The following is a 72,089-nucleotide window of genomic DNA, read 5'->3' as shown; positions in this document are numbered from 1 at the left end:
ATCTCATATGACTTGCATCTCCAGTCTGCCTCGTCGAGTGCTCTCTCGGCGTTTTCTGATGCGGATTGGGCTGGGAGCCTGGATGGCAGGCGATCAACGGGGTGCTATGCTATCTTCTTTGGTCCCGACTTGATCGCCTAGAGTGTGCGCAAGCAGGCCACAGTCTCTTGGAGTAGCACTGAAGCAGAGTATAAGGCAGTTGCCAATGCCACGGCTGAGCTTATCTGGGTGCACCCTCTGTTGAGAGAGTTATGGCCAATTAACGCTCAAAGGGTGCTCACAATCCCCCTACCGATGCATAATATGTTAGACTTCATTGCTTGGAGTTATACAAAAGATAGTATTTTACAGTATGATCAACTTATTTGGAGGAATGGAACAAACAATATGGGACAAAATTACGACATACTAATGGTATGGGAAGAACCAATGTTAATCCTGTTTGGCGTAAGATTTGGAAATTATCCTGTCCAGCAAAGGTAAAGATTTTCATCTGGCGTACCTTACATGGAACCCTCCCGTGTCGTGCCATGATAACCCACAAGTATAGGGGATCAATTGTAGCCTCTTTCGATAAGTAAGAGTGTCGAACCCAACAAGGAGCTAAAGGTAGAACAAATATTCCCTCAAGTTCTATCGACCATCGATACAACTCTACGCACGCTTAACGTTCGCTTTACCTAGAACAAGTATAAAACTAGAAGTACTTTGTAGGTATTGTTGGATAGGTTTGCAAGATAATAAAGAGCGCGTAAATAAAAAGTAGGGGCTGTTTAGATAAAGAAGCAATAAAGTTAGTATAGCGAGTGTGGAAAAGTGGTGGTAGGAGTTGCGAAATTGTCCCTAAGCAATTGACTACTTTACTAGACCAATAGCAAGGTTTATGTGGGAGAGGCCACTGCTAGCATGTCATCCCTAACTTGGAATTCTATGCACTTATGATTGGAACTATTAGCAAGCATCCACAACTACTAACATTCATTAAGGTAAAACCCAACCATAGCATTAAGATATATTGGTCCCCCTTCAATCCCGTATGCATCAATTTCTATGCTAGGTTGAAGCTTCTGTCACTCTTGCCCTCCAATACATAGTCCTATCAACATACAACTAACCCTATGGTGTGATCCACGCGCGCGCTCATGTGGTGGGCACCAAAGAACAGCAACATAACCACAAGCAAATTAAATCAATCATAGCAATTCATCAACCACCGATAGGACAACGAAAATCTACTCAAACATCATAGGATGGCAACACATCATTGGATAATAATATGAAGCATAAAGCACCATGTTCAAGTAGAGGGTAAAGCGGCTTGCGGGAGAGTGGACCGCTGTAGATAGATGGGGGAAGGTGATGAAGATGTTGGTGAATATGACGGAGGTGTTGGTGTAGATCACGTCATACAATGATGGCCCCGGCGGCGTTCCAGCGCCACCGGGAGAGAGGGGGAGAGGGCCCACCTCCTTCTTCTTCTTCCTTGACCTTCTCCCTAGATGGGAGAAGGGTTTCCCCTCTGGTCCATGGCCTCCATGGCGTGGGAGGGGCGAGAGCCCCTCCAAGATTGGATCTGTCTCTCTGTCTCTCTCTGTTTCTGCGTTCTCAGATTCTGCACTTTTACCGTTTCTTATATTCCCGGAGATCCGTAATTCCGATTGGGCTGAAATTTTAACATGATCTCTATCTGGATATTAGCTTTCTTGCGGCGAAAGAAGGGCATCAACTGCCTTACGGGGTGGCCACGAGGGCCCAGGGCGCGCCTGCCCCCCCAGGGGGCGCCCCCTGCCTCGTGGCCCCCTCGGGCATCGTCTCGCGTTGATTTTTCTTCCCAAAAATCACAAATATTCCACAAAAATCTCTGTCAGTTTTTTATCCCGTTTGGACTCCATTTGATATGGATTTACTACGAAACAAAAAACATGCAACAAACAGGAACTAGCACTGGGCACTGGATCAATATGTTAGTCCCAAAATAGTATAAAAAGTTGCCAAAAGTATATGAAAGTTGTAGAATATTGGCATGGAACAATCAAAAATTATAGATACGACGGAGACGTATCAGCATCCCCAAGCTTAATTCCTGCTCGTCCTCGAGTAGGTAAATGATAAAAAGCTAATTTTTGATGTGGAATGCTACCTAGCATAATCTTGATCATGTAATCTAATCATGGCATGAATATTAAGACACGAGTGATTCAAAGCAATAGTCTATCATTTGACATTAAGATAATAATACTTCAAGCATACTAATAAAGAAATCATGTCTTTTCAAAATAACATGGCCAAAGAAAGTTATCCCTACAAAATCATATAGTCTGGCTATGCTCCATCTTCACCACACAAAATATTGAAATCATGCACAACCCCGATGACAAGCCAAGCAATTGTTTCATACTTTTGATGTTCTCAAACCTTTTCAACTTTCACGCAATACATGAGTGTGAGCCATGGATGTAGCACTATAGGTGGAATAGAATATGATGGTGGAGGTTGTGTGGAGAAGACAAAAAGGGAGAAAGTCTCACATCGACGCGGCTAATCAACGGGCTATGGAGATGCCCATCAATTGATGTCAATGCGAGGAGTAGGGATTGCCATGCAACAGATACACTCAGAGCTATAAGTGTATGAAAGCTCAAAATGGAAACTAAGTGGGTGTGCATCCAACTTGCTTGCTCATGAAGACCTCGGGCATTTGAGGAAGCCCATCATCGGAATATACAAGCCAATTTCTATAATCAAAATTCCCACTAGTAAATGAAAGAGATAACTCAAGAGACTCTCTATATGAAGAACATGGTGCTACTCTGAAGCACAAGTGTGGTAAAAGGATAGTAACATTGCCCCTTCTCTCTTTTTCTCTCATCATTTCTTTATTTTTTTTGTTTTTTTGGTGGGCTTCTTTGGCCTCTTTTTTATGGGCTTCTTTGGCCTCTTTATTTTTTTGTAAAGTCCGGAGACTCATCCCAACTTGTGAGGGAATCATAGCTTCCATCATCCTTTCCTCACATGGGACAATGCTCTAATAATGATGATCATCACACTTTTATGTACTTACAACTCAATATTACAACTCGATACTAGAACATAATATGACTCTATATGAATGCCTCCGGCGGTGTACGGGATGTGCAATGATCTAGTGAAAGTGCTAGTGATCGACTAGAGGGGGAGTGAATAGGCAATTTTTATGAAAGTCTTCAAAACATGGAGGTTTCAAAGACAAACGATGGAAATAAACCTATTACCATGGAGCGAAAGGTAGACTACACTAAGCAAGCCATAGTTAGGTATTCATTGAAATGAAAGCACAAAGACTAATAGCAGCTAGGCAGTATAGATCAGGATGGAAGATAGTATGAAGCCAATCAGAACAAGCAGTCACGCAGTGAAGACAAATAGATAATGCAAACAAGCAATGACTTCACAAGGACCAATCTGCAAATAAAGAGATGGGAAGGATAGAACCAGTGGCTCGTTGAAGACAATGATTTGTTAGACCAGTTCCAGTTGCTGTGACAACTGTATGTCTGGTTAGGGAGGCTGAGATTCAACTCAGAAGACCGCGTCTTCACCTTATTCCCCTTGAGCTAAGGAAACCCAGTCCTCGCCCAATTACTCTGGTAAGTCTTCAAGTTAGACTTCCAAACCTTCACAGACTTCGCTCACCGGTGATCCACAATGACTCTTGAATGCTCAGAACGCGACGCCTAACCGGCTGGAGGATTCACAGTCCTCAAGTGTAATAATTCTTCAGATCACACAGACAGGAAGACTTCAGTGATGCCTAACACTCTTAGCTCTAGGTGTTTAGGGCTTTGTCCTCGCAAGGATTTCTCTCTCAAAGGCTTCGAGGTGGGTTGCTCTCAAATGACAAAAGCCGTGCACTAACTTTGAGCAGCCAACCAATTTATGGTGTAGGGGGTGGGCTATTTATAGCCACTAGGCAACCCAACCTGATTTGTTCGAAATGACCCTGGGTCACTAAGGAACTGACACATGTTCCAACGGTCAGATTTCAAGCAAAGCTGACTTATCCAGCTCTGGATAAGATTTGCTCTCATTGTCTTCGCACGAAGACATAGGATTTTGGTTAAGCATCACTTCAGTCATTCTGACTGGTTCACTTGGACCCCACTTAACAGTACGGTGGTTCCTATGACTCAACCAAGAAGAAAAAGAACGACGAAACAACTAAGTCTTCGCGCTCCATAGTCTTCACACGATGTCTTCTCTTGTCATAGTCTTTAATGTGAATGTCTTCACATACCACCTTTGACTTCAATGTCTTCATACATTTTTAGGGGTCATCTCTGGTAGGAAAACCGAATCAATGAGGGACTTCTACCTGTGTTATCCTGCAATTCTCACAAACACATTAGTCCATCAACCAGGTTTGTCGTCAATACTCCAAAACCAACTAGGGGTGGCACTAGATGCACTTACAATCTCCCCCTTTTTGGTGATTGATGACAAACTGGTTGAAGTTTTCAACGGGGATAGAAATCTGTGAAATTGTAAAGGATTTAAGTATTGTCTTCGTAAGTAGCAGAAAGGCTCCCCCCTGAAGATGTGCATATAAGTATTTTGCTTTTGAATGCAAATGCACATGGCAGGTTGTACTTGCGGAGCTCCTCTTCTACTTATGAAGATAGTTCATCATGCATGAAATGATATAATGAAATGACATAATGAAAAATGGACGTCTGCAAAATGACTTCGTGCGGAATTTATCGTCGCACATGCGGAATTTATCATCGCATCACATAGTGTCGAAAAAGGTAGCACACGACCATCAAGTTTAAGTGTTACAACTCAAAACGAACCAAATGTTTCAAAAGCGAGAATTGTAAGCACTAGGCAAAAGTAGCAAAAAGTAAAGCAACCACCCATATGGACCCGCTTGAAGACTATCAACTCATATGCTTCTCCCCCTTTTGTCAGTAATGACCAAAAAGGTTTGAAGACATAGAGCTTCTACTCGTTCCCATGAGGTGCAGGCGAAGCAGCGGGATCGTCGTTGAGGTCCGATGGTGCAGAAGAACTTGGTGCAGTGTTGAGACGCGCTGAAGGTGGAGGTGGTGAAGTGGCATCATCTTGAGCATCGATAACACTGGCATTCACCGTGGCAGCTGAGGAAGAATAGTCAGAGTCTTCAAGGGAGGGAGTCCGACGCAAGTGAGCATTCCTTGGAGGAGTGGAGTCAAACTTGAATCTTTCTGTGAAGCCATCATCTTGAAGATCTTCTTCAGCAGTGAGCAAGGTCAAACTCTTCCAAGACCTCTGACAGGTTTCATGTGTGACAAAGGCATTCTTGGTGGCAAGATTGCGAATGCGATTGACGTCCACCAAGAGGCTTTGCATCTGACGCTTAAGCCAGTCATGATGCTTATCCTGTTTCTAATGTAGCGCGACGAGAAGCTCTCGGTCATTGAGAACACGAGGTCGCTTCCGAGTCCTTTGGGCAATGGTGCTCCCAGTGGCGTCAGTTTGGGCGCAAGGAGCACATGTGTTACCAGCCAAGGGATAAACACGAGAGACTGCCTGAACTCCTTCAATGGGCTGGGTGAAGCTTTGACGATCAACATTGTGAAGATAAATTGGATCCTTAGCAGGCTCTGGGTAAATAGCTTCAACAGACAGATCAACCTCTGGCAAGAATACAAGATGATTGCGCGCAGATGGCTGATAGTTGAAGGCAGAGTGAAGCTTGATAAGACGTGTTACCCATGGATCATAGAACTTCAAACCAAAAATGTCGGAGCCAGATGCATCCAACTGCCTAATGAAGAAGTCTTGAGCATTGAAGTTTATTCCATTGAAGATATAGAAAACCAAAGTCTTCATTGCTCCTTCAAGCTTCACTACAGATGAATGTCCTTTGACAGGCCATAGAGTTTTTCTGATGATATGGTAAATGGTGCGGGGCAGATACTCAAGGTCTTCAACAAAGAATTCCATTGGGTATTCAGCGTCGCGTGGCAGAGGCTTCATCATGCTTAGCATTTGGCTCATGTTGGGTTCTGGCTTTTGAAAAATGCTCTCCAAAGCATTTTGGTGTTGTTGACAACCTGGTTCATAGTATTCACCAGGAGTGGGCAGGGCTGTGAGCTCAATGATGTCTTGAGCTTTAGCTTCATGATGAACATCTCCTGTCATCCACTCAAGGATCCAAGTCTTCGGATCCTTGTTGTATCCACGAATGTGGAGGGTAGCATAGAATTGAAGCAGAAGTTCTTCATTCCAGTGTTCCTTGTCAGTCACAAAATTAAGTAGACCCGCATCACAGAAGCAGTCAAGGGCTTCTTCAAGGCATGGCAGTCCAGCAATGGCTTCACAATCAAGATGCATGTGAGGGAAGATGCGTCCCTGATTGTACAAGATGCATGAATAATAGCTTCGCTGCTGATAACTCCAGAATCGGTCCGAAGATATTCTTGGCCTTGTGTAGGGGTTCTTGGCACTGTTGAAGAATGTGTTGTGTGCCTTGAATCCATTTAGATTAAAGGATCCTGGTGAAGTTGCAGTACCTGGAAACTGTGGTAGCCTTGGCTTTGACTTCTATACCTGAGGCATGTGCTCCACATGATAGGCAAACTGAGGTCCGGGAGCAGGCGGAGGAACCAGGATTGGCCAGTGGACAGTAAGAAGCTGTCCACAATCATATGCTTGCTCGATGGTGTGTGGCCTTGGAGGAGGTACAGGAGCAGAGGCATTGGCTTCAGGCAGCGGATTTGCTTCGGGTGCTGCATTGGCTTCAGGTGCATTCACTTCTGGCACCACATTAGCTTCAGGCGCCACATTAGCTTCAGCCATGACAACATCATTGACTTCAATGTTGATGTTGGTGGCCGCCTCAGTATTAGTAACCTCCACTTCAGGAGCTGGAGGGTCGGACACATTCTCCTCGAGAACAACTTCAGGGTTGGACGGGGGTGTAGCAACTCTTTATGCATCACGTGGTTCTTCTTCTTCATCGGCTGATGCAGCCGGAATATCTTCAGCCGCTTTGGCTTCAGATTCAGGGATGTTCACAGTAGGAGAGGCTTCAAGAAAGACTTCACGTGAGACGGATTGGCGCTCTTCTCCTTTGGGAACACTTGACAATGTGACATGTGGCCTAGGTCCTTTGCGAAGCCTGGGAAATGCTGGCGACTGTAAGTGCATCTAGTGCCACCCCTAGTTGGTTTTGGAGTATTGACGACAAACCTAGTTGAGGGACTAATGTGTTTGTGAGAATTGCAGGATAACATAGGTAGAAGTCCCTCATTGATTCGGTTTTCCTACCAGAGATGACCCCTAAAAATGTATGAAGACATTGAAGTCAAAGGTGGTATGTGAAGACATTCACATTGAAGACTATGACAAGAGAATACATCGCATGAAGACTATGGAGCGCGAAGACTTAGATCATTCGTAGTTCTTTTTCTTCTTTGTTGAGTCATAGGAACCACCGTACTGTTAAGTGGGGTCCAAGAGAACCAGTCAGAATGGCTGAAGTGATGCTTAACCAAAATCCTATGTCTTCGAGTGAAGACTATGAGAGCGAATCTTGTCCAGAGTTGGACAAGTCAGCTTTGCTTGTAGCCCAAGCAAAGTTGCCGTGTGTGTTTGAAATCTGACCGTTGGAACATGTGTCAGTTCCTTAGTGACCCAGGGTCATTTCGGACAAATCAAGTCGGGTTGCCTAGTGGCTATAAATAGCCCACCCCCTACAACCATAAACGGTAGGCTGCTCAGAGTTAAAGTACGGCTGTTGTCGTTTGAGAGCAACCCACCTCGAAGCCTTTGAGAGAGAATTCCTTGCGAGGATAAAGTCCTAACCACCCAGAGCCAAAGAGTGTTAGGCATCACTTAAGTCGTCTTGTCTGTGTGATCTGAAGACTTATTACACTTGAGGACTGTGAATCCTCCAGCCGGTTAGGCGTCCGTTCTGAGCATCCAAGAGTCATTGTGGATCGCCGGTGAACGAAGTCTGTGAAGGTTTGGGAGTCTACCTTGAAGACTTACCAGAGTGATTGGGCGAGGTCTGCGTGACCTTAGCTCAAGGGGAATACGGTGAGGACTAAGGGTTCTGAGCTGCGTGTTCAGGACTGGGTGTCCCGGACTGTGTGTCCTCAGGTTTAAATACCTAGCCGCCCTAACCAGACGTACAGTTGTCACAGCAACTGGAACTGGTCCAACAAATCATTGTCTTCAACGAGTCACTAGTTTAATCCTTCCCTTCCTTTACTTACTATTGGTCCTTGTGAAGTCATTGCATGATTGTATTATCTTTTGTCTTCACTGAGTGACTGCTTGATCTGATTGGCTTCACAATATCTTCCTACCTGATCCTTACTGCCTAGCTGCTATTAGTCATTGTGCTTTCACTTCATTGATTACTTGACTAAGGTTTGCCTATTGTAGTCTACCTTCCGCTGCGTGGTAATAGGTTTACTTCTATCGTTTGTCTTCGAAACTTCCATGTTTTGAAGACTTTCATAAAAATCGCCTATTCACCCCCCCTCTAGTCAATCACTAGCACTTTCAATTGGTATCAGAGCAAGGTACTCCCTTGTTCTGTGTGATTCAGTTTAACCACCTGGAGTTTTAGCTATGTCGACTGCAGGGATAATTAAAGTCTCCGCTGCGTGCCCTGTCTTTGATGGAACTGGATATCCCTACTGGAAGAATAAGATGTGCATGCATCTTGAAGCCATTGATGTCGACCTATGGTATGTTGTCAAGAACGGCGTTCCCAAGGCTGGAGAAGGTGTCACTGCTGCTGATGTCAAGAAGTTCGTTCAACTGGACTCTACTGCCAAGAATATCATATGTGGTCATCTGACCAAAGGACAGTATGGCCGTGTGAGTGCGTTGGAGACTTCCAAGCTAGTGTGGGACTGGCTCTCCAAGGTCAACGAAGGCGTCTCCACCCAGAGAGATCAGAGAATCAGTGTCCTTCGCAACCTCTTCAACCGCTTCAAGAGAAATGACAATGGGAATGTCCAGCTCACGTTTGATCGACTCACTGACATCACAAATGAGCTTCAAGCCCTCGGCGCCACTGAGATCACCAAGCATGAAGTCATCAAGACACTCCTGAGATCACTCGACAGTTCGTTTAACACTCTAGCCCTGATGATTCAAGAACGCCCTGATTTCAAGACACTCGGTCCGTCTGACATACTTGAGAGGCTCAACACACACGAGTTTCAGCTTTCTGAAAAAAGAGACATCTACGGTCCCAGCTATGGGCAAACTCGTGCCTTGAAGGCAAAAGCTGTCTCATCATCTAAAGAAGAATCTGACAGCAGTTCTGATGATCCTGAAGACATTGGAAAGGAGCTTGCTATGCTTGTGAAGAAGTTCCAAAGATTCACCAAGAAGAAAGGGTTCAGAAAGTCTTCACGATCAAGCTCAAGGAATGATGAAGCTTCTACTCATGACTACAAGAAGAGAACATGTCACAAGTGCAAGAAACCTGGCCACTACATCTCTGAGTGTCCACAGTGGGACAATGAGGACAAGAAGAAGAAGAAGAAGAAGAAGAAGAAGAAGAAGAAGAGCAAAGAGTATGATTCTGACGACAAGAAGAAGAAGAAATACTCAAAGTCTTCTTCCAAGTCTTCCTCAAAGTCTTCATCACACAAGAAGAGCTCATCTGGCAAGGCACGTGCGTTTGTTGGCAAGGAAATGGATTCTGAGGAGGAGTCTACTTCTGAGGAGGCGGAGGTGGAGTCTGAGGAAGAGTCCGATTCTGGCATTGCGAGTCTGGCTACAGCATACGTTGCCAAGTCCATCTTCAACACTGAAGACAATAACTTCATCACCGACACCGATGCGAATGACAAGGACTACTCCGCTCCTTCATACTGCTTCATGGCACGCGGTGCCAAGGTAAACACACGCGCTACTCACTATCAAACATCTAGTGACGATGACTCTGATTGTGATTCCAAACCTAGCTACAAAACACTTGCTAAAATTGCAACTGAACAACAGAAAGCTATGGAACACATTCAAAAACTGTTAGACAAAAGCGATGATCTGTTAGATGCTGGAATGACTCGATCTCAGTCCTTGATTGAAGACATAAAAAATCTTCACATTAAGTATGAGGAACTTGAAAGTCGTCATGAAACACTCTCAACAACTCATGAAAGGCTTTCCTATGATTATCTTCAAAGGAAGCAAGACCTTGAGAAATTGAGAGTGGCTCATGAAGATCTTCAAAAGGAAAACGAGTCACTTCATGCCAAACAGATCAGTTCAGCTCAGGAAGGATTTGAACCACCATGTCTTAAATGCATTGAGCATGATAACGCTACTTCTGTTGCTGAATGTTCTACTGTTGCTACTGTTGCAATATCTTCACCTGTTGATGTGGTAACTAAACCCTCTGCTAAGGATACCACTGCTATTGCTGATAAGAATGCTAGGTTGAAGACACTGCTTGAAATAGGGATGTACAAAAGTCTCAAAGGGCATCAGACACTGTGTGATGTCCTCAAAAGGCAGATCCTAAACTGAAACCCTAGGAAAGAGGGTGTTGGGTTCGAAAGGAAAATGAATGCCGATGGCTCTTACTGGAAACCTGAGCAGTACCCCAAAACCACATGGGTTGCTGCAAAGGAACCTTCAGTGGATCCATCCACCCTATCTGGCTTCACTTGTGCTAATCCCATTGTTATTGATGAATCCTTTGATGCAAACTACAAACTGTTTAAAAGTTAGAATGGTGAAGTGTTTGCCAGGTATATTGGCACTAACTGCAGGAATGGACCGCCTATGAAGAAGATCTGGGTGCCAAAAAGGTGTTTGGAGAATCTTCCTGTGAATGTCATCATGACACCACAGGTGAAGAAGACAAAGCCCAGACCACAGGCTTCATATGGTCCAAAGGCTTCACACAGATAGAGGACTCACCAGAGTCGCACTAACGCAAATGTTTTGTAGGGAAGCCGTACTCAGGCCTATGAATATGAGCGCGGTTCATCAAACCGCCATGTTCATAAGACCAAGAACTATTCTGCTTATTCTTATGAGTATTATTGTCCACCTGCAAGACTTTTTGCTAGGGCTCCAAAGCCAAAGTTCTTAGATGCTGCACTTAGACTCATTGCTTTAAAGCCACCCTTGAAGATGTGGGTGGCTAAGAAAGCTTAACTCTCTTTTGCAGGGAAAGGTCTCCAGCAGAAAACCAAAATCGTCTAACACTATTGCTGGGGACCTTAAACATCTTGTAGGGCGCAAGATCAAATGCCCAAATGGTCTTATTATGTACTTTGTTCCTGAATCGCTTGCTACTCGCCCTATCAGTCCTAATCTTGATCTAAGCTTTCATAACCCACTGGTTCGTCAAATGTTTTTGCTTCACAATTCTCTAAGTGAAGCCTATCCCCCTAACTGCACTATAGGGTACGACACCAGCAGCGTCAGAATGGATTATTGATAGTGGTGTACCAATCACATGACTGGCAAGAGAAGCCTTCTTATGGACTCAACCTTACGTCCATCCGACAAAAGTCACATCACATTTGCTGACATTGGTAAAAGTAAGGTATTGGGTCTAGGTAGAGTTGCAATCTCAAAGGATCAATACATGGATATAGTCATGCTTGTTGAATCCCTTAGTTTCAACTTAATGTCTGTCTCAATGCTTTGTGATTTAAACATGATTGTGATGTTTGGAAAATATTGCCTTGTTCTAATGGAATCTGACAAGTCTCTAGTGTTTGAAGGGTATCGGAAAGATGATTTGTATGTGGTAGATTTCTCAGCAGGACCACAGCTTGCCGTATGTCTTCTAGCAAAAGCTTCAGAATGCTGGCTCTGGCATCGGAGGCTAGGGCATGCTGGCATGAGGAACCTGCACACCCTTGCAAAGAAGAAGCATGTCATAGGCATCGAGGGCGTCAAGTTCAAGAAAGATCACTTATGCGGTGCCTGTGAAGCAGGAAAGATGACGAGGGCCAAGCATCCCTCGAAGACAATCATGACAATGACTCGACCCTTTGAACTGCTCCACATGGATCTTTTCGGTCCCACTCATTACTCAACTCTTACTACTACTGCTTGTCTCTATGGCTTTTGTCATTGTTGATGATTATTCTAGATATACTTGGGTGCATATAATCCTCTACAAAACTGAAGTGCAGGATGTCTTCAGACGCTTCAACAATTTGAGCTGAATAATGTATGGGAACTGGTTAAGCGTCCTGATCCTCGGAAGCACAATATAATAGGCACCAAATGGATATATCGCAACAAGCAAGATGAGCATGGTCAAGTTGTTAGAAACAAAGCTCGTCTCGTTGCTCAAGGATACACTCAAGTTGAAGGGATTGACTTTGATGAAACATTTGCTCCTGTGGCTAGACTTGAAGCTATCCGCATACTACTGGCCTATGCAAATCATCATAATATTCTTCTGTATCAAATGGATGTGAAGAGTGCCTTTCTCAATGGCAAGATTGAAGAAGAAGTGTATGTTGCACAACCACCTGGTTTTGAAGATCCAAAACATCCTGACATGGTGTACAAGCTCAACAAGGCACTGTATGGCCTCAAACAAGCCCCTCGGGCTTGGTATGACACACTCAAATACTTCCTGAAGAGCAAAGGCTTCACACCTGGTTCCCTCGACCCCACTCTCTTCACGAAGACATATGATGGTGAACTGTTTGTGTGCCAAATATATGTGGATGACATTATCTTCGGCTGCACCAATCAGAAATACAGTGAAGAGTTTGGATATATGATGCAAGAGCAATATCAGATGTCCATGATGGGTGAGCTGAAGTTCTTCCTTGGTCTTCAAATACGTCAGCAACGCAACGGCATCTTTATATCTCAAGAGAAGTACCTCAAAGATTGCCTGAAGAAGTTTGGTATGCAAGACTGCAAGGGCTTCACGACGCCAATGCCAGCCAAACATCATCTAGGTCCCGACGACAATGGTAAAGAGTTCGATCAAAAGGTATACCGCTCCATGATTGGTTCATTACTTTATCTATGTGCATCTAGGCCAGATATTATGCTTAGTGTTTGCATGTGTGCTCGATTCCAAGCGGCACCAAAGGAATCACATCACTTAGCTGTGAAGCGAATTCTTCGATATTTGGCTTACACCCCAACTCTAGGATTATGGTATCCAAAGGGCTCAGAGTTTGATCTGGTTGGATTCTCGGATGCTGATTATACTGGTGACAAGGTGGATCGCAAGTCTACATCAGGCACATGTCATTTTCTAGGACGATCACTTGTATGTTGGTCTTCAAAGAAACAGAACTGTGTATCTCTCTCCACTGCTGAATCTGAATACATTGCTGCTGGATCTTGCTGCGCTCGGCTTCTGTGGATGAAGCAAACACTCAAAGACTATGGCATTCATATGAAGCAATTGCCACTCTACTGCGACAACGAAAGCGCCATCAAGATTGCCAACAACCCAGTTCAGCACTCAAAGACAAAGCACATTGAGATTCGTCATCACTTTCTCAGAGATCATGTTGTGAAGGAAGATATTGATATCATACACGTCAACACTGAAGAGCAATTGGCAGATATGCCCTTGGATGAGAAGAGATTTTGCAAGTTACGGTGTGAGCTAAATATCTTGGAATCCTCAAATGTCCTGTGATCAGGCACACATCCTAACACTTATGCATATTGATGACTTAGATGTGCAACACACGAAGTAAAGTATATCTTCAATCAATGAAGACATACATTCTAAGTGTGAATACATTAATGAGGAATTGGACTTCGGAGCGCCACGATAATTGTGCGCCGTGTCTGGGTCTAATACTTCCTATACGGTGGGTAACGCCACCACCAAATGTTCTGTTTGAAGTGTTTCACTCATGGCGTTACATTTGCTATGTCTTCACATTTGGTTTGGCTTCAATCTCAACATGTCTTCTTGATTATCTTCACTATGTTGATTATATATATACTAGTGTTCTGTCCTCTACAGCATTCACTTATAGCTATGTCTTCTTGTTGAATCTTTTGAACTAAGTGAATGTGATTGGACCCTAACCTCTCTATGCTTGGTTTGATCTGGCAAAATCAACACTGGTGAGGTAACCAAACGGTTCTTCAATTCCTGGAAACTAGCCTCACACTCCTCAGTCCATTTGAACTTAGTATCCTTCTTCAGCAACTCCGTCATAGGCTTCGCAATCTTCGAGAAGTTCTCAATAAATCTCCGGTAGTATCCTGCGAGTCCCAGAAAACTCCGGATCTCTCCAACTGTTGTTGGTGCTTCCCAATTGGTCACAGTGATAACCTTGGTGGGGTCAACTGCTATTCCTTCTCCGGATATAACATGTCCGAGGAATCCAACTTCCTTCAACCAAAACTCACATTTGCTGAACTTGGCATATAACTGATGTTCTCTGAGCTTCTCAAGTACCAATCGCAAATGTTCTTTATGCTCCTCTTCATTCTTTGAGAATACCAGAATATCATCGATGAAAACCACGACGAACTTATCCAAAAACTCCATGAACACTTTGTTCATCATGTTCATAAAATAGGCAGGTGCGTTAGTCAGTCCAAATGACATAACGGTATACTCATACAGTCCATATCTTGTGGTGAATGCTGTCTTAGGTATGTCCTGCTCTCGAATCTTCAACTGATGGTACCCTGATCGCAAATCGATCTTGGAAAACACTTTAGCCCCTTGAAATCGATCAAACAGATCATTGATCATTGGTAGCGGGTACTTGTTTTTGATTGTTACTTCGTTCAATCCTCGATAATCAACAACCATTCTTAACGATCCATCCTTCTTCTCCAACTAGAAGTACTGGTGATCCCCAAGGCGAAGAACTTGGGCGAATGTAACCTTTATCCAGTAACTCCTTAATCTGCTTCTTAATTTCCACCAAATCTTTTGCGGGCATCCTGTATGGTCGCTTCGATATTGGCCCAGTGCCTAGCAAAAGCTCAATCAAAAACTCAATGTCTCTATCCGGTAGCATGCCTAGCAACTCTTCGGGAAATACATCAGGAAAATCCTTTACCACTAGTACTTCCTCCTGCACAACTCCTGATAAGGAATTTACTTGTGTCCTGTTTGGCGCATGTCGGGATGCATACTTGATCCTTCTTCCTTCTGGCGTTGTGAGCAAAATTGTCTTACTGGCGCAATCGATGTTTCCTCCATACATCGACAGCCAATCCATACCGAGAATTACATCCAAACCTTGGGATTCCAGAATAATTAAATCCGTTGGGAAAACATGCCTTCCTATACTTAATGGCACTTGAAAACATCCTTGTCCGGCCATGTACTCTGCTCCTGGCGAGCTTACTAGCATAGGTGTTTTAAGAACCCTAGTGGGCAGGCTATACTTTTCCACAAATCCCCTTGATATGTATGAATGCGATGCACTAGTATCAAAAGAACGAGTGCAGTATACGACTTAACCAAAAACTTACCTATTACTGCATCGGGTTGAGCTTCAACCTCCTCCACATTAACGTGGTTCACCTGTCCCCTGTTGAAAGGGTTCGGCTTCTTTCCAGAGCTTCCATTGCCGTTTTGGCCTTCAGGACATTCATTGGCATAATGTCCGGTCTTGGAACACTTGAAACAGGTGACTTGACTCAGATCTCTCTTGGCTGGGGTTGATGGGGTGTTGCGGTTCTGTCCATTGCTTCCTCCATTCCCGTTACTATTTTTGGTGCCATTGTGATTGTGCGAGCTACCTACTCCATGGGTATGCTGAAAATGTCCTCCCGGTCTAGGGGTAAAGCGTGGCTTCTGCTGAGCTCCTGAATTATACTTTCCTTGTCCATACTTCCTCTTGCGGTTCTCAATTTGCTGTTGCTTCCCTTCAATCATAAGAGCACGGTCTACCAACTCCTGGTAGTTGTTGAAGGTGGCTACCATCAACTGCATACTCAACTCATCATTCAGTCCTTCCAGGAACTTCTCCTGCTTAGCTGCATCCATAGCAACGTCATCTGGGGCATAACATGCTAGCTTACTAAACTCCTCCACATACTGGCCAACTGTCCGTCCTCCTTGGCGCAAGTTACGAAACTCACGCTTCTTCATGGCCATTGCTCCTGCTGAAACATGGGCAGTACGAAAAGCCTGCTGAAACTGGTCCCATGTGACAATGTCGACTGGGAAGGTGGCTGTAAAATTCTCCCACCAGGATGTTGCGGGTCCTTCTAACTGATGTGCGGCAAACTTCACCTTCTCCGCATCTGTGCATCCTGTTGTGGTCAACTCCCTAGCTGTCTTGCGGAGCCAATCATCTGCTACTATCGGCTCGGTGCTACTGGAAAACACCGGCGGATTCAGCCTAAGAAAACGGGCTAAGTGGTCAACAGGTGGTGGTGGTGGTGGGTTGTTGTTGTTGTTCCCCTGATTCTGATTCTGAACTAGCAACTGCATCAAGGTGTTCTGCTGTTGGATCAACTGGGTGAGCTCCGGCGGAAAGGCAAATCCGGGGTCACGTCTCGGAGGCATCTGAGGGTTTAGAAAAGATGAGATATAAGAATAGAGGGGGTCTAAAGAGAAAACACTACCCATATGCACATGAGGCAAAAGCAAACAATTCACTTCATTCAATCAAACAAAGGCATACAATCGATCTATCTATCGCAAGAGTGCTCGGACTACTATATTTACATGGTGGACTACTACTACTGGTGAGGTGGTCTACTAGAAACATTCTACGGTTGTAGAATCCATGATATCGGCTCCAGCTTCATCAATATAGTCATCATCGCTACTATCTGCTTCCGAGTCGGTGTCGTCGATGATGATGTAGTCTTCCAGGCTAATCTCCTTGGGTTCTTCGTCTTCATCTACTGGTGTCGGGCCTCCCATAATTATTCCAATCTTCTTGATCAGGTCGTCATTCTTCTCCACCAATACTTCAATTTCTTCTTCATAATCTTCACGTATAGCCTTGAGTTCTTCCTCCAGTTCCTTGATTCTAGTCTTAGTCTTCTTCAGATCTATCATGTCGGCGCACATCTGATTCTCCTGTCGTCAAATGTGATGGTTTAACTCCTGGATAAAAGCTGCAATTGATCTATCTTTCCTGGTGCTGATCATCTCCCAGTGTTCATCTCGGCGCCCACAAATCTGGTAGATAGTATCCTTGAGATCCTTGCGGTAGACTTCTCCAATGCGTCCCATGGCGATGTGAGCTACCATACTCTTTCCTAAACTCCAAGTTGGTGCATCAAAAGAAAACTCTATGAGCTCAGTGACTGGCATGAACGTCCTTCCTGGAACTTGAACTTGAATCATCCAACGCTCTTCTTCAGGTAAAGTGGCGTTGTAGGTTCCCGTGAAGCTTGGTACTCCTATGTTCAGGTATCTAGTGACTTCCTTCAAGTGGCGTCCAAAGGGTGTATCTTCATCTGGTTGTGTGAACTTGTTCCTTGCATCCGCCATCCTAAAGAGTAGAAAAGATGAGAGGTCAGAAGAGAAGAGAGTGAGTAGTGATCTAGGTCTCTTAGCTTAGTGGTCGTGTCCTACAGTCAGCGTGTGCTCTGATACCATCTCTGTAGCGACCAGACCTCAAATAGTCTGATCTCTGTGCTCCGGTGTCATCCCTGGATCAGTAATGCTGACACCACACAGTACTCGAAGAATTTATAGCAGAGTAGCAATCACACACTTATTACATCGAGTGTCTCAAAAGAGAACTTATTACAATAAATATGGCTTAAGGCCATCTAATAATGATAACAGCGGAAGGCTTGGAAGATAAGTGAGTCCATCAACTCCAACGGCATCACTGAGTATAGAACCACGACCTAAAAACTCCTTATTCGTCGTCTGAAAAGTCTGCAACATTAACGTTGCAGCCCGAGAACAGGTCAGCACATGGAATATGCTGGCAAGGTAACACATAGGGAGTAATGGAATGAAACAACTATACTATATGCATATTTGGCTGGTGGAAAGCTCTATGGTTATAGTTTTTTTTTGCATAAAGCCAATTTTTCCCTACTTCAAAGGAATAAATTTAATTACTATCATGGTGGTTGTTAAACATTGAGAATGGTTGACAGCATTCTCAATCCCAATTAAGCATCATCATTTAACAAACCCAACAAAATTAACTTTAGAGTAACATGTTGAGATTCACATGATAATCCAGGTACTAGATACTCAAGATGTCCATAACCGGGGACACGGCTAACCATGATTAGTTTATTACACTCTGCAGAGGTTTGCGCACTTTTCCCCACAAGACTCGATCGCCTCCGTTGGATTTCTCGCACTACATGGTGTTTGAGAAATGGATGACCGAGACACAGTCTTTCAGAAATGCTAGCACCTTACGATGGATAGACCGGTACACCTACTTTCCCCTACATCTGCTAGTCTACCCTGTAAGAGTTCACACGACTTAATCGACTATGCCAGAGCCCATAATGACTTGTGGCTGCACACGGAAGTTTCTAGTATGAATAATCTCATGATCCCTTTGAGCCTGGGTGGCGGTCCAAAAGAAAACAGGCAAGTCCTGGAATACCCAGGTGCCTCAATCCACCCAGATGTGTGTTTAGGTTGCCACCTTAGATAAACCATTAATTAACAATCTCACATCTTTCATGGATATCACTCACCCAATCCACGTCTGCTAGCATAGCATGGCATAATAAGCAAACGTAGAAATAACTCCCAAAGGTTTGATAATAAACAGGTAATAGGTACTACCTCATCTACTTCCCATCCCAGAATTTAATTAGATCCTAATCATGCAATGTGTGAGGATTGATCTAATGCAATAAAACTGGGTTGTAGAAAAAAAGTATGATCAAAGTGTTACTTGCCTTGCTGATGATCCGCGAAACCTAGAGATTCAAAGTAACAGGCGGCGCACTCCGGGTATTCTATCGCAGACAAACAAACAAGCATACAATAAGTACTCATCTAATGCACAGGTAAAACTCAAATAGAAGATCTAACCAGAAATTTCAACTTAAGAACCCTGGTTTGCAAAAAGAATCAAATCGAACGTGGCAAAAGAAATCAAACGGCGAAAGAAATCAACTTCGCTCTAGTAATCTGGATCTAAGTCAAATTTTACAGTAGCAAAGACTTGTTTAAGTTGATTATTCGGAAAGAGGGTTTCGAGAAGAAACTCCAGGCGCTTGAATCGCCTGATTCCGATAAACGAGCGAAAAGTTATACTAAAACGAAAATCGGATCAGAAATCGCGATCAGAAAATAACCGCGGAAAATCCGACGAAAAAGAAAAACGACGAACAGATTAATCGTTAATTAACCTAATCCGAAAATAATTAAAATAATTAAAATAATAAAAAAAATTCGAAAATAAAACCGACGAAAAAGAAAATAAATATTTTTAAAAAAAAATCGGCACGGAAGTCGAGGCGGCGGCGAACCTCGGGCGGCGTGCAACTCCGGCGAGTCGGCGGCGGCGAACCTCGGGCGGCGTGCAACTCCGGCGAGTCGGCGGCGGGTCCGGCGGCGGCGGGCTAGGGTTTCGGGCGCGGGCGCGGTTATGGGCTCGGGCGCTGGGTGCCTCGCTATTTATAGGCGCCCCCGGGCGGAGTCCCGCTCGGGTACGGCCCATAGTCGGTTTCGTTTTTTTAAATAATTACGCTCGGAAGAAAAATAAAAAGAAATACTAAACTGACTCCAAAAATCATGAAATAAATTTTCCCGGATTTCTAAAATCAAGCTCGATAACGTGAACATTTATTTGGGCCCAAAATACAACTTTGAAAAACGCGTATTTTTTCCTAAATTCAATTAAAAATACCGAAAAACTCCGAAATAAATCTTATTTGATTTTTTTATTAAATCCTCAATATTTCTATATTTTGGGGAAGTCATTTTATTCCCTCTCTCATATTTTTGAAATAGAAATAATTGATGATAAAATAAATAAAATCAAATGATCCTGTTTACAACATTTGAGAAAACTCAAATATGTAAATAACGAAATCCCCAACTCTCTCCGTGGGTCCTTGAGTTGCTTAGGATTTTCTAGGATCAAAACTAAAAGCAGAATAAAATATGATATGCATGATGATCTAATGTATAACATTCCAAATTGAAAATTTGGGATGTTACAAACCTACCCCCTTAAGATGAATCTCGCCCTCGAGATTCGGGTTGGCTAGAAAATAGGTGAGGGTGGTCCTTGCGCAAATCTTCCTCTCGCTCCCAGGTGGCTTCATCCTCCGTGTGGTGGCTCCACTGAACTTTGCAAAACTTGATAACCTAGCTGCGAGTGACTCGGCTGGCAAACTCGAGAATCTTGACTGGTTTCTCCTCATAGGTTAAATTGTTATCCAACTGAATTGCTTCCAATGGCACTGTGTCTCGCAAAGGTATATCAGTCATCTCCGCATGACACTTCTTCAACTGAGAAACGTGGAACACATCATGAACTCCTGTCAATCCTTCTGGCAATTCCAACTTGTAGGCCACTTCTCCCATACGCTCCAAAACTCAATATGGCCCTACAAATCGTGGCGCTAACTTCCCCTTAACTCCAAAGCGCTTAATCCCTCGAAGTGGGGATACTCGAAGATAAGCTCTGTCTCCGATTTCGTAAACTTTCTCCTTGCGTTTAGAATCTGCGTAGCTCTTCTGCCTGGACTGGGCTACCTTGAGCCTATCGCGAATCAACTTCACCTTCTGTTCAGACTCTTTAATCAGATCTGGTCCAAACAACTGGCGGTCTCCAACTTCGTCCCATGACAACGGTGTCCTGCACCTCCTTCCGTACAGAGCTTCGAAAGGGGCCATCTTCAAACTGGTCTGATAGCTATTATTGTAAGAGAACTCTGCATATGGCAAATTATCGTCCCAACTAGATCCATAATCTAGCGCACAAGCTCTCAGCATATCCTCCAAAATCTGATTGACTCTCTCGGTCTGTCCATCTGTCTGCGGATGAAAAGCTGTACTAAATTCTAGCCTAGTACCCAAAGTCTCATGCAACTGCTTCCAGAACTTTGAGGTAAACTGGGTTCCTCTATCTGATACGATGCTCCTCGGAACTCCATGCAAACATACGATCCTGGTCATGTATATCTTTGCCAACTTAGCACTAGTGTAAGTGGTCTTTACTGGGATGAAATGAGCTACCTTCGTCAATCGATCAACTACAACCCAAATCGAGTCATAGCCTGAACGAGTCCTCGGTAATCCCGTGATAAAATCCATGCCTAGCTTATCCCACTTCCATTCGGGTATCGGCAATGGTTGTAACAATCCTGCTGACTTCCGATGCTCTGCCTTTACTCTCTGACATAGGTCACAAACTGCTACATACTCCGCAATATCCTTCTTCATTCTGGTCCACCAAAAAATATCCTTCAAATCCAAATACATCTTGGTATTTCCTGGGTGAATCAAATACGGTGAATCATGTGCCTTTTGCAGAATCAACTTTCTGATCTCTGGGTCATTGGGTACATAAACACGGCCTTCAAACCATAGGGTGCTGTGCTCATCCTCACGAATTCCTTTAGCTTTTCCTTGGCTCATTTTCTCTTTTATAGAAGCAATCTCCTTGTCAGTCTTCTGAGCTTTCCTGATTCTGTCCATCAAAGTTGACTGAATTTCCAACATTGCTACATAGCCTCTCGGAACTATTTCCAAACATAGTTCACGAAGATTTTCTGCTAACTCCTTGGGTATTTCTCCCATCATTAACGTATTGACATGGCTCTTGTGGCTTAATGCATCAGCTACTACATTAGCCTTCCCGGGATGATAATGCAATCTCATATCATAATCCTTGATGAGCTCCAACCATCTCCTTTGTCTGAGGTTCAACTCCTTCTGCGTGAAAATGTACTTCAAACTCTTGTGATCCGTGTACACCTCACAATGGTTTCCAATGAGGAAATGTCTCCATGTCTTCAATGCATGCACTACGGCTGCTAACTCCAAATCATGTGTGGCATAATTCAATTCGTGAGGCTTCAGTTGTCGTGAAGCATACGAAACAACTCTTCCCTCCTGCATAAGCACTGCTCCAAGTCCTCGACGTGAAGCGTCGCAATACACCTCATAATCCTTGGTTTGATCTGGCAAAATCAACACTGGTGAGGTAACCAAACGGTTCTTCAATTCCTGGAAACTAGCCTCACACTCCTCAGTCCATTTGAACTTAGTATCCTTCTTCAGCAACTCCGTCATAGGCTTCGCAATCTTCGAGAAGTTCTCAATAAATCTCCGGTAGTATCCTGCGAGTCCCAGAAAACTCCGGATCTCTCCAACTGTTGTTGGTGCTTCTCAATTGGTCACAGTGATAACCTTGGTGGGGTCAACTGCTATTCCTTCTCCGAATATAACATGTCCGAGGAATCCAACTTCCTTCAACCAAAACTCACATTTGCTGAACTTGGCATATAACTGATGTTCTCTGAGCTTCTCAAGTACCAATCGCAAATGTTCTTTATACTCCTCTTCATTCTTTGAGAATACCAGAATATCATCGATGAAAACCACGACGAACTTATCCAAAAACTCCATGAACACTTTGTTCATCATGTTCATAAAATAGGCAGGTGCGTTAGTCAGTCCAAATGACATAACGGTATACTCATACAGTCCATATCTTGTGGTGAATGTTGTCTTAGGTATGTCCTGCTCTCGAATCTTCAACTGATGGTACCCTGATCGCAAATTGATCTTGGAAAACACTTTAGCCCCTTGCAATCGATCAAACAGATCATTGATCATTGGTAGCGGGTACTTGTTTTTGATTGTTACTTCGTTCAATCCTCGATAATCAACAACCATTCTTAACGATCCATCCTTCTTCTCCACTAGAAGTACTGGTGATCCCCAAGGCGAAGAACTTGGGCGAATGTAACCTTTATCCAGTAACTCCTTAATCTGCTTCTTAATTTCCACCAAATCTTTTGCGGGCATCCTGTATGGTCGCTTCGATATTGGCCCAGTGCCTAGCAAAAGCTCAATCAAAAACTCAATGTCTCTATCCGGTAGCATGCCTAGCAACTCTTCGGGAAATACATCAGGAAAATCCTTTACCACTAGTACTTCCTCCTGCACAACTCCTGATAAGGAATTTACTTGTGTCCTGTTTGGCGCATGTCGGGATGCATACTTGATCCTTCTTCCTTCTGGCGTTGTGAGCAAAATTGTCTTACTGGCGCAATCGATGTTTCCTCCATACATCGACAGCCAATCCATACCGAGAATTACATCCAAACCTTGGGATTCCAGAATAATTAAATCTGTTGGGAAAACATGCCTTCCTATACTTAATGGCACTTGAAAACATCCTTGTCCGGCCATGTACTCTGCTCCTGGCGAGCTTACTAGCATAGGTGTTTTAAGAACCCTAGTGGGCAGGCTATACTTTTCCACAAATCCCCTTGATATGTATGAATGCGATGCACCAGTATCAAAAGAACGAGTGCAGTATACGACTTAACCAAAAACTTACCTATTACTGCATCGGGTTGAGCTTCAACCTCCTCCACATTAACGTGGTTCACCTGTCCCCTGTTGAAAGGGTTCGGCTTCTTTCCAGAGCTTCCATTGCCGTTTTGGCCTTCAGGACATTCATTGGCATAATGTCCGGTCTTGGAACACTTGAAACAGGTGACTTGACTCAGATCTCTCTTGGCTGGGGTTGATGGGGTGTTGCGGTTCTGTCCATTGCTTCCTCCATTCCCGTTACTATTTTTGGTGCCATTGTGATTGTGCGAGCTACCTACTCCATGGGTATGCTGAAAATGTCCTCCCGGTCTAGGGGTAAAGCGTGGCTTCTGCTGAGCTCCTGAATTATACTTTCCTTGTCCATACTTCCTCTTGCGGTTCTCAATTTGCTGTTGCTTCCCTTCAATCATAAGAGCACGGTCTACCAACTCCTGGTAGTTGTTGAAGGTGGCTACCATCAACTGCATACTCAACTCATCATTCAGTCCTTCCAGGAACTTCTCCTGCTTAGCTGCATCCGTAGCAACGTCATCTGGGGCATAACGTGCTAGCTTACTAAACTCCTCCACATACTGGCCAACTGTCCGTCCTCCTTGGCGCAAGTTACGAAACTCACGCTTCTTCATGGCCATTGCTCCTGCTGAAACATGGGCAGTACGAAAAGCCTGCTGAAACTGGTCCCATGTGACAATGTCGACTGGGAAGGTGGCTGTAAAATTCTCCCACCAGGATGTTGCGGGTCCTTCTAACTGATGTGCGGCAAACTTCACCTTCTCCGCATCTGTGCATCCTGTTGTGGTCAACTCCCTAGCTGTCTTGCGGAGCCAATCATCTGCTACTATCGGCTCGGTGCTACTGGAAAACACCGGCGGATTCAGCCTAAGAAAACGGGCTAAGTGGTCAACAGGTGGTGGTGGTGGTGGGTTGTTGTTGTTGTTCCCCTGATTCTGATTCTGAACTAGCAACTGCATCAAGGTGTTCTGCTGTTGGATCAACTGGGTGAGCTCCGGCGGAAAGGCAAATCCGGGGTCACGTCTCGGAGGCATCTGAGGGTTTAGAAAAGATGAGATATAAGAATAGAGGGGGTCTAAAGAGAAAACACTACCCATATGCACATGAGGCAAAAGCAAACAATTCACTTCATTCAATCAAACAAAGGCATACAATCGATCTATCTATCGCAAGAGTGCTCGGACTACTATATTTACATGGTGGACTACTACTACTGGTGAGGTGGTCTACTAGAAACATTCTACGGTTGTAGACTCCATGATATCGGCTCCAGCTTCATCAATATAGTCATCATCGCTACTATCTGCTTCCGAGTCGGTGCCGTCGATGATGATGTAGTCTTCCGGGCTAATCTCCTTGGGTTCTTCGTCTTCATCTACTGGTGTCGGGCCTCCCATAATTATTCCAATCTTCTTGATCAGGTCGTCATTCTTCTCCACCAATACTTCAATTTCTTCTTCATAATCTTCACGTATAGCCTTGAGTTCTTCCTCCAGTTCCTTGATTCTAGTCTTAGTCTTCTTCAGATCTATCATGTCGGCGCACATCTGATTCTCCTGTCGTCAAATGTGATGGTTTAACTCCTGGATAAAAGCTGCAATTGATCTATCTTTCCTGGTGCTGATCATCTCCCAGTGTTCATCTCGGCGCCCACAAATCTGGTAGATAGTATCCTTGAGATCCTTGCGGTAGACTTCTCCAATGCGTCCCATGGCGATGTGAGCTACCATACTCTTTCCTAAACTCCAAGTTGGTGCATCAAAAGAAAACTCTATGGGCTCAGTGACTGGCATGAACGTCCTTCCTGGAACTTGAACTTGAACGTAGAAATAACTCCCAAAGGTTTGATAATAAACAGGTAATAGGTACTACCTCATCTACTTCCCATCCCACAATTTAATTAGATCCTAATCATGCAATGTGTGAGGATTGATCTAATGCAATAAAACTGGGTTGTAGAAAAAAAGTATGATCAAAGTGTTACTTGCCTTGCTGATGATCCACGAAACCTAGAGATTCAAAGTAACAGGCGGCGCACTCCGGGTATTCTATCGCAGACAAACAAACAAGCATACAATAAGTACTCATCTAATGCACAGGTAAAACTCAAATAGAAGATCTAACCAGAAAGTTCAACTTAAGAACCCTGGTTTGCAAAAAGAATCAAATCGAACGTGGCAAAAGAAATCAAACGGCGAAAGAAATCAACTTCGTTCTAGTAATCTGGATCTAAGTCAAATTTTACAGTAGCAAAGACTTGTTTAAGTTGATTATTCGGAAAGAGGGTTTCGAGAAGAAACTCCAGGCGCTTGAATCGCCTGATTCCGATAAACGAGCGAAAAGTTATACTAAAACGAAAATCGGATCAGAAATCACGATCAGAAAATAACCGTGGAAAATCCGACGAAAAAGAAAAACGACAAACAGATTAATCGTTAATTAACCTAATCCGAAAATAATTAAAATAAAAAAATTCAAAAATAAAACCGACGAAAAAGAAAATAAATATTTTTTTAAAAAAAAATTGGCACGGAAGTCGAGGCGGCGGCGAACCTCGGGCGTCGTGCAACTCCGGCGAGTCGACGGCGGGTCCGGCGGCGGCGGCAGCGGCGGGCTAGCGTTTCGGGCGCGGGCGCGGTTATGGGCTGGGGCGCCGGGTGCCTCGCTATTTAAAGGCGCCCCCGGGCGGAGTCCCGCTCGGGTACGGCCCATAGTCGGTTTCGTTTTTTTTAAATAATTACGCTCGAAAGAAAAATAAAAAGAAATACTAAACGGACTCCAAAAATCATGAAAGAAATTTTTCCGGGTTTCTAAAATCAAGCCCGATAACGTGAACATTTATTGGGGCCCAAAATACAACTTTGAAAAACGCGTATTTTTTTCCTAAATTCAATTAAAATACCAAAAAACTCCGAAATAAATCTTATTTGATTTTTTTATTAAATCCTCAATATTTCTATATGTGGGAAAGTCATTTTATTCCCTCTCTCATATTTTTGTAATAGAAATAATTGATGATAAAATAAATAAAATCAAATGATCCTGTTTACAACATTTGAGAAAACTCAAATATGTAAATAACGAAATCCCCAACTCTCTCCGTGGGTCCTTGAGTTGCTTAGGATTTTCTAGGATCAAAACCAAAAGCAGAATAAAATATGATATGCATGATGATCTAATGTATAACATTCCAAATTGAAAATTTGGGATGTTACAATTCACAGTCCTCAAGTGTAATAAGTCTTCAAATCACACAGACAGGAAGACTTCAGTGATGCCTAACACTCTTAGCTCTAGGTGTTTAGGGCTTTGTCCTTGCAAGAATTTCTCTCTTAAAGGCTTCGAGGTGGGTTGCTCTCAAACGATAAAAGCCGTGCACTGACTCTAAGCAGCCAATCAATTTATGGAGTAGGGGGTGGGCTATTTATAGCCACTAGGCAACCCGACCTGATTTGTCCGAAATGACCCTGGGTCACTAAGGAACTGACACGTGTTCCAACAGTCAGATTTCAAACACACACGACAACTTTACTTGAGCTACAAGCAAAGCTGACTTATCCAGCTCTGGATAAGATTTGCTCTCATTGTCTTCGCACGAAGACATAGGATTTTGGTTAAGCATCATTTCAGTCATTCTGACTGGTTCACTTGGACCCCACTTAACAGTACGGTGGTTCCTATGACTCAACAAAGAAGACAAAGAACGACGAAACAACTAAGTCTTCGCGCTCCATAGTCTTCACGCGATGTCTTCTCTTGTCATAGTCTTCAATGCGAATGTCTTCACATACCACCTTTGACTTCAATGTCTTCATACATTTTTAGGGGTCATCTCCGGTAGGAAAACCGAATCAATGAGGGACTTCTACCCGTGTTATCCTGCAATTCTCACAAACACATTAGTCCCTCAACTAGGTTTGTCGTCAATACTCCAAAACCAACTAGGGGTGGCACTAGATGCACTTACATCTAGCGTATCAATGATATCAAAAAATGGACAAGCCATGAAAACATCATGCTAGCTATCTTACGATCATGCAAAGCAATATGACAATGAATGCTCAAGTCATGTATATGATGATGATGGAAGTTGCATGGCAATATATCTCGGAATGGCTATGGAAATGCCATGCTAGGTAGGTATGGTGGCTGTTTTGAGGAAGATATAAGGAGGCTTATGTGTGGTAGAGCGTATCGTATCACGGGGTTTGGATGGACCGGCGAAGTTTGCACCAACTCTCGAGGTGAGAAAGGGCAATGCACGGTACCGAAGAGGCTAGCAATGATGGAAGGGTGAGAGTGCGTATAATCCATGGACTCAACATCAGTCATAAATAACTCACATATTTATTGCAAAAATCTATTAGTCATCGAAACAAAGTACTACGCGCATGCTCCTAGGGGGGTAGATTGGTAGGAAAAGACCATCGCTCATCCCCGACCGCCACTCATAAGGAAGACAATCAATAAATAAATCATGCTCTAACTTCATCACATAACAGTTTACCATACGTGCATGCTACGGGAATCACAAACTCCAACATAAGTATTTCTACAATCCACAACTACCCATTAGCATGAATCTAATATCACCATCTTTATATCGCAAAACTATTGCAAGGAATCAAACATATCATATTCAGTGATCAACAAGTTTTATGTAGGATTTTATGACTAACCATGTGAATGACCAATTCCTGTCATCTCTCTAAATAGATATAAGTGAAGAAAGAGAGTTTAATTATTTCTACAAAAGATATGCCCACGCTCTAACAAATATAGTGAAGCAAAAGAGCATTCTACAAATGGCGGTTTTCTATCTGAAGAGAAACAGGCAATCCAAACTTCAAAATATATAAGTGAAGCACAGTGAGCATTCTATAAATCAATCAAGGACTATCTCATACCAGCATGGTGCATAAAAGAAAAGTGAAAACTAAATGCAAAAGATGCTCCAAGATTTACGCATATCATGTGACGAATAAAAATATAGCTTCAGGTGAAATTACCGATGATCATTAGAAGAAAGAGGGGATGCCTTCCGGGGCATCCCCAAGCTTGGTTGCTTGGGAGTCCTTGAATATTTCCTTGGGGTGCCTCGGGCATCCCCAAACTTAGGCTCTTGCCACTCCTTATTCCTGTTGGAAATATGCCCTAGAGGCAATAATAAATTGATTATTATTATATTTCCTTGTTCATGATAATCGTTTATTATCCATGCTAGAATTGTATTGATAGGAAACTCAGATACATGTGTGGATACATAGACAACACCATGTCCCTAGTAAGCCTCTAGTTGACTAGCTCGTTGATCAATAGATGGTTACGGTTTCCTGACCATGTACATTGGATGTCGTTGATAACGGGATCACATCATTAGGAGAATGATGTGATGGACAAGACCCAATCCTAAGCATAGCACTAGATCGTGTAGTTCGTATGCTAAACCTTTTCTAATGTCAAGTATCATTTCCTTAGACCATGATATTGTGCAACTCCCGGATACCGTAGGAGTGCTTTGGGTGTGCCAAACGTCACAACGTATCTGGGTGACTATAAAGGTGCACTGCGGGTATCTCCGAAAGTGTCTGTTGGGTTGGCACGAATCGAGACTGGGATTTGTCACTCCATGTGACGGAGAGGTATCTCTGGGCCCACTCGGTAGGACATCATCATAATGTGCACAATGTGATCAAGGAGTTGATCACGGGATGATGTGTTACGGAATGAGTAAAGAGACTTGCCTGTAACGAGATTGAACAAAGGTATCGGGATACCGACGATCGAATCTCGGGCAAGTATCGTACTGATAGACAAAGGGAATTGCATACGGGATTGATTAAGTCCTTGACATCGTGGTTCATCCGATGAGATCATCGTGGAACATGTGGGAGCCAACATGGGTATCTAGATCCCGCTGTTGGTTATTGACCGGAGAACGTCTCGGTCATGTCTGCATGTCTCCCGAACTCGTAGGGTCTACACACTTAAGGTTCGATGACGCTAGGGTTATAAAGGAAGTTTGTATGTGGTTACCGAATGTTGTTCGGAGTCCCGGATGATATCCCGGATGTCACGAGGAGTTCCGGAATGGTCCGGAGGTAAAGATTTATATATGGAAAGTCATGTTTTGGTCACCAGACAAGTTTCGGGGTCACCGGTATTGTACCGGGACCACCGGAAGGGTCCCGGGGGTCCACCGGGTGGGGCCACCTGCCCCGGGGGGCCACATGGGCTGTAGGGGTGTGCACCTTGGCCTATATGGGCCAAGGGCACCAGCCCCAAGAGGCCCATGCGCCAAAGGATAAGGAAAGGAAGAGTCCTAAAGGGGGAAGGCACCTCCGAGGTGCCTTGGGGAGGAGGGACTCCTCCTAGCCGCACCCTTCCTTGAAGGAAGGGTCAAGGCTGCGCCTCCCCCCCTCTCCCTTGCCCCTATATATATGTGGGGGGTGGGAGGGCAACCATACCAATGTTCTGGTGCAGCCCTCCCCTTCTCCCAAGTCCTTCTCCTCTCCCGTGGTGCTTGGCGAAGCCCTGCAGGATTGCCACGCTCCTCCACCACCACCACGCCGTTGTGCTGCTGCTAGATGGAGTCTTCCTCAACCTCTCCCTCTCTCCTTGCTGGATCAAGGCGTGGGAGACATCACCGGGCTGTACGTGTGTTGAACGCGGAGGTGCCGTCCGTTCGGCACTTGGTCATCGGTGATTTGGATCACGACGAGTACGACTCCATCAACCCCGTTCACTTGAACGCTTCCGCTTAGCGATCTACAAGGGTATGTAGATCCACTCCTCCCTCGTTGCTAGATGACTCCATAGATAGATCTTGGTGACACGTAGGAAAATTTTGAATTTATGCTACGTTCCCCAACAGTGGTATCAGAGCCAGGTTTATTGCGTAGATTCTATGCACGAGTAGAACACAAAGTAGTTGTGGGCGTTGATTTTGTCAATTTACTTACCGTTACTAGTCCAATCTTGTTTTGACGGTATTGTGGGATGAAGCGGCCCGGACCAACCTTACACGTACGCTTACGTGAGACCGGTTTCACCGACAAACATGCACTAGTTGCATAAGGTGGCTGGCGGGTGTCTGTCTCTCTCACTTTAGTCGGATCGGATTCGATGAAAAGGGTCCTTATGAAGGGTAAATAGCAATTGGCATATCACGTTGTGGTCTTTGCGTAGGTAAGAAACGTTCTTGCTAGAAACCCATAGCAGCCACGTAAAACATGCAAACAACAATTAGAGGACGTCTAACTTGTTTTTGCAGGGTATGCTTTGTGATGTGATATGGCCAAAAGGATGTGATGAATGATATATGTGATGTATGAGATTGATCATGTTCTTCTAATAGGAATCACGACTTGCATGTCGATGAGTATGACAACCGGCAGGAGCCATAGGAGTTGTCTTAATTTATTTATGACCTGCGTGTCAACATAAACGTCATGTAGTTACTTTACTTTATTGCTAACTGTTAGTTGTAGTAGTAGAAGTAATAGATGACGTGACAACTTCATGAAGACACGATGATAGAGATCATGATGATGGAGATCATGGTGTCATGCCGGTGACGATGATGATCATGGAGCCCCGAAGATGGAGATCGAAAGGAGCAAAGTGATGATGGCCATATCATGTCACCTTTTGATTGCATGTGATGTTTATCATGTTTTTGCATCTTGTTTGCTTAGAACAACGGTAGTAAATAAGATGATCCCTCATTAAAATTTCAAGAAAGTGTTCCCCCTAACTGTGCACCGTTGCGACAGTTCGTTGTTTCAAAGCACCACATGATGATCGGGTGTTTGATTCTAACGTTCACATACAACGGGTGTAAGACAGATTTACACATACAAACACTTAGGTTGACTTGACGAGCCTAGCATGTGTACAGACATGGCCTCGGAACACAGAAGACCGAAAGGTCGAGCATGAGTCGTATGGTAGATACGATCAACATGAAGATGTTCACCGATGTTGACTAGTCCGTCTCACGTGATGATCGGACACGGCCTAGTTAACTCGGATCATGTAATCACTTAGATGACTAGAGGGATGTCTATCTGAGTGGGAGTTCATAAGATGAACTTGTTTATCCTGAACATAGTCAAAAAGGATTTTGCAAATTATGTCGTAGCTCACGCTTTAGTTCTACTGTTTAGATATGTTCCTAGAGAAAAATTAGTTGAAAGTTGATAGTAGCAATTATGCGGACTAGGTCCGTAAACTGAGGATTGTCCTCATTGCTTCATAGAAGGCTTATGTCCTTAATGCACCGCTCAGTGTGCTGAACCTCGAACGTTGTCTGTGGATGTTGCGAACATCTGACATACACATTTTGATAACTACATGATAGTTCAGTTAAACGGTTTAGAGTTGAGGCACCGAAGACGTTTTGAAACATCGCGAAACATATGAGATGTTTCGAGGGCTGAAATTGGGATTTCAGGCTCGTGCCCACGTCAAGAGGTATAAGACCTCCGACGATTTTCTTAGCCTGCAAACTAAGGAGAAAAGCTCAATTGTTGTGCTTGTGCTCAGATTGTCTGAGTACAACAATCGCTTGAATCAAGTGGGAGTTGATCTTCCAGATGAAATAGTGATGGTTCTCCGAAGTCATTACCACCAAGCTGCTAGAGCTTCGTGATGAACTATGATATATCAGGGACATATATGATGATCCTTGAGATATTCACGATGTTTGACACCGCGAAAGTAGAAATCAAGAAGGAGCATCAATTGTTGATGGTTGGTGAAACCACTAGTTTCAAGAAGGGCAAGGGAACAAAGGGATACTTCATGAAACGGCAATTCAGCTGCTGCTCTAGTGAAGAAACCCAAGGTTGAACCCAAACCCGAGACTGAGTGCTTCTGTAATAAGGGGAACAGCCACTGGAGCAGAATTACCCTAGATACTTGGTAGATGAGAAGGCTGGCAAGGTCGATAGAAGTATATTGGATATACATTGTGTTAATGTGTACTTTACTAGTACTCCTAGTAGCACCAGGGTATTAGATACCAGTTCAGTTGCTAAGTGTTAGTAACTCGAAATAAAAGCTACGGAATAAACGGAGACTAGCTAAAGGTGAGATGACGATATGTGTTGGAAGTATTTCCAAGGTTGATCAAATATCGTACGCTCCCTCTACCATCGAGATTGGTATTAAAACCTAAATAATTGTTATTTGGTGTTTGCGTTGAGCATAGACATGACTGGATTATGTCTATCGCAATACGGTTATTCATTTAAGGAGAATAATGGTTACTCTGTTTATTTGAATAATACCTTCAATGGTCTTACGCCTAAAATGAATGGTTTGTTGAATCTCGATCGTAGTGATACACATGTTCATGCCAAAAGATATAGGATAGTAATGATAGTACCACCTACTTGTGGCACTGCCACTTAGTCATATCGGTATAAAACGCATGAAGAAGCTCCATGTTGATGGATCTTTGGACTCACTTGATTTTGAATCACTTGAGACATGCGAACCATGCCTATTGGTATATATGCATGAAGAAACTCCATGCAAATGGACCGTTTGGACTCACTTGATTTTGAATCACTTGAGACATGCAAATCATACCACATGGGCAAGATGACTGAAAGCCTCGGTTTCAGTAAAATGGAACCAGAAAGCAACTTGCTGGAAGTAATACATTTTGATGTATGCAGTCCAATGAGTGCTGAGGCGTGTAGTGGATATCGTTATGTTCTTACTTCACAGATGATTTGAGTAGATGTTGAGTATATTCACTTGATGAATCATGAGTCTGAATTATTGAAAGGTTCAAGTAATTTCAGGGTGAAGTTGAAAGATCGTCGTGACAAGAGGATAAAAGATCTATGATATGATCATAGAGATGAATATCTGAATTACGAGTTTGGCACAGAATTAAGACATTGTGAAAATTGTTTCACAACTGATACAGCCTAGAACACCATAGTGTGATGGTGTGTCCGAACATCATAACTGCACCCTATTGGATATGATGCATACCATGATGTCTCTTATCGAATTACCATGATAGTTTATGGGTTAGGCATTAGAGACAACCACATTCACTTTAAATAGGGCACCACGTAATTCCGATGAGATGACACCGTATGAACTATGGTTTAGAGAAACCTAAGCTGTCATTTCTTAAAAGTTTGGGGCTGCGACGCTTATGTGAAAAATATGCATCTTCGTAGGACACCCAAAACAGTTGGGTATACCTCCTGTCTCAGATCCGAAAGCAATAAGGGATTGTTTCTAGAATCGGGTCCTTTCTCGAGAAAAAGTTTCTCTCAAAAGAATTGAGTGGGAGGATGGTGGAGACTTGATGAGGTTATTGAACCGTCTCTTCAACTAGTGTGTGACAGGGCACAGGGAGTTGTTCCTGTGGCACCTACACCAATTGAAGTGGAAGCTTATGATAGTGATCATGAAACTTCAGATCAAGTCACTCCCAAACCTCGTGGGATGACAAGGACGCGTACTACTTCAGAGTGGTACGTAATCCTGTCTTAGAAGTCATGTTGCTAGACAACAATGAACCTACGAGCCATGGAGAAGCGATGGTGGGCCCGGATTCCGATAAATGGCTTGAGGCCATAAAATCCGAGGTAGGATCCATGTATGAAAACAAAGTGTAGACTTTGGAAGAACTACTTGATGGTCGTAAGGCTGTTGAGTATAGATGGATTTAAAAGGAAGACAGACAATGATGGTAAGTGTCACCATTGAGAAAGCTCGACTTGTCGTTAAGGTGTTTCCTGACAAGTTCAAGGAGTTGACTACGATGAGACTTTCTCATTCGTAGCGATGCTAAGAGTCTGTTGGAATTATATTAGCAATTACTGCATCATTTATGAAATCTTGCAGATAGGATGTCAAAACATTGTTTCCTCGACGATTTTTGAGGAAAGGTTGTATGTGATACAACCGGAAGGTTTTGTCAATCCTGAAAGATGCTAATAAGTATGCAAAGCTCCAGCTATCCTTCTAAGGACTGGAGTAAGCATCTCGGAGTTGGAATGTATGCTTTGATGAGATGATCAAAGATTTTGGGTTTATATAAAGTTTATGAGAAACTTGTATTTCCAAAGAACTGAGTGGGAGCACTATAGAATTTCTGATGAATATATGTTGTTGACATATTGTTGATCAGAAATGACGTAGAATTTCTGGAAAGCATATAGGGTTATTTGGAAAGTGTTTTTCAATGGAAAGCCTGGATTAAGCTACTTGAGCATTGAGCATCAAGATCTATAAGGATAGATCAAAACGCTTAATGGTACTTTCAAATGAGCACATACCTTGACATGATCTTGAAGGTGTTCAAGATGGATCAGTCAAAGAAGGAGTTCTTGCCTGAGTTGTAAGGTATGAAGTTAAGACTTAAAGCTCGACCACGGCAGAATAGAGAGAAAGGACGAAGGTCGTCCCCTATGCTTAAGACATAGGCTCTACAGTATGCTATGCTGTGTACCGCACCTGAAGTGTGCCTTGCCATGAGTCAGTCAAGGGGTACAAGAGTGATCCAAGAATGGATCACAGGACAGCGGTCAAAGTTATCCTTAGTAACTAGTGGACTAAGGAATTTTCTCGATTATGGAGGTGGAAAAGAGTTCGTCATAAAGGGTTACGCCGATGCAAGCTTTGACACTAATCCAGATTATTCTGAGTAGTAAACTGGATTCGTATAGTAGAACAGTTATTTGGAATAGCTCCAAATAGAGCGTGGTAGCTGCATCTAGGAGATGACATAGAGATTTGTAAAGCGCACACGGATCTGAAAGGTTCAGACCCGTTGACTATAACCTCTCTCACAAGCATAACATGATCAAACCCAGAACTCATCGAGTGTTAATCACATGGTAAATGTGAACTAGATTATTGACTCTAGTAAACTCTTTGGGTGTTAGTCACATGGGGATGTGACCTTGAGTGTTAATCACATATCGATGTGAACTAGATTATTGACTCTAGTGCAAGTGGGAGACTGTTGGAAATATGCCCTAGAGGCAATAATAAATTGATTATTATTATATTTCCTTGTTCATGATAATCGTTTATTATCCATGCTAGAATTGTATTGATAGGAAACTCAGATACATGTGTGGATACATAGACAACACCATGTCCCTAGTAAGCCTCTAGTTGACTAGCTCGTTGATCAATAGATGGTTACGGTTTCCTGACCATGGACATTGGATGTCGTTGATAACGGGATCACATCAGTAGGAGAATGATGTGATGGACAAGACCCAATCCTAAGCATAGCACTAGATCGTGTAGTTCGTATGCTAAAGCTTTTCTAATGTCAAGTATCATTTCCTTAGACCATGAGATTGTGCAACTCCCGGATACCGTAGGAGTGCTTTGGGTGTGCCAAACATCACAACATAACTGGGTGACTATAAAGGTGCACTACGGGTATCTCTGAAAGTGTCTGTTGGGTTGGCACGAATCGAGACTGGGATTTGTCACTCCGTGTGACGGAGAGGTATCTCTGGGCCCACTCGGTAGGACATCATCATAATGTGCACAATGTGATCAAGGATTTGATCACGGGATGATGTGTTACGGAACGAGTAAAGAGACTTACCGGTAACGAGATTGAACAAAGGTATCGGGATACCGACGATCGAATCTCGGGCAAGTATCGTACCGATAGACAAAGGGAATTGCATACGGGATTGATTAAGTCCTTGACATCGTGGTTCATCCGATGAGATCATCGTGGAACATGTGGGAGCCAACATGGGTATCCAGATCCCGCTGTTGGTTATTGACCGAAGAACGTCTCGGTCATGTCTGCATGTCTCCCGAACCCGTAGGGTCTACACACTTAAGGTTCGATGACGCTAGGGTTATAAAGGAAGTTTGTATGTGGTTACCGAATGTTGTTCGGAGTCCCGGACGTCACGAGGAGTTCCGGAATGGTCCGGAGGTAAAGATTTATATATGGAAAGTCCTGTTTTGGTCACCGGACAAGTTTCGGGGTCACCGGTATTGTACCGGGACCACCGGAAGGGTCCCGGGGGTCCACCGGGTGGGGCCACCTGCCTTGGGGGGGCACATGGGCTGTAGGCGTGTGCACCTTGGCCTATATGGGCCAAGGGCACCAGCCCCAAGAGGCCCATGCGCCAAAGGATAAGGAAAGGAAGAGTCCTAAAGGGGGAAGGCACCTCCGAGGTGCCTTGGGAAGGAGGGACTCCTCCTAGCCGCACCCTTCCTTGAAGGAAGGGCCAAGGCTGCGCCTCCCCCCCTCTCCCTTGCCCCTATATATGTGGGGGGTGGGAGGGCAGCCATACCAATTTTCTGGTGCAGCCCTCCCCTTCTCCCAAGTCCTTCTCCTCTCCCGTGGTGCTTGGCGAAGCCCTGCAGGATTGCCACGCTCCTCCACCACCACCACGCCGTTGTGCTGCTGCTGGATGGAGTCTTCCTCAACCTCTCCCTCTCTCCTTGCTGGATCAAGGCGTGGGAGACGTCACCGGGCTGTACGTGTGTTGAACGCGGAGGTGCCGTCCGTTCGGCACTTGGTCATCGGTGATTTGGATCACGACGAGTACGACTCCATCAACCCCGTTCACTTGAACGCTTCCGCTTAGCGATCTACAAGGGTATGTAGATCCACTCCTCCCTCGTTGCTAGATGACTCCATAGATAGATCTTGGTGACACGTAGGAAAATTTTGAATTTATGCTACGTTCCCCAACAATTCCTTCATCCATCGTGATCTCTCCCAAAACTTGAAAACTTCAATCACACAAAACTCAACAGAAAGCTCGGTAAGATCCGTTAGTATAATAAAGCAAATCACTACTCTAAGTACTGTTGTAAACCAATTCACATTTTGTTTTTGCATTGTATATATTGTAATATAACTTTTCCATGGCTTAATCCACTGATATCAATCGATAGTTTCATCAAAACAAGCAAACTATGCATCAAAAACAGAATCTATCTAAAACAGAACAGTCTGTAATAATATGGACATTCACCATACCTATGGTACTCCAAATATTCTAAAAAAATTAGGAAAAATAAACAATTTGTATAGAAATACAGTGCAAAAAGTTTCAGAACTGTTTGATGTTCTAGTAAAAAATGTAAAATCGCACACTACAGCAAAAGTTTCTGTCCTCCATCGTACAAACCAACAAGCATCTAAAACATCCTAAAGGCAAACCTTGTCACATTATTTTTATTACACAATGGAATTATACAAGGGGATAATTATTTTTGTTGAAAAGTTTCTGTAATCAAGATTCACAAAGTTTCCGTGAGCATGAACAAAGTTCAAGGAGCTCCCCTACTTCAACAATGCTTGTCTCTCTCACTTTCACTTTCCTTTTTGAAAAAGTTTTGGGTTCCCATATTTATTTTTTTGTTTTTAAACTTTATAAAAAGCACACAATAGAAATAAATGACTCTCTAAAACTTTCGGGTTGTCTCCTTGGCATCGCTTTCTTTAAAGCCATTAAGCTAGGCATATAGTGCTTAAGTAATGGATCCACCCGGATCCCAAGGTATATCAAAGCCAATCCTAATTAACAATGATTTGTAATTTAGTAGTGAGCATAAAGTAACATATATCATGTAATGACGAAGTCTAACTCTCTTCCTATGCATCGGCATGTCATAAAAGAACAATTCATGCACACAAAGTAAAGGCCAATGCATAGTATAAACAGTTTCGTGCAATTTTTTCGTGTTGGAAACATAAAGAGGCGGAGATGTAGTTCCTCTCTCATAATAATTGCAAGTAGGAGCAGCAAGCACATGCATATTATATATATAAAAATCATCATATGTAATAGTAAAACGCAACCCATCAATATAATCCTTAATAAGGGTAAACTTCTCCGATATAGTGTACTCGGGAGAATTCAAAAAGATAATAGGACTATCATGCATGGGTGCAATAGCAACAATTTCATGTTTAATATAAGGAACTGTAGCAAGTTCATATCCATAAGCATAATTCATATTGGCATCTTGGCCACAAGCATAGAAAGCATCATCAAAAAGGGATATTTCAAGAGAATCAACGGGATCATAACAGTCATCATAGCAATCATCCTTCGGTAAGCACGAAGGGAAATTAAACAATGTATGAGTTGAAGAGTTACTCTCATTAGAAGGTGGGCACGGGTGATCAATCCGCTCTTCCTCCTTTTGTTCTTCGCTCTCCTCCTCATCTTTTTCATCCAATGAGCTCACAATGTCATTAGTTTCTTCTTCAATAGACTCCTGCAAAATATTAGTCTCTTCTTGGACAGCGGAGACTCTCTCAATAAAATCATCAATATCGGAATTGAATTCATAATTCTCATAGCAATATTTAAGGATAGCTAAATTTTTAGGTCTATAAACTGAATCATCAAAATTTTCACACTCTTTAAACAAAGATTCAATTTCATAAGCACCCATAAAAGCAACAAATTCTTCTATTTGTTCCACATTATAGTAATCATATATACCATTAGCATAAGAAGCCAAGGTTATATCATCATTAAATTTGCATGAAAAGGGAAGGTGTGGAGCCTTCATCCTAGAGCAACAAGTATAATCATATCTCAAGCATAGTTCCCGAGCATACCAATGCAACATATGAATTTGGTCCCATAATAGTTTCCCTTTTTGAGTCAAGCGATAATCCCTAAAGTATTCACGTTGATCCAACGTGTCTCCCATAACATAATTGAATGGGGCTTTCTCAGGATTATCAAAGTAGTACATAATATTCTTCACATAACCAGCACCGAGGGTTTTAGGAGGTTCCCCATCTCCATGAGTAGCAGGTACACCTAATTTTTTTGGTATTTCGTGTTCCATATCCATAACTAAAGATAGAGAACAACTTAGAACAACAAATAAAAATTACTTAGTGATAAAGCAAAAAAGCACACACGAGAATATTCACCCCACGTTATGGCTCCCCGGCAACGATGCCAGAAAAAGGTCTTGATAACCCACAAGTATAGGGGATCAATTGTAGCCTCTTTCGATAAGTAAGAGTGTTGAACCCAACGAGGAGCTAAAGGTAGAACAAATATTCCCTCAAGTTCTATCGACCACCGATACAACTCTATGCACGCTTGACGTTCGCTTTACCTAGAACAAGTATAAAACTAGAAGTACTTTGTAGGTGTTGTTGGATAGGTTTGCAAGATAATAAAGAGCACGTAAATAAAAAGTAGGGGCTGTTTAGATAAAGAAGCAATAAAGTTAATATAGCGAGTGTGGGAAAGTGGTGGTAGGAGTTGCGAAATTGTCCCTAAGCAATTGACTACTTTACTAGACCGATAGCAAGTTTTATGTGGGAGAGGCCACTGCTAGCATGTCATCCCTGACTTGGAATTCTATGCACTTATGATTGGAACTATTAGTAAGCATCCGCAACTACTAACGTTCATTAAGGTAAAACCCAACCATAGCATTAAGATATATTGGTCCCTCTTCAATCCCGTATGCATCAATTTCTATGCTAGGTTGAAGCTTCTGTCACTCTTGCCCTCCAATACATAGTCCTATCAACATACAACTAACCCTATGGTGTGATCCACGCGCGCGCTCATATGATGGGCACCAAAGGATAACAACATAATCACAAGCAAATTAAATCAATCATATCAATTCATCAACCACCGATAGGACAACGAAAATCTACTCAAACATCATAGGATGGCAACATATCATTGGATAATAATATGAAGCATAAAGCATCATGTTCAAGTAGAGGGTACAGCGGGTTGCGGGAAAGTGGACCGCTGTAGATAGATGGGGGAAGGTGATGAAGATGTTGGTGAAGATGATGGAGGTGTTGGTGTAGATCGCCGTCATACGATGATGGCCCCGGCGGTGTTCCGGCGCCACCGGGAGAGAGGGGGAGAGGGGCCCCCTCCTTCTTCTTTTTCCTTGACCTTCTCCCTAGATGGGAGAAGGGTTTCCCCTCTGGTCCATGGCCTCCATGGCGCGGGAGGGGTGAGAGCCCCTCTGAGATTGGATCTGTGTCTCTGTCTCTCTATGTTTCTGCGTTCTCAGATTCTGCCCTTTCACCGTTTCTTATATTTCCGGAGATCCGTAACTCCGATTGGGCTGAAATTTTAACACGATCTCTATCCGGATATTAGCTTTCTTGCAGCGAAAGAAGGGCATCAACCGCCTTACTGGGTGGCCACGAGGGCCCAAGGCGCGCCTGCCCCCCTGGGGCGCGCCCCCTGCCTCGTGGCCCCCTCGGGCATCGTCTCGCGTTGATTTTTCTTCCCAAAAATCACATATATTCCAAAAAAATCTCCGTCAGTTTTTATCCCGTTTGGACTCCGTTTGACATGGATTTACTGCGGAATAAAAAACATGCAATAAACAGGAACTGGCACTGGGCACTAGATCAATATGTTAGTCCCAGAAATAGTATAAAAAGTTGCCAAAAGTATATGAAAGTTGTAGAATATTGGAATGGAACAATCAAAAATTATAGATACGACGGAGACGTATCATGCCACGCTTGCTAATACGCACATAAAAGTATCACCCACTTGTCCTTCATGCTCGAATGGGGCAGAAGATACAAAACACGTTTTATTCTTGTGTCGAAAGGCAAAAGAGGTATGGGGCAAGCTAGGATTGCATGAGGTGATCAATAAAGCTTGTGTTGTTGATCATGCAGGAGAGGTGGTTTTGGAATTCTTACTGTTAATGCCCGAACAAGACTTAACAATAATGGGTTCTCAAAAAGCAAGTGAACTAATCACGGTTATAGCTTGGTATTTATGGTGGGATAGACGCAAACTGGTTCATGAAGGAAAGGTTCAAGACACACTCCAAACTTCTATGGGTGCCCGGGCTATAACGACTAACTATATTAATGCACACTCCCCAAAGGCAACTAGTAAAACAGGGGATTGGAGCAGACCGCCTATGGGTTTTGTTAATCTTAATGTTGACGCCTCTTTTGATCATGATTTACTTAGGGGCACAGCTGGGGCTAGTCTCAGAGATGATAATGGAAGATTCATCGTTGGTGGAAACTAGAGGATTGATTGGTGTGCCGATGTATTAACAGCAGAAGAGTTGGCTCTAAGGTTTGGCCTATTCCTAGCACAAAAGGCGGGGTGCAATCGTCTTGTTGTTAACTCTGACAATATGAAGGTGATTGAAATAATGAAGAATGGAGGACATTCGACGGGACCGACAGCAGCAGTGTTTGATGACTGCTATTTTATAGCTTGTGAATTTCTTTTTGTTAGGTTTGAACATTGTAATAGGGATGCAAATAAGGTGGCTCATGAACTTGCCAGACTAGCGAAATTTTCAGTCAGGAAGGACTGGTTTGAAGAGCCTATGAGGGACATTGTACGTTTACTGATTGACGATGTAATAGTTATCTCTAATCAATAAAGTTAATGTTTATTTAAAAAATATTGGTGCGACATATCTTTCATCCAATCCAGTTTTTATACTTGAGCCAAGCACATTGAAGTTGACTATCATTTTGTGAGGAAACGTGTTGCAGAGAAGCTTCTTCATATCAAGTTTATCTCCTCCAAAGATAAACTTGCTGACATCTTCACGAAGCCACTTCCACAACCTCAGTTTGAAGGTTGTAGACGGAATCTTAACTTGCTTTGTACTTTAGGTCACAGTTAAGATTAAGGAAGGGTGTTAGACTATATATTCACATAGAGCTTCTGTACGTAACTGTATATTATATTTGTACACATGGTGTACCCATATTTATAATCTATAATACCCAAATAGCTTATCTCCACTATGTTATTTTCTTTTGACATCCAGCCTACCCACATCAGCAACCTATCAAACTCAGCGATCCTGCCATGTCATCGGCTCTTAATAGCCTTTTTCTCCTAAAAAATGGCCATTCAGTTTTTGTCCTGAGATGTGTTCTTCCGTCCATTCAATTATCTATTGCTAGCAAACTAGCAGCCCATTACTCTAGCGTGTGCATGGCAGCCCATTCGTTTCCAAACGTTTTGTTTTCCGCCACCTACCGAACTGGCGATTAATTAAAGCAGCCCATCACAGATACTCATCAAATCCACTAGAAACGGTTGGACATAAACTGAGCTAGGCGATCAACAAAAAGTGTGCCGTCTTCTCCCCTTCCCTGCATATTTGTGTGCCCTCCCTATAAAACAGCTTGATCTCCACATGATATATTCTTCACAAATGGAATACTGCTTCTCCTTGTGCGAAACATACAACGGTCATCGCCTCACCATGGCTCCACCAAAGCATGCCCCCCACCCCACCCCGCCCCCAATGATATATTTATCTATATTTCTATATTTCCATTTCTGAAGATCGATGATTTGCAGTAATTCGTCCTGTTGCGTTAGTTGTTCTGTTTCGTTGTTTATCAGTACATGTCCTCCTATAGAGCTCAAGTTTCTATGCTTGCGTAGAATATTGGGATATGGAAGTATTCTTGACTTTTTATGGTAGTTTTTTTTGCCCAGTTTGCTTTGTTCAATTGCATACTGTAACTAAGAACGAGGCAACATATTCAGATTTTGGTACTGGATTATTGATCAAACATATGAGAGCTGTGAACTGCGGACGATCATGTACATCGCGAGGAGTGAGCCAGGTAAATAACTTTTTATCTATTTGAAGAAACATAGCTCTACCCGTTCCATTATATTTGCATGCCTAGAGGCAATACTTTTTTTTCTTCATCGTGGCGCTTTCCATCCATCGTACTGTAGAATGCCCCTAGATTCTGAACAGCAATTCACCATAGTATTTCTACCGTTCTATTCATGTCATTCTGTACCATTCTGAACTGACATTTTATTGCCCCTAGAAGATAATAAAGTGTCCACATGGTTAATCATATACATGGCATTTCAGGCACTAGCAGAGTTTTGTATGAGAAATATCAAATATCCATTTATTATAGCAAATGAATTCTCTCCTAACATAGCAGATAATTATAGAATTGACATAAGATTGTGATGGTTTTGCTTAAGGTTTTTCCATGCCTATGGTATATATTTTGCCTTCTACTTAATGATTTTCCATATCTACACTAGCACAATACCTCAAGTAATACATTGATGTCATATAAATGGATGCATGGTTTTTCTCATTATTTTTCCGTCAACTTCAATTTACAACTACAAGATATGTTTCATCGCCGGAGTCGCTTGGGTCTTCTGCAGATAAAGACTGACTTCTACATGAAAGACCAAGAATAATATGTTTCTAGAGATATCTTGGTACCGTTGCATTTTTTTCTACCAACGGCAAGTTTAGATACTTCATTTACCCGCAAATGAAGTTTAGTTACTTTATTAACTAGGATTCTCAATTAGTAATTTTTTTTATTCATTTTGCCTGACCGCACAACGGAAATAGGGATAACAAACAAAAATACTGTAACGCTAACATGTTATTTAGCACTATGTGCTTCAATAGAGGTCCATTCAGTATATTTTTATACGACTTTTTCTAGTTAGATAAATCTTTTGAGATGTTACATAGATTTTAGCAATTGCAGCGTTCAGCAAAAACACACACAAGTAATTGTCGTTTGTTTTAATGTGTAGCACAACTGATCATAAGGAAGTTGGCACCTTTGACTTCTTTATACAATTGCCTCTACCAATTGTCCGCTTTTTTTTCATGCATTATATGATATTATAACCATTAAGGGTTTAACACCAAACATGTGATCAATAGTTTGTATTTTTTTATCGTGCTGGCATAACATTTGTACTTATAATATTCTCAAGATTTGTTAATTGTCTACATCTAACTTTTTCAATGGCCTATTTTTCCGCTGCAACGCGTGGGGATTCATCTAGTATATATAAAGAGCCACACCCGTATTAGGGTGCTGAAGTGCTATGCAGTTTCCCACAATCATAAACTTTATAGTACGTTCCGCTTCATTCAGCACATTCACAACTGCAGCGCAATCAGTCTGTACAATGAACGGCAAAGAGGTACTCCCTCTCCCTCTATCCACGAATAAGTGTACATATATAATTTTAGGACAGATTATAAAAAGAAGTAAAAAATGCATTGAAAAGGTGTAAGCCACCATCTCCCTACTCTTTAATTACTCGACCTCTAATGAGCTAAGTGCATGTAGAAAGTTAGGAAACCATGTGTTGAATGTTATTGGTCCTGATTACTGTATGATGAGGATACATTTTTTCTATTCTAAAATGTATTGGGAATATAGATTTATATTTTTTATGAATAAATTTTAAAACCAAATGTACATTTATTCATGGGCGGAAGGAGTATGCATCCATGCCGCTTTAACTCCTTCTCCGACCAACCCGAGTCAAGCTTCGTGTTGAAAGAGCAATTAAGATAGTTAAAGGAAAATGTAAGACTTGCAGGATGTTGGAAGACCAAAGATACCTTTCCCTAAACCCTCTCTTTGTTTCTCCGGAAGTTCACCTCTTTCCTTATGATTCCGGCCAGTAGTAATTTGGAACAAGCGAAGTAGTAGCATCTCCTCAACCCATCATTGCCACATAGGTAGTAGAAAAATGATGCAAAGCTGATAAACCAGGCAATACCTTTCTCCAGCGAATCAACCAAAAGAAAAGAAGGCCCGGCAACATAGAACTACTTGACTTGACTCGGGGTGAAAAGGTCACCGGAAAGGGAGGAAGGCAACAACAAACTGGAGCGCACCTTTTCTGTTCCTTGCCGCAGCCAAAGGAAACGAAACTTTCCACAGAAGCTTTCATCGCAATACAAGGCACGCACACACTGCTTCTTCTTCTCTCCTTATAAAAACCGCCGTCCCTCCCATTCGCTCTTGCCATCCATCCCCATCCTTCCCTCCCTCCCCTGAGCCGAGCCGTGCTGTGAGGGTGGGGGGCAAGGCAAACTAGTCAATCCGTCCCAGTCTCCTTTCCTTCCATCCTTCTGCTCAGGCCGAGGTCTCCGTCTCCCCTGCCTCGCCTCCTACCATGGCTGCCAGGTGGGCCCCGCCGGCCGGCCTCCTGCTGCTCCTGCTGCTGGCGGTCCTGCTGCCGGCGCGCGCGGACAGGCCGGCGAGGACCGCCCACGCGGACGACGACCCGGAGGCCTCCTCCGCCGTGTTCCAGCTCTACGGCAACGTCTACCCCCACGGGTATGCCTCCTCCCTCCCGGACCAACCCAACCCAACCCATCAATCAACTGATTGTGGATTTTGGCCCTACTCGCCAGTGCCGTCCATACATCTCTGTGCCCATTTTTGTATGCCAATTCCAGCATTTTTAGCCTTTTTTGTTTTGTTTTGCGGAGGAGCATTTTTAGCCTTGTTGGTGAACTGAGTTTTACCATTATCGATTGGCCTTGTTTTCTGTTTTGTTTTGGAGAAACATCGATCAGCCTTGACGAGTCGACACAAGTTGCTGTGGTGAGACATTCTGATCCTGATTTTCCTGGATGGCGATTCCTTGTGCAGGTTGTACTACGTGGCCATGAACATTGGCAACCCGGCGAAACCATACTTCCTTGACGTCGACACCGGCAGCGACCTCACCTGGCTGCAGTGCGACGCCCCCTGCGTCAGCTGCTCCAAGGTGGGGCTACCATTCCCTTTCCTTCCTTATTTATCCAATCCTGTTTACGTTTGCTGCCATTGGACCCTTGACTTGAGGCAAGGCATTGAGTTTGAGTCGTTGTCACTGTTGGCTGTTCCTGGTCCAAGGGTTGGTGTTCAAGGCATCAGGGGCCCATCATATTATTTTGGTACAGAAAGTTGGGGCTTGATTCACTCTTTATACACATACATATCGATGGATATAATGAATTCAATGAAAATACTATCTATGGATTTCATGCATATGTGTAATTGCCCCAGTTACGCGTTTCGTATTACATTGTTGGGAATTTCATATGTGAAGCCAAATTTGGTATCGCCTTTCTCATCAAGGATTCTTATGATGTTCTGCATGTTAATTGTGGGTGTAGGTGCCACACCCGCTCTACAGACCAACAAAGAACAAGCTGGTACCGTGTGTTGATCAGCTGTGCGCCTCTCTGCATGGCGGCCTCAGTAAAAACCACAAGTGCGACTCACCGAAGCAGCAGTGTGACTATGAAGTTAAGTATGCCGACCAGGGTTCATCCCTTGGCGTGCTCGTCAACGACAGTTTTGCAGTCCGCCTTGCGAATGCCTCCGTTGTCCGCCCCAGTCTTGCATTCGGGTATGCTTACTTGGAACTTGTAAAATAAAACTAACATTGCATGGTGAGTCACTTGAACTGGTTATTTTCTTGCCTTCAGGTGTGGGTATGACCAGGAGGTCGGGAGCAGCACTGAGGTTGCGCCCACTGATGGTGTGCTTGGGCTTGGGAGTGGATCGATCAGCCTGCTTTCACAGCTCAAGCAGCATGGTATCACCAAGAACGTGGTTGGCCACTGCCTCAGCATGAGAGGAGGGGGATTCCTCTTCTTTGGGGATAATCTCGTGCCTTATTCACGTGCAACATGGGTACCAATGGCTAGGAGTGCATTCAGGTGAGCCCTATTTTTGATGATTTTTTTGCCACACAATATTTTGTAGAAAGAACAAGTGCTCATTGCCTGCTTGTAATGATGTTCAGAAATAGGTGTGTATTTCACTTTCTTAACCACTAATGTGTAGTTGACTAGTCGCTCACAACTATTATGGAAAGGATCTAATGAATTGCAAAACTGTAGACTAACGACATTAACATGCTATATTTTCCTTGGAAATCACTAGCAGTTATATACTTCATAGTTCCTTTTCGAAAAAATTATACTCCCTCCGTTCCAAAATACTTGTTGTGGTTTTAGGTCAAATTTGAACTAAAACCACGACAAGTATTTGCCGTGGTTTTAATTTTATTTGACTTACTTTCTTCATTTCCTATTTTAATTTGATTTGTTCTCATATACTAGTTGTGAGCACATTCTCCCATTTATTTTTCTGAATCGCATTTCCAGGAATTATTACTCACCTGGCTCAGCAAGCCTGTATTTTGGTGGCCGGTCGCTTGGCGTGAGACCAATGGAAGTAGTATTGGACAGCGGAAGCTCGTTCACCTACTTTTCTTCACAGCCATATCAATCGCTTGTCACTGCAGTAAGTTTCACAACTTTTTTCATATTCTAATATGGAATTAGGATTATCACACAGATGTATCAAGCTCATGAGGTTTTGTTTATTCCAGCTTAAGGGTGATCTAAGCAAGGCGCTGAAAGAGGTGTCTGACCCCTCTCTGCCTCTATGCTGGAAAGGAAAGAAACCATTCAAATCCGTGCTTGATGTCAAGAAGGAGTTCAAATCATTGGTTCTGAACTTTGCCAATGGCAAGAAGGCACTCATGGAGATCCCTCCTGAGAACTACCTCATCGTCACTGTAAGCTTTCTGCAACCCGATAGATTATTCTGTAAATAACTCCCAAGTTCTTGGTTACTAAATAGTTGTTGCTATGTTGGTGCCAGAAATACGGGAATGCATGTTTGGGCATCCTTAACGGATCAGAGATTGGACTCAAGGATCTGAACATTGTTGGAGGTAGGAAGTTCAGGCATAACAACCAAGCAACATAGCTTGAAAATCCATGATCTCTTTCAAATCATGTACAGAAAAATGATGCTACTTCTCTCTTGTTGCAGATATTACAATGCAGGATCAGATGGTGATATATGACAATGAGAGAGGGCAGATTGGATGGATCCGAGCACCCTGTGATAGAATCCCCAAGTTCGGATCTTCCCTTCTGTGATCATTTCACACACCTGAACATATATACCCTTAATTCTCTTCTGTTTATTCAAACAGTGAAAATACCATTCATGGATTTGAGGAAGGTTATTGTTGGCCCCAGTTCCCCAGCATCTTTGGTATTCAGAATGAAGAATGTGCAGCTTACTACCGTTCGAACAAAGAGTGAATAACAAGGGGAGGCCATTGGGTTGATGGATGGACAAAAATAATCATCCAGGGAGGCTCTATACACGAAGTTAGGAACGTGTATTCTTTAGAAAAGAGAGAAAAAAAAATCTGGTAGCCTGTAATCATCGCCATGTGCATATGAAATATATAATTATTCCGTTCTTATGAAGCACAGATGTTACTACTTCTTGTGTTTACTTGAAATGTTTTATATGGAGCATATGGCGGATGAGGAATGGCTCTCTTGCAAATTAACCTGGACTGCGTTGCAGGTATTTCTGGAGTTGGCTTTCGGTACTTCAAGAACTGAAACTTGAGCAACTGAACCTGCCCTTGAATGCCAGTCAGTTTATTTCAGTATAATCTGTAGAATTGTTCTTTGTGTGTTAGTCTTTGGCGAAGTTTGTGATGCTTCCAGTTAAATCACCATGTTTCGGAACTGACATTTTTCACATCTAAAGTTATTCGTTGATAGAATTTGTATAACGGTTCATCTTCTGATGTTTCTCTTCAAAATTCATGTGGTTATTTTCCATGGTCAAAGAATGAAACCACCAAACTTTCGTCTCCAGTACAATTACAAGTCTCTTCCTTGACTGTCCTTTGGCGAGAATTCTGTGGCGCACCGTGCAAATCGCCTTTAACATTACTTCTCCGAGTACGATCGGGTCGTTATTTGGAACATGGCTGGATGGGATAGAGTCCGATACAGCTAGACATATTCGTGTAGGAGTGTATGCGTTGTTATGGACAATTTGGAACTGCAGAAATGATTTGGTTTTTAACAGAATAACTACTATTCAATTTTTGCAGGTTATATTCCGTGCTACGGCGCTGATCCGTATGTGGTCCTTACTCCGACGGAGGCCAGCGAGCGTTTGGTTATTGGATCTGTCCGGTGTGAGATGGTAGCGCGGGATATCTTTAACCGGTTTGGTTGGCGGTCATGTAATAGGATAGGCAATTAGTTTTCCTATTTTTATTTTACCAGCTGGTCGTGGCTCTTTGGCCTTTTCTTGGTTTAGCTTCGAGGTTCTTTGTGATCTCGACTTTATTTTGTTGAAGACTCTATGATTTTGTTGAACCTATTTTATTTATTGAAGTAACCGTATGCATCGTTCTGATGCAGAGGCCGAGAAGTCCTCTTTTTGAAAAGAAAAAACAATTACAAACGCGCCATGACAACTGACAAGCGTCAATGCATTAGTCTGCACCATCAATGCATACGTAATGAGGAATTCCCTATACTGAAGTATACGTACTTGATGACACCATACTACTCCTACTAGCCACTGAAAGGGCGGAACACCTTGAACGCGCCGACCATGCCGGCGATTGATCCCACGGTGGCGGCCACCGACACGACGAGGCAGGCGACGGTGAGCGCCTTGAGGCAGAGCCACCTCGCGCTCCCGCGCGCCACGGCGCGCTGCTTCATGTACATCTCCACGGGGAAGTAGACGGTGAGCGGCCAGAAGGAGAGCGCGCCCATGAGCCCCACGATGGCGCCGAAGGATGGCATCGCCATGGCGACCAGGGTGGTCAGGCACACGAACGCCGAGCGCCAGACAAGCCGGAGCGCGCTCACCGCGAACGGCCCCACCCCAAGTTCCCGCGTGACGAAGCCGCTCTCTGGCCATCTGGCGGCGGCCCAGCGCTCGACGAAGGCGAAGATGGGCTGGCAGAAGACCTGGTAGGCGCCGACGAGGTGCACGACGATGGCGGCGTTGGCGACGTCCACCAGCCAGAAGGGCTCGTAGAAGCCGAACCCGGTGAGGAGGTTGTCCGGCGCGTCGTTGCCGAAGGACGCGTAGCCCATGCACCCGCACATGACGTAGAACGCCGTGGTGGTGGCCACGCTCAGCGCCGTGGCCTTCTTCATCACGGCTGCCTCCGACGGTGGTGGCGTCTTGATGGTGTCCTGGATCTCGATGAGCACGTTGGAGAAGGAGTAGGCGAAGGCGATGTTGCCCAGCGCCTGCAGGACGCGCCACAGCTTCTGCATCACGGTGACGCCCGCCGTGCCGATGGCGACGCCGTGAGGGTGCCTCGGAACCCGCCGTTGGCCACGGTCTGGGCGATCCCGAGCCCGAGCCCGATGCCGGAGTAGGTGAAGGACATGGCGGAGGCGACGACGGAGAGCCACCGTATCTGATCGAAGTTGGGTATCTGAGAGAAGACCATCTGCGCGGCGCCGAAGCCGATCATGTAGGGCGTGCTGGAGCTGTGGCACGCGTTGTCGTGCCCCTTTACGTGGAAGCAGTTGGCCCTCGTGATGGCATGGAAGCTGATGGAGGCGGCGATGGTGTAGCCAATGGTGATGCCGACGAGGTTGGTGTACTGTATGACGCCGCAGAACTTCACCTTGGCGCCGCCGAGGATGGCTCGGACGGCCTCCATGTAGGAGTGGTTCCGGGTGCCGGCGGCAGGGTCGCAGGTGCGGTAGCAGTCGGCGAGAAGCGTGGAGCTGTAGTAGATGACGCCGCCGAAGAGCGCCGTGGTGGTGGGACCCGCGACCCAGCCGAGCTGCGCGGTGGCCCAGGCGAGCGAGAGGACGCCGGAGCCGACGACGGCGGTGACGATGTGCGCGCTTGCGGTGAGGACGGTGCGGTGCGGCGCGGGCGGTCGTCGTCATCGAGCGCGGCCGCGGCGGGGTCGGCGAGGTTGCCGGCCTCGAGAGACACCTCGAGCGGCTGGATGTGCACCATTGCGAGGCTCGGGTTTGGTGGCTTGGATTCACGAGTCACACGAAGTGTACATGCTTTACCGAATCGCAGTGGCACTCTCGCTTCTGTTCAGTGCCTCCGGCAGGAAGGAGGGACGCGAGTTCGAGAAATTGAAGAGGAAGACGAGGGGAATTGCCGTTGGCGCCTTCCAGCTTTTAGTTGCGTGCACCTGTCCAACGGCGTCGCCTCGAGCCCCTGTGCTCTCGTCGTCCATGGACGTGCTCTCCTCGAATGGGCGGTTGGACGACAACTGCTCGGCGAAATGCCAACACAGAAAAAGGAGGAAGAAGGCAAGATGCAAAATTGGATGCCATTTCAGAATGACACGTGTCGATTCTGTGTAATAAGTTGTTGATATTCTAACAACTCCGCATAAAAAATAATCACAGAAATCTAAACATTTATCGATCCATCCATAAGGTAGATCGGCGGCTACTCCTCTAATGCAAAAGTAATTGTGCATCATTCGCATACCTGTAGCAGCTTCACATAGATTATATATTAATTGTCTCTCTCTAAAAATATAGAAAAAGGAGTCTGTGCGCCGAGATCCGTCATAAAAGGTCTAAGCCATAGCAAATGAGAAGCTATCCGGCTCGACAAAAAAGCTAGAGTTTCGAGAGAAACCAAAAGTGTCTGATTGCAATAGTTAAAAAAGTAATGCTAGACTTACGTAAGAAAGCTACGCACGTTTACGTAATAACCATTGTGGAAGATTAGGATTGGTTGTTAGAAGAGGCTGGGGCCCACCCCCTGAAAATCCGGGGGGGGGGGGGGGGGGGGGGGGGGTTAGATTAGTTTCGCATGTTTCGTAGACTTACATGCCCTTCGTAGGTTTAGCATTTTCGTAGTTAAAAAGAAGATAAATCTGACCTTCTTTTTAGGGTAAAATATGACCTTTGTTAGAAAGTAGCGAAAATATAACTTTTTACAAAAAGTTCACCCACTAAGTGCCATACATGTGGCACGAAGCAACTTGGTCCAAACATGTTGACCTTTGTACATTCTGGTTGTGCGAATCTTACAGCAACTCACCTGGCTCTAATGCCACGTCAGTGACGTCAGCACACAGGGTCGTGCGGTGGAACCGCTGCTTGCCCGAACGCCCACTCACCCACTATTGTCACCCTCGCCGGTTACTCATTTATCCCCACCGCATTCGACTGCGCGCTGCCTCTCTCGTGGCGGCAGTTGGGTCGTTGGGAGGCTATTCAGCGGCAACTTCTCGACGAAACCGCGGCGGAAGTGTCATGGAGGTCGGTCCCCATCGTCGGGAGTCCACTCAACGGATCCACCTTGTCGACTCCGAAGCCGCGTTGAGGTAACCGCGCGAATCCCTCATTGCTTTCATTTTCGCTCAGTTAACCCCTCGCTGCTCGCGTTTCATCTTGTTGGCGCTTCTCTTTCGACCCCGCTGCGGTTCCATGGTGAATCCGCGACGGAAGGGTGCAGGATGTTGTTCCCCATCGCCGGGGAGTCCCGCCGTGTAGATAGGATAGCCGCAGTTGCATTCCACCCGTGGCAATCTACACCACAACGCCGCGCAATTTTTTGCTCCCCCGATGCACCTCTGTGATTCCATGGCCATTTTTGGGCGAATCCGCGGTGGAATGGTACGAGATGTCGGTTCTTGTTGCTGGGGGTGCTCCCCGCGGTGTAGCCATCAGTTGGCTTGAGTTCAGAGTTTTGACAGTGTACATGTTCATTCGTAGTGCTTTGATTTTGGTTGATTTGTTCGTTATGTATGAACCCTTGATTTAGAATGTTTTAGTGCAAACATTTGTTTGAGATCTTGCAGAAATTGTTATGTAGCGTGTCTCTGGAATGTTAGGCTTATGGCGGTTTTGCTATGTCAATTTACGCAATCATAGCAATTTGTTCTTGATCCTCAACTTTTGAATAAGAACATGGCAACTTCCTCTTATGGACTTACCATATTACTGAATACAGACATGGTAACCGCTCTCTGGAGCTGTATATGAACAGCTTGTCATATTGCTTAGTACGAACATGGCAAGTTCCTCTAACCTGCAATCCGTCAGTTGCCATGTCACTTAATAAAAACGTGGCAACTCTCTCTGGATCATACAGTTTGCCATATTGCTTAGTATGAACATGGCAAGTTCCTCTAACGTGCAACCCATCAGTTCCCATGTCACTTAATAAAAATGTGGCAACTCTCTCTGGATCATACAGTTTGCCATATTGCTTAGTATGAACATGGCAAGTTCCTCTAACCTGCAACCCATCAGTTGCCATGTCACTTAATAAAAATGTGGCAACTCTCTCTAGATCATACAGTTTGCCATATTGCTTAGTATGAACATGGCAAGTTCCTCTAACCTGCAATCCATTAGTTGCCATGTCACTTAATAAAAATGTGGCAACTCTCTCTGGATCATACAATTTGCCATATTGCTTAGTATGAACATGACAAATTCCTCTAACCTGCAACCCATCAGTTGCCATGTCACTTAATAAAAATGTGGCAACTCTCTCTGTATCACAACCTGAAACAAACACTTCTTGCAACAGCACTCAAGGAAATCATGGCAACTTTTGTCTTAACGACACACCCAATTTTTTCCATGCTACTTCATAAACACACGACAACTTTTCTATGACTTTCAAAAAATTGCCATGTTGCTTTCAAATAAAAATAAAAATAAAATAAATAAACCCCTACTATTTACTTATCTTGGGCATGCCATATTACCCGCATTTTCATTTAGCGTTCATTTCATTCAGTAGCTCATTTCTTGGGCATGTCACTGCCATTTTTTGTGGCATGTCCACTCACTTTTTGAATTTTTTACTTGCCATGTTACTGGATAAAACAAATGCCAACTCTCTATGTACCATAACCTAAACCAAATTAGCCATTCTACTGCACAAAATCATGGCAACTTTCTCTAAACCATATCACATCACTTGCCATGCTACTACATAGAAACACAGAGGATGAAGATCATAATAATTGACACCACAATTATTTTATTTTCAGCATTCTCATCTTCGATAGTTTTTCAACGCAATTGCCATTGTTTTCCATGTTTGACAGTATTGTCACTATTCTTTTACAACAACATGGTTCGCAACCACCAGGAAGCTGAAGACGATGACTTGATGCCTCCACCACAGAATGATAAGTTGAATTTGCTCCCTCAGGGATTTTGGTAATTCATGACAACATACATGTTGTGATAGAGGCAAGGGTGTCCCGATGTTTCGATGAGATGGTGGCTATTGTTTTCTGTGGGAGTCGACCTTGACGATCCGACTACGAACGTGCGAGACGTCGCGCCTTAGCAATCGCTAAACCAACTTCCGAGGGGTTATTGACCACGCCGGAGCACGATCAACCTGACCACGAGGGCCTGTTTCCTGCGAGCAAACGAAGAATAAGCAAGAAACTGAGATTGCAATCTGGATATTGCGAATATAAGATGAAAGCTTTATTGATCAAGGTGGGGTTCTGTGACGTCTTGGTCTGGTCGTTGGACACAAACGAAGTACGCGAAGTTGCAGCTATGGCGAACTTTTAATCTAAACAAAACCCAAAGTCTAAACGACGCCCTAAGGGCTGTATATATGGAGGAAGAGAGGGGAATTTCGTGGCCCTTGAGGGTGGGGTCCGAAACCAACCCTTATTCTTGTTTCCCCACACATACTGATAGAGGCAAAGGTGTTCCGATGTTTCGAAAATTACATGGGCCTGGCCCATTAATAAGGTGACGCAGCACCTAGAATAGCCTATGGACGAATATTATGAAGTGGCATCTTGTATATTTCGTCCATGGCTTCATGCACTCCTTATGGAGGCTTCAAAGTCCTGAAATCATCACTTGTAACTCCGTTCTTGATCCCCTTGCGCATGCCATCAACTTCATGCGTGTTCTTGCTCCAATGTTCATCCTTCTCCAAGCTAGGCCCTTCATTTGAAAGCAAAACAAATGTATCCAATTTAGGCAGCATCATAATCTCATGAACATTAGAATCATTACCAAGAAACGAAAGTACCTGGTAATTTAATTGGCGTGCGCGAGCTCTAGTAATTGGTCCAGTATATGTAACAGTAGGGGCTGTGGGTGTAACAATGGTATTGATGTCCTCATCATCCTCCCCTTCTTGAAATGAAGTCGTCCTCGACGGAAGCTCATCTTCCTCACCCAAATAAGGCTTCAAATCTGCAATGTTAAAAGTGGGACTAACCCCAAAATCTGCCGGTAGCTCAAGTTTATATGCATTATCATTTATTTTCTCTAACACCTTAAAAGGACCATCATCACATGGCGTTAGCTTTGATTTGCGCACATTAGGAAATCTATCCTTACAGAAATGTAACCAAACAAGATCTCTAGGTGCAAACACAACATGTTTTCTACCATTATCTCTAGCAAGTTTATATTTAGCATTCATACGCTCAATGTTTTCCTTAGTTAACTCATGCATTTTTAAAATCAATTCAGCACGTTCTTTAGCATCAAAATTAACCTTCTCCGAAGATGGAAGAGGCAACAAATCAATAGGTGCACGAGGTAGGAAACCATACACAATTTCAAAAGGGCACATCTTAGTAGTAGAATGCAATGAACGATTATAAGCAAATTCAATATGAGGCAAGCATTCTTCCCACATTTTCTTATTATTCTTCAAAATAGCCCTAAGCATAGTAGACAATGTTCTATTGACTACTTCAGTTTGTCCATCAGTTTGGGGATGACAAGTAGTACTAAAAAGCAGTTTAGTCCCCAACTTAGCCCATAAACATCTCCAAAAGTGGCTAAGAAATTTTGTATCATGATCTGAAACAATAGTATTTGGCACACCATGCAAGCGAATAATTTCACGAAAGAACAAATCAGCAACATTAACAGCAACATCGCTTTTTTGACATGGTATAAAGTGTGCCATTTTTGAAAATCTATCCACGACAACAAATATGCTATCCCTCCCCTTCTTTGTTCGAGGTAAACCTAAAACAAAGTCCATAGATATATCCTACCAAGGAACACTAGGTACAGGCAAAGGCATATATAAACCATGAGGATTGAGTCGTGACTTAGCTTTTTGACATGTAGTGCAGCGAGCAACAAAATGCTCAACATCCCATCTCATCTTTGGCCAAAAGAAATGTGTAGCAAGTACGTCCCCCGTCTTCTTAACGCCAAAGTGTCCCATTAATCCTCCTCATGCGCCTCCTGCAACAACAAAAGACGAACGGAGCTAGCTGGAATGCATAGCTTGTTAGCACGAAACACAAATCCATCGTTAAGAACGAACTTGTTCCAAGTTCTCCCTTCCTTACAATTCTGCAATACATCTTTAAATTCAGCATCATGCACATATTGATCTTTGATGGTCTCCAAACCAAATATTTTTAAAGTCAAGTTGTGAAAGCATAGTATAACGACGAGACAAGGCATCAGCAATAACATTTTCTTTACCCTTCTTGTGTTTAATGACATAAGGGAAAGTCTCAATGAATTCAACCCATTTAGCATGTCGACGGTTCAGTTTTGCTTGACTTTTAATGTGTTTCAAAGATTCATGATCAGAATGTATAACAAATTCCTTGGGCCATAAATAATGTTGCCATGTTTCTAAGGTCCGAACAAGAGCATATAATTCTTTATCATAAGTAGAATAGTTCAGACTAGGCCCACTCAATTTTTCAGAAAAGTATGCAACAGGTTTTCCATCTTGTAATAACACACCTCCTAATCCAATTCCACTAGCATCACATTCAAGCTCAAAAGTCTTATTGAAATTAGGAAGTTGGAGTAAAGGAGCATGTGTCAACTTATCTTTCAATACCGTGAAGGCTTCTTCCTGTGCGGTACCCCAAACAAAAGGCACATCCTTCTTTGTAAGCTCGTTGAGAGGTGCAGCAATGGTGCTGAAATCTCTCACAAAACGCCTATAGAAACCAGCGAGGCCAAGGAAACTCCTCACTTGTGTGACCGTTTTGGGCTGCGGCCAACTCTCAATAGCTTCAATCTTGGCTTTATCAACTTCAATTCCCTGTGGAGTAACAACATAGCCAAGAAAAGATACTCGGTCGGTGCAAAAGGTGCACTTTCCAAGGTTACCAAACAAACGTGCATCACGTAGAGCAATAAAAACAGCACGTAAATGTTCCAAATTGTTCCTCCAAAGATTTGCTATAAATCAATATGTCATCAAAGTAAACTACCACAAATCGTCCAATGAAAGCACGTAAAACTTCGTTCATTAACCTCATGAAAGTACTAGGTGCATTAGTTAACCCAAAAGGCATGACTAACCACTCATATAATCCAAACTTAGTTTTAAATGCTGTTTTCCATTCATCCAATTTCATACGAATTTGATGGTATCCACATAGCAAATCAACTTTGGAGAATATTGTAGAGCCACTCAATTCCATCAAGCATATCATCTAGCCTAGGAATAGGATGACGATAACGAATAGTAATATTATTAATGCCTCTACAATCAACGCACATACGCGATGTACCATCCTTTTTCGGCACTAAAATGATAGGAACAGCACAAGGACTAAGGGATTCGCGTATATAACCTTTGTACGAGCAGTTCTTGTACTTGACGCATAATCTCCTTCGTCTCCTCTGGATTGGTACGGTATGGTGCCCGGTTGGGTAATGATGCACCGGGAATTAAGTCAATTTGATGCTCAATCCCGCGAATAGGTGGTAATCCCGGTGGCACGTCTTGTGGAAAGACGTCGGCGAACTCCTGCAAAATGTTAGTGACAGCAGGAGGCAAAGAGGAAGGCACGTCCTCGAATGAAAATAATGCCTCTTTGCACACAAAAGCATAGCAAACAGATTTGCTAAAATCTAGATCATCAATATCAGATTTGGTGGCAAGTAAACATGCACTTTTCAATTTAATTTCAGAAACAACACTAGATTGTTTATTATTATTAGGCTGCATTTGTTGCTCAAATTCTTTTGCCACAATCTGATTTTCACTCTTAGTTTTCTCCTGTTTTGCTTTATTAGCTCTATTAATATCATCTTTCAAAATGGAATCAGGAGTCATAGGAAGCAAAGTAATATTTTTATCCTTATGAACAAGAGTATACTGATTGTTTCTACCATGGTGAATAGAATTTTTATCAAATTGCCATGGTCTACCAAGTAATAAGGAACATGCTTGCATCGGTACCACATCACAATCAACATAATCAGCATATGTAGAGGTATGTGGAGCTGGGAAGGCTTATAGTATGGTAGCAAAAAGGGTCAGCAATAATCAATTCAGAGATGCAAAGTTGAATAAACGCTCAACGACGGTACTGTGCTGGTCCTAGGCTAGACCGTGCTAGAGACGCAAGCGTAGAACACTAACAAAATCACGGCGCTGCACGTAAATAAGAGAAAAGCACACTCTGAAACTTTTTTTTCGCTTTTTTTTGCGCTCCTCTTTTTTTTGCGAAAAATTACTATAATGGCGAGTGTCTCAAAACTCTTCCCTCGTCAAACTGATAGGATGGGCACGAAATTTCTTTTTTCACTTTTTTTTCGGAAATCAGGGCAGCGACGACGAAAAAGTGCGACAAAAAATCACTATGATGGCACATGGCTCAAAAGACTCAGAAAAGCCTAAAAATAGGATAGGGAAAAAATATTTTTGCCCGTGAAAATTTTGGCCTAAAAACTGCCCGGGGGTCTCCAGACTCTTTTTTTTTCCGAGACCTACGCAGGCAAGGAAACACGAATCGGAATTGAGATTGATCTCAAGAACAAACCTAATATGAGAAGAACTCGGATTGGTGGTGGATATATGGTGGTGGTATATGGCAGCGGTGGTGGTATATGGTAGCGGTGGTGGTATATGGATAGAGATTGATGGTGGTATATGGATACGGATTGGTGGTGGTATATGGATATGGATTCAGAGCGGTGGCGGATAAGCAAAAGTGATAGATGGGCGATGATGATGGTGCGGCGGCGGCGTGACAACTTGTGACCAGAACTCGAAACTCTAAAAGACTAGACTCTAAGACCAGCAACTTGACACGACGATGCAACCGCAAATTCAACAAAGCAAAAACCCTAAAAAGATTATGCAAAGGCTCAGATTGGTTCGGATATGATGAACTAACCCTAATTTTTTTTTTGTGTGGCTTTTTCGTGGACTGTAGGTATGAAGAACAGACTCGATCTAATCTACGAAAAACTGTAAAATCTCACCGAGCAACCTGGAAATCTGATACCACTTGATAGAGGCAAGGGTGTCCCGATGTTTCGATGAGATGGTGGCTATCGTTTTCTGTGGGAGTCGACCTTGACGATCCGACTACGAACGTGTGAGACGTCGCGCCTTAGCAATCGCTAAACCAACTTCCGAGGGGTTATTGACCACGCCGGAGCACGATCAACCTGACCACGAGGGCCTGTTTCCTGCGAGAAAACGAAGAACAAGCAAGAAACTGAGATTGCAATCTGGATATTGCGAATATAAGATGAAAGCTTTATTGATCAAGGTGGGGTTCTGTGACGTCTTGGTCTGGTCGTTGGACACAAACGAAGTACGCGAAGTTGCAGCTATGGAGAACTTTTAATCTAAACAAAACCCAAAGTCTAAACGACGCCCTAAGGGCTGTATATATGGAGGAAGAGAGGGGAATTTCGTGGCCCTTGAGGGTGGGGTCCGAAACCAACCCTAACTCTTGTTTCCCCACACATACGGACTCTAAAAATAGCCTATACTTAAGTATTTCGAAATTACATGGGCCTGGCCCATTAATAAGGTGACGCAGCACCTAGAATAGCCTATGGACGAATATTATGAAGTGGCATCTTGTATATTTCGTCCATGGCTTCATGCACTCCTTATGGCGGCTTCAAAGTCCTGAAATCATCACTTGTAACTCCGTTCTTGATCCCCTTGCGCATGCCATCAACTTCATGCGTGTTCTTGCTCCAATGTTCATCCTTCTCCAAGCTAGGCCCTTCATTTGAAAGCAAAACAAATGTATCCAATTTAGGCAGCATCATAATCTCATGAACATTAGAATCATTACCAAGAAACGAAAGTACCTGGTAATTTAATTGGCGTGCACGAGCTCTAGTAATTGGTCCAGTATATGTAACAGTAGGGGCTGTGGGTGTAACAATGGTATTGATGTCCTCATCATGTTGTTGGACTAACATTTTCATCTAGTATATCTCAGGAGAAGTTCAATGTTGGCACGACAAGGATTTGTGGATGTGGACCCTTCAAAATGCTATGGAAACATATTGACATAAAGCCCCAAGACCCTTCATTTTTGGTTAAGTGATCCAAGATCACATTGAGTCCATAGGAAAGCCAATACTATTAAGTGGGGATGAGGTTTTGATCATGACTTAGTTGCTCAAGTGCTTGAAGATATTGCTCCAAAACCCTCAACCACTTTCCCACAATCAAATCCGTCCAAACCCTAATTATCAAACTCGTTCATACACATCCGGGCCCACCGAGTTGAACCTAGACAGAGCCACAACCAAACCCTAGAAACTAGGTTCCACCGAGATGACATTCTGTAACATCCCAAATTTTCAATTTGGAATGTTATACATAGGTCATTCATGCATATCATATTTTATTGCATTTCGTTTTGTGATCCTCGAAATCCTAAGCAACTCAAGGACATTCGGAGATAGTTGGGGATTTTCCCTCGTTCTCATATTTGAGTTTTATCAAATATTGAAACAAGGATCACTTTGGTTTTAATTATTTTTTCTCCCCAAAAATATTTCATATTTAAATTATATGAGAGGAGACAATATGACTTCTCCAAAATAAATGAAATGTTGGAGGAAAAATATTTGTATTTTTATTTGGGGTTTTATCGCTATTTTATTTGAATTGGGAAAAATATGTGTTTTTCAAAATTGCATTAGAGGACCAAATAAATGTTCACCTTGTCCGCCATATTTTTAGAGGACGGGGAAAATTTATTTCAGGATTTTTGAAGTCCGTTTAGTATTTCTTTTCTTCGTTTTTCTGCGCGTTAGATTTGTTTTTTTAAACGAACCGCCTTACCGGGCCATGTCCGCCTGGGACACCGACCCGGTCGGCCTCTTAAAAGGCCGAGGCCCGAGCCGCGAGCCCCGCCCAGATCCGCCGAACCCTAGTCGAGACCTGCCAGCGCCGTCGCCGTCGGACGCCGCCGCCGCCCCACCGCCGAACGCCGCCGCCGCCGGAGTACGCCGCCGTCGCCGTCCCGTTCTACGAGGTAGCCGTCATTTTTTTAGAAAAACCGATTGGTTTTTCGTAAACCTAGATCTAGTTTTTTTATTAGATTGTTTTTTTTCCAATTTTCTTGGTTTATTTATTTTGCGGACGTCCGTCCGTACGTTCGTTTTAACGAACGCCGTTCATCCGTTAGTCACAAACAGCGAACGTTCGTTCATTAGCCTGTTCATCAGTTTTTTTTTCAGGGTTTTCCGCGATTATTTTTTATCGCGATTTCTGCCCTGATCTTAGTTTTAGTTTATCTTTTCGCTCGTTAGTCGAAATCAGAAGATTCAAGCGCCTGGATCTTCGTCTCGAAGCCCTCTTTCTGTTTAACCAACTTGAACAAGATTTTGGTACTATAAAATTTGACTTTGGTCCAGATTAGTAATCGAATCTTATTTCTTTCGCAGTTTGAGTTTCGTTGCTTCGTTTGATTTGATACTTTTTGCAAACCGGAGTTCTTCAGTTGAACTTTCTGGTTAGATCTTCTTATTTGAGATTTACCCGTGCATCCTTGCTTGATTGCTTATGTATGCTATTGTTTGTTTGCGATAGAACATCCGGAGTGCGAAGCGTGCTACTGCGAGTCTTTAGGATTTGCAGATCGTCAGCAAGGCAAGTAACACTTTGATCATACCCCTTTATCACCCAGTTTTTATGCATTAGTTTCAGCCTTCACACATTGCATGAGTAGGATCTCTTAACATGTTGGTCTGGGAAGTAGATAATGAGGTAGAACCTATTACCTGTTTTGTTATCAAACCCTTGGGAGTTACTTCTACGTTATGCTTATATGCCATGCTATGCTCGTAGACGTGGATTGGGTTTGGGTGCATCCATAACAGATGTGAGTTGTTAATTAATGGTTCAACTTAAGGTGGCAAATTTAATACACATCTGGGTGGATTGCTTGTGGGCACCTGGAGAATCCAGTGTTGTCCTAGGATATCCCGGAGTACCCGTGTGATCATCCTACGGTCCGCCACCCATGCTCAAAGGGATCATAAGACTATTCATGCTAGAAACTTCCGTGTGCAGCCACAAGCCATTATGGGCTCTGGCATAGTTTAGTAAGTTGCGTGAGTTCTTGAAGAGGTGGATTAGCAGATGTAGGGGATTGTAGGTGTACCGGTCCGCCCGGAGTAGAGAGCAAATGCTTCTGAAAGATTGTGTCTCGGTCATCCGTTTCTCAAACACCCTGTAGTACGAGAAATCCAACGGAGGAGATCGAGTCTTGTGGGCAAAAGTGCACAAACCTCTGCAGAGTGTATAAACTAATCATGGTTAGTCGTGTCCCCGGTTATGGACATCTTGAGTATCTGGTTCGTGGATTATCATATGGATCTCATCACTCTAAATTAATTTGTTGGGTTGATAACTACTTTTAATTGGGATTGAGTTGGAGGAACCTTCTCAATATTGTTCAACTACCATGATAGTTAAATAAAATATATTCCTTTGTTGTAGGAAAAAATTGGCTTTTCGCAAAACATATTAACCATACAGCCTCCACCAGCCATATATGCATGTAGTGATAGCATTTATCTATTCATTACTCTCCTGTGTTACATTGCCATCATATTCCATGTGCTGACCTATTTTCGGGCTGCAACGTATCATGTTGCAGACTTTTCAGACGAGGAGTAAGGTGCGATAGGTCGTTTGTCATGCACTCAGCAATGCCGTTGGAGTTGATGGACTCACTTTATCTTCCAAGCCTTCCGTTGTTATCGTATTAGATGGCCTTAAGCCATATTTATTGTATTAAGTTCTCTCTTGAGACATTCGATGTAATAAGTGTGTGATTGCCACTTTGTTATAAATCCTTCGAGTACTGTGTGTGTCACCATTACCGATCCAGGGATGACACTAAAGCACAGAGACTTGGCCGTTTGAGGTCGGGTCGCTACACATTCGGTCTCACCGAAGTGTAGTGACCAAGTTTTTGTAACCCTTCCATCCTATTTCGAAATCACCCGAGTTGGTTTGATCGGAATTACCAAAAAGAGGTCTTTCTTAGGTCATCGCACATCGTTCCCTTCTAGTTGATCCGTTCGGTCTCACCAAAAATCCCAACGTTCGAATCTTTTACATATGTCGGTCTCACCGAGATTTTGTTTTGGTGTCACCTAGTTGAGTCAAAAGGTTGTAATGGTTGGATTCTTGGTGAAGGCTATATATATCCCTCCACCCGCTCTCACTCTCGAAGAGAGCCATTAGAACGAAACTACACTTCCACTATTCATTTTCCGAGAGAGAATCACCTACTCATGTGTTGAGATTAAGGCATTCCAATAGAGAATCACCTACTCATGTGTTGATATTAAGGCATTCCAATCCAACTATTTGAACCCTGATTTCTAGCCTCCCCAAGTTGCTTTCCACTCCAATCCTTCTCCTACCCAAGCCAAATCTATGAGAAAGTGATTGAGTGTTGAGGAGACTATCTTTTGAAGCACATGAGAAAAGAGTTAACCATCAGCACACCATCTATTACCTTTTGGAGAGTGGTGTCTCTTAGACTAGTTTGGTGTTACTTGAGATCCTCCAAGATCATGTGGAGTTGAACCAAGGAGTTTGTAAGGGCAAGGAGGTTGCCTACTTCGTGAAGATCTACCCCAAGTGAGGCTAGTCCTTCGTGGGCATAAGCCATGGTGGAATAAACAAGATTGCTTCTTCGTGGACCCTTCATGGGTGGATCCCTACTTGGACCCGCTTAGCCGTTACCCTTCGTGGGTTGAAGTCTCCATCAACGTGGATGTATGGTAGCACCACCTATCGGAACCACGCCAAAAACCACGTGTCTTCATTGCGCTTGATCTTCCCATCTCTACCCTCTTTACTTTCTGCACACTTGCATTTTGTACTATTTCCGTTGCTCTATTCTAGATATGGATGTGTATAAAGTATTGGTTGCAACTTAACTAGTGCTAAAATCTGCCTAAACTTCAAAAAAAAACTAAGAACTGCACCTTTGGTTGGTTAAGTTTCTATTCATCCCCTCTAGACTCTATCTTCTTGATCCTACAATTGGTATTAGAGCCTTGGTCTCCATTGCCTTGGTTTAATCACCATTGGAGGAAGCTGGATGTGTCTACTTTTGGGAGTTTTAGATGTAGAGTGCCTACTCTTTATGGAGAGTACTACAATTCTTGGAGAGATGAAATGCTTGATATCTTTGATGAATTTAACTTGAGCAAGTATATTCATACCCCATATGTGCGTCCTATTGATCCCTTGCACCCCACTCATGAAGAGGAAATTGACATGCTTCGTAATCTTAGAACTGCTAATCTTATCATTTTAGGATTGTTCATATGCAAAGCTTTGAGTGCGCCTATACTTTGTGGAAGGACTTAGAAATGCGCTATACCAATTAATCTTTGAAGAACCTTGACAAAATCCTTCATAAAACCATTTTCATAAGATGAAGCCCAGTGATCCTGAATTTGTTTATTGTCTTTTTGAGATTCGTGATCTTATGCGTGCTAAAGGTGATGTTATAACTATTGGCAACATCATAATGGAAGCCATTAGAATTCATACTCTTGAACATTGTCATAATCATAGAATTAATGAATCCATTCCCCTAGGTGATGATCACATACCTATCGATGATGGCAACGTTGAGCATGGTTGTTATGATGAGGATGAAGAATTCGACATCGAATAAGAGAAGACTACGAGGAATATATATCATGGCAAATCTTCAAGATTACATGGCTAGAGGAAAATAATGGTTTCTTGATAGTGGATGCACCGATTACATGACCGGAGATAGAGACATGTTTCGTGAGCTTGCTAAAAATGATGGTCCATGCAAGTATGTGACTTTTGGAGACAACTCCAATGGTAAGGTACTTGGCCTTGGTAAGGTGGCCATATCCAATGCTAGCTCCATTCAAAATGTTATGCTTGTTGAATCTCTTGGGTACAATCTTCTTTCCGTATCTAGACTAGCAGACTTTGTTTCAATGTTCTATTTACGAAAGTAGATTGCCCAGTGTTTCGTCGAGATAATCATAATATGGTCTTTACCGGCATTCTTAGAGGTGATAAATACATTGTTGATTTCACTAAAAGCGCCCAACCTTGTACATGTTTTATTGCAAAATCTTCTAAAGGTTGGTTATGGCGTAGAAGACTAGGACATGTTGGCATGTGAAATATTGATAAACTTGTCAAAGGAGATCATATTCTTGGTGTTAAAGATGTTATCTTTGACAAAGATAGACTTTGTAGTGCTTGTCAAGCAGGAAAACAAGTTGGGGGAAGTCATCCCGTGAAGAACATCATTACCATAAGAATACCACTCGAGCTACTTCATATGGATCTTTTTGGTCCCAACGCTTACAAGAGCCTTGGTTGTAACTCTTTTGGTTTGGTCATTGTTGATGATTCTTCGAGATTTACGTGGGTGTTCTTTATCGATGACAAATCACTGATACAAAAGATCTTCAGGAACTTCACTACAAAGGCTCAAAGTCAGTTTGAGGTGAAGATCAAGAAGGTTCAGAGCGAAAATGGAATGGAGTTCAAGAATGCTAATGTGGATACTTTTCTTGACGAAGAGGGTATCTCACATGAGTTCTCGACTACATTAACACCTCAATAAAATGGAGTTCTTGAGAGGAAGAACCATACCCTTATCGAGATGGCAAGAACGATGCTAGATGAGTACAAGACACCAAAACATTTTTGGGTGGAAGCGATTAAGACGGCTTGTCATGCTACATATCAACTTTATCTTCACAAGCTTATTGGTAAAACGACATACAAGCTACTCACCGGTAACAAGCCCCAAGTTGGATATTTTCGAGTATTTGGCTCAAAGTGTTACATTCTTGATAAGCATCGTTGTTCAAAATTTGCTCCTAAATCCCATGAAGGTTTCCTACTCGGTTACAGATCAAACTCTCACACTTACCATGTCTACAACAACTTCACACAAAAAGTTGAAGACACGGTAGATGTGAAATTTGATGAATCTAACGGCTCGCAAGTCGAGCAACTGCTAATTAATGTAGGAGATAAAGATCCTTCGGAAGCAATCCAAGACTTGTGTATTGGCAAGATTCGTCCCTTGGAGGTGAAGGAGAGTACCTTATCTTATGCGGAGCATCCTACGGTCATCCCCATGGACCTACCTACGTATCCCCAAGTGCCTAGTGGACCAATGACACGAGCCTGTGCAAGAGCTCTTGAAACCGAGGTGACATCTCTGTTTGTGATATTCTGCATGACCCACTTGAGACATGGCTACTACCTAAAGCCGGAACGCTATGTGTGATTAGGTATGGAGAAGACCCTCTTGGAGATGCTCGTGAAGATGGACAAGTCCCCAAGTACACAGATGAGGGAGCATGAAGAAAGGAACTAGAGAAAGCTCCCAAGGCCCGGACATCTGGCCTCGGCCCCGGACATCCGGCCCCTGAAGATATCAACAACAGTATTAGCCCAACAGACAAAGTGCTACAGGGCCCCGACATCTGCCCCGACGGCCCCGGACATCCGGCACCAGCCCCCGGAAATCTGGCCCCTCCTTCACAGAATGCAACCAAAGCCAACCGAAGCCATCCCCGGACATTCAGCCTCCTCAGCTTGGACATCCGGCCCATCCTAAGGGTCGCACATCTGCCCCCCTACGCGTAGTGTAATGGGCCACCGGCCCATGTACCCATCCATTCGCCCCAACTTGTACTAAGACTATAAATAGACCTCTCCCCTCTCCATCTAAGGTTAGCAATGTGATAGCTCATTTGAGATAAAGCTTTTCTCATCCACTTATTCCCTACTCCTTTAGAGACCGAGGCCTCCTCAAGGAGAAGATCCCCCAAGTGGATTCAAGACCTCCTCAAGGAGAAGATCCCCCTAGTGGACTCAAGACCTCTTTCCTCAAGGATCGGGATGAACTAGCTACCGTGTATCCTCCCTTGTTGACCTTGGATCTTGTGTTTCACTTTGTGTATGAGGATTTAGCACATGTGTGATTGGATCTTGTTGATTTGAGTGTTTTACTCTTGTGTGTTCATCGTGTTCTTCGGGAATTCCCTCCAAATCGTGAAAGACCAGCCATTAGGGTTCCACCCTACATCATCTTGGTATCATGAGCCATGGTTGTTCATGAATTTGGAGTCCATATCCCCCACTTTCTAGCCTAATTTTGCTTTTTTTGTCCCAATTTTGAAAATCCCCACAAAAATAGCCCTACCATTTTTTTGTGATTTGTTGGTGTCATGATGTTTTGTTGGATTTGATCTATGGATTTGTTGTGCTACTAGTGGATCTAGCTTCCCTCCACTTTTCCCCAATTTTCATCCACGAAATTCCACGAATTTTCTTTTTCTACCTAGTTCATCGAGTTCGTCCACGGATTTGGCGCCCCGGACATGTCACCCGTGGCCCCCCAACATCCGCCGCCCCCGGACATCCGATCTGACTCCCGGACATCCAACGCATGGCAGCAACAAACATCACCACCACCTCCATTTTCCCCTACTTTTGCCAATTTTGACCGGAGTTTCATGATACGTCTCCAACGTATCTATAACTTTTGATTGTTCCGTGCTATTATATTATCAATCTTGGATATTTTATATACACTTTCAAGCAATTATATATCATTTTTTGGGACTAACCTATTAACTTAGTGCCCAGTGCCAGTTGTTGTTTTTTGCTTGTTTTTGGTTTCGCAGAATATTAGTACAAAACGAAGTCCATATGCCACGAAAGTTTTTGGAGATATTTTTCTGGACAAGAGAGACACTAGAAGCTTCAGGAGAAGGCCAGACGATGGACCATGCCCACAAGACACCAGGGCGTGCCAGGGGGTAGGCGCGCCCTGGTATGTTGCGGGGCCCATGTGGCTCTATTTGACCTAACTCAGCCTCTATAAATTCTCTAAAATTGTGAAACCAATAGAGGAGTCCACGAATACTTTATTCGCCGTTGCAAGTTCCAAAACCACGAGATCCCATCTGGAGGCCTTTTCCGGCACTCTGCCAGAGGGGGATTCAATCACGGAGGGGGCTCTACATCATCCTTGCGTCCCTTCGATGATGTGTGAGTAGTTTACCACGGACCTATGGGTCCATAGTTAGTAGCTAGATGGCTTCTTCTCCCTATTTGATCTTCAATACAATGTTCTCCTCAGTGTTCTTGGAGATCTATTTGATGTAATGACTTTTTGTGGTGTGTTTGTTGGGATCCGATGAATTGTGAGTTTATGATCAGATCTATCCATGAATATTATTTGATTTTTCTCTGAACTCTTTTATGCATGATTGTTATAGCCTCTTATTTCTTCTCTGATTTTTTGGTTTGGTTTGGCCAACTAGATTGATTTATCTTGCCATGGGAAGAGGTGCTTTGTAATGGGTTCGGTCTTGCGGTGATCAATCCCAGTGACAGAAAAGGACATGACATGCATGTATCATTGCTATTATGGGTAAAAAGATGGGTTTTATTTCATACGTGAGTTTATCTTGTCTACATCATGTCATCTTGCTTAAGGCGTTACTCCATTCTTCCATGAACTTAATACACTAGATGCATGCTGGATAGCGGTCTATGTCTGGAGTAATAGTACTAAATGCAGAATCATTTTGGTCTACTTGTCTCGGACGTGATACCTATATACATGATCATTGCCTTGGATATCTTCATAATTATTTGCTCTTCTATCAGTGTGCTATTTTTATGAGAGAAGCCTCTAGTGAAAACTATGCCCCGCAGGTCTATCTTTTATCATCTATTAAAACTAAAAATAACTTGCTGCAATTTTCCTTTATTTATTCTATTTTGTATTTTTGTCCGTTCTATCAATCAAAAACTACACAAATTAATCTTGCTCGTAACCGTCAAGGGATTGACAACCCCTTGTTCATGTTGGGTTGCAAGTATTTGTTGTTTGTGTGTAGGTGTTGTTCACTAGTCGTTGCTTGGTTCTCCTACTGGATTGATAACCTTGGTTTCACAACTGAGGGAAATACATACCTCTACTATACTGCATCATCCTCTCCTCTTCGGTGAAATCCCAACGCAGCTCACAAGTAGCAGGAATCATTTCTAGCGCCGTTGCCGGGGAGACATCATGAACAACTATCAAGTACCTACGCATAAACTTTCATCTCCTTGCATTTACATTATTTGCCATTTGCCTCTCGTTTTCACCCTACCCACTTCTAAAACTTTTTATCAAAAAAATAAAACAAAAATGTTATACTTTGTTTCTTTGCTTGTTTGTTTGCCATAATTGTGTGCTTATTGGAAATCATACACTACTGCAGGATGCTGCTAACATGACACTACAATTAGAGACCCTTCGATGAAACTGTGTGCAATGCAATAATCGCAAACAGTGGTGTAAAAACCCGTCAAAAAGGTGCAAAACATTTTTGATGACGGATGCATCAAACACGGTTCAAATTTTAGTTGCGTGTGCGGTCTAGGGCATACGGTTCAGTTGAATTAACTGTTTGCGATGAGGCAACACAAAAGAAATGGGCAGCCATATGAAGGTGTGTGTCATATACATCATACGGTTTACTCGGATGAACTGTTTGTGATTAGGCAACACAAAAGAAACGGTCAACCATATCAAGGTGTGTGCGATATACGGCATGCGGTTCACTCGGCCTTGTCGTCAGTGTCTGACCTCTGTGGCAACCGTTCACTCCCCACTAGCCTCTTCTTGTACCGTGGCAACCATCCACCCCTTTTTTGCCTTTCGCTCTCGATTAGGAACTGCTTTCACACGCTCTTCCTCCCTCCATTTGCCTTCACCCTTCCTTCCGCCATTGTTCGATCGTCTTCTCCATGGAGGGAACAGGCCGGAAATGACCCCGTTATTCTTGCCCCGATCTGAAAGATGACGTGGTGGAGGAACTCATTGATCAGTGCGACGTCATCACCTTGGGTAGCATGGCAGGTTCGTTCAAGAACATTCTCAACTCAACTAATAACATCATTACAAGCAACCCAAGGATCCAGGAGTGGTTTGATCTCCCCTATCTTCTTCGTCGTGACCCTGATCACTGGCGTGGGGACGACGGAAGCCTCGCCTTGTGCAAGTTATGCCACTTGATAATGATACGTGTGATGTTAAGATGCCATCGCTTGAGCGTAAGGCTTGGGGCAGGCGCAAATGGAGATTTGGTTGTTTATATTGGGTACAACTATGAGTGGGAACTTGTGTATGTGTACACTCGTCACCCGGTTCCACTTCCAAAAATCTCATACTGCCCTGAAGTTGGGCACACCGCTATTCTATGTACGTTCAAATACGATCATGGTGACTGTCGTATACGAAAGATAGCAATTTGTCGAGTTCCTAACCGCTCTTGGGATTACACAAACTATGAAGTTGTTGCTATCTTCGACAAGCTTGTTGTCGTCCTTGCTTCCATGACTCAATGGATATTGCTCAAAAATCAATTTTTATACACGGATGAGTACTGTGATGCAATTCAATACGAGGGTCTTGTGTTTGCTGCCACCACTCGTGGCACTATTTTTGCATGGAATCCTTATGGTTCCGGTACGTTTGTCTTCCAGCGCAATTATAATTGTTTCATCCACATGTATGCGGGTTAGCTAGCTAGTTTCCCTTTACTAATTAACCTTCTTGTGTTTCCAAGGTCCTGTGAACATTCCACCACCTATACTTGAAATTTTTATAACCAATGGGGAGATGACGATGGTGATGATCACGAGCATGAGGACGAGCAGGGCCCGTATACTCAGTGGCGCCTGGAAACTTATTCCGATGGATCACCTCTTCTTGTCTGTATACAGGGCACTGCTGATGTTACTAAGGAAGCAGGTGTTGTCTCGCATGGTCGCACTCTCCGAACCTATTCCAACATCTGTTGCAGGGTATTCGGGATGGATACTAGTGTGCTAGCGCCAACACCTTCTCCCTGGTTCAGTATTGATAGTCTTGGAGAAAACTCGCTCTTCCTTTGACAAAACTATCCAATGATGGTGAAAGGCGATCCAGCTGCTGTTGACACAACGTTACTACCATTTATGAGAAGCAACTATATCTATACCTCGGACATTGCTATGCTTCCCTACCGTGGCTTGTTGGGGAACGTAGTAATTTCAAAAAAATTCCTATGCACACGCAAGATCATGGTGATGCATAGCAACGAGAGGGGAGAGTGTGATCTACGTACCCTTGTAGATCGACAACGGAAGCGTTAGCACAATGTGGTTGATGTAGTCGTATGTCTTCACGGCCCGACTGATCAAGCACCGAAACTACGGCACCTCCGAGTTCTAGCACACGTTCAGCTCGATGACGATCCCCGGACTCCGATCCAGCAAAGTGTCGGGGAAGAGTTCCGTTAGCACGACGGCGTGGTGACGATCTTGATGTTCTACCGTCGCAGGGCTTCGCCTAAGCACCGCTACAATATTATCGAGGACTATGGTGGAAGGTGGCACCGCACACGGCTAAGAATATGATCACGTGGATCAACTTGTGTGTCTAGGGGTGCTCCCTGCCTCCGTATATAAAGGATCAAAAGGGGGGGTGCGGCCGGCCAGGAGAGGGCGCGCCAGGAGGAGTCCTACTCCCTCTGGGAGTAGGATTCCCCCCTTTCCTAGTTGGAATAGGATTCGGGAGGGGGGAAAGAGGAGAGAGAGAAGAAAGGGGGGCGCCGGCCCCCTCTCCTTGTCCTATTAGGACTAGGGGGGAGGGGCGCGTGGCCCAGCCCTGGCCACCTCTCCTCTCTTCCACTAAGGCCCACTAAGGCCCATATACCTCAC

At 43.6% G+C, this 72,089-nt stretch overlaps 1 protein-coding gene and 1 pseudogene across 1 annotated transcript; one reads left to right on the top strand and one right to left on the bottom strand.

Moving 5' to 3' along the window:
• Positions 1 to 45,167: 45,167 nt before the first annotated feature.
• LOC125508528 (aspartic proteinase Asp1-like) lies at positions 45,168 to 48,526 on the top strand. Its single transcript, XM_048673252.1, has 9 exons — positions 45,168 to 45,575; positions 45,894 to 46,011; positions 46,403 to 46,638; positions 46,718 to 46,951; positions 47,402 to 47,540; positions 47,629 to 47,817; positions 47,904 to 47,976; positions 48,078 to 48,165; positions 48,244 to 48,526. The coding sequence occupies exons 1-9, from the start codon at positions 45,412 to 45,414 to the stop codon at positions 48,353 to 48,355; spliced, it is 1,353 nt and encodes a 450-aa protein (XP_048529209.1). The 5' UTR covers positions 45,168 to 45,411; the 3' UTR covers positions 48,356 to 48,526.
• Positions 48,527 to 49,642: 1,116 nt separating this feature from the next.
• LOC125555865 lies at positions 49,643 to 51,300 on the bottom strand (annotated as a pseudogene).
• Between the last annotated feature and the right edge of the window lie 20,789 nt (positions 51,301 to 72,089).

The sequence above is a fragment of the Triticum urartu genome, chromosome 5 (assembly GCF_003073215.2).
Source record: "Triticum urartu cultivar G1812 chromosome 5, Tu2.1, whole genome shotgun sequence".
Classification (NCBI taxonomy): Eukaryota; Viridiplantae; Streptophyta; class Magnoliopsida; order Poales; family Poaceae; genus Triticum; species Triticum urartu.
The sequence above is the reverse complement of the archived record's forward strand: the minus strand, read 5'-3'. Positions and strand labels throughout refer to the sequence as shown.

Excerpts from the sequence above, each read along its gene's own strand:
- LOC125508528 (XM_048673252.1), top strand. The coding sequence starts at position 45,412 with ATGGCTGCCAGGTGGGCCCCGCCGGCCGGCCTCCTGCTGCTCCTGCTG. Across the intron at positions 47,818-47,903 it reads AGAACTACCTCATCGTCACT|AAATACGGGAATGCATGTTT; the intron begins GTAAGCTTTCTG and ends TGTTGGTGCCAG. Across the intron at positions 47,977-48,077 it reads GGATCTGAACATTGTTGGAG|ATATTACAATGCAGGATCAG; the intron begins GTAGGAAGTTCA and ends CTCTTGTTGCAG.